The sequence below is a fragment of the Gossypium hirsutum genome, chromosome A12 (assembly GCF_007990345.1).
Source record: "Gossypium hirsutum isolate 1008001.06 chromosome A12, Gossypium_hirsutum_v2.1, whole genome shotgun sequence".
Taxonomy (NCBI): domain Eukaryota; kingdom Viridiplantae; phylum Streptophyta; class Magnoliopsida; order Malvales; family Malvaceae; genus Gossypium; species Gossypium hirsutum.
Window position 1 is genome coordinate 100,562,770 of NC_053435.1, and position 72,089 is coordinate 100,634,858.

General features: G+C 32.3%; 3 protein-coding genes, 1 long non-coding RNA gene and 1 pseudogene across 7 annotated transcripts; 2 read left to right on the plus strand and 3 right to left on the minus strand.

Moving 5' to 3' along the window:
- Positions 1–9,072: 9,072 nt before the first annotated feature.
- Positions 9,073–13,530, plus strand: LOC107946881 (CCA-adding enzyme). Its single transcript, XM_016881375.2, has 14 exons — positions 9,073–9,334; positions 9,440–9,521; positions 9,615–9,734; positions 9,825–9,922; positions 10,240–10,323; positions 10,513–10,646; positions 10,774–10,846; positions 11,123–11,168; positions 11,330–11,439; positions 11,531–11,638; positions 11,715–11,774; positions 11,881–11,942; positions 12,100–12,412; positions 12,796–13,530. Exons 1-14 carry the CDS (start codon positions 9,257–9,259, stop codon positions 12,991–12,993), a joined length of 1,566 nt encoding a protein of 521 aa, XP_016736864.2. The 5' UTR covers positions 9,073–9,256; the 3' UTR covers positions 12,994–13,530.
- Positions 13,531–17,373: 3,843 nt separating this feature from the next.
- On the plus strand, positions 17,374–24,482 carry LOC107946882 (coiled-coil domain-containing protein SCD2). Of its 2 annotated transcripts, none has more exons than XM_016881376.2 (17): positions 17,374–17,878; positions 17,978–18,150; positions 19,535–19,610; positions 19,810–19,851; positions 19,920–19,982; positions 20,610–20,659; positions 20,733–20,760; positions 21,044–21,118; positions 21,194–21,304; positions 21,379–21,439; positions 21,806–21,922; positions 22,013–22,131; positions 22,407–22,476; positions 22,817–22,858; positions 23,019–23,059; positions 23,704–23,830; positions 24,162–24,482. In XM_016881376.2, exons 1-17 carry the CDS (start codon positions 17,534–17,536, stop codon positions 24,287–24,289), a joined length of 1,668 nt encoding a protein of 555 aa, XP_016736865.2. In that variant the 5' UTR covers positions 17,374–17,533; the 3' UTR covers positions 24,290–24,482. The 2 variants fall into 2 exon arrangements, with proteins under 2 accessions (XP_016736865.2, XP_040939239.1); XM_041083305.1 differs by having other exon boundaries at positions 17,674–17,878; positions 17,982–18,150.
- A 1,036-nt stretch (positions 24,483–25,518) lies between these two features.
- On the minus strand, positions 25,519–27,946 carry LOC121203490 (ATP-dependent Clp protease ATP-binding subunit ClpA homolog CD4B, chloroplastic-like; annotated as a pseudogene). Its single transcript, XR_005906460.1, has 5 exons — positions 27,738–27,946; positions 27,431–27,648; positions 27,280–27,355; positions 27,098–27,187; positions 25,519–26,989 (listed from the first exon to the last, which is right to left on the minus strand). The product of XR_005906460.1 is annotated as an ATP-dependent Clp protease ATP-binding subunit ClpA homolog CD4B, chloroplastic-like (transcript).
- On the minus strand, positions 27,946–28,776 carry LOC121203292 (chaperone protein ClpC1, chloroplastic). Its single transcript, XM_041083306.1, has 3 exons — positions 28,499–28,776; positions 28,291–28,413; positions 27,946–28,220 (listed from the first exon to the last, which is right to left on the minus strand). The coding sequence occupies exons 2-3, from the start codon at positions 28,345–28,347 to the stop codon at positions 27,990–27,992; spliced, it is 288 nt and encodes a 95-aa protein (XP_040939240.1). The 5' UTR covers positions 28,348–28,413; positions 28,499–28,776; the 3' UTR covers positions 27,946–27,989.
- A 10,196-nt stretch (positions 28,777–38,972) lies between these two features.
- LOC107946884 (uncharacterized) lies at positions 38,973–41,076 on the minus strand. Of its 2 annotated transcripts, none has more exons than XR_001697022.2 (3): positions 39,677–41,076; positions 39,516–39,573; positions 38,973–39,414 (listed from the first exon to the last, which is right to left on the minus strand). It is a non-coding gene; the product is annotated as an uncharacterized lncRNA (long non-coding RNA). The 2 variants fall into 2 exon arrangements; XR_001697021.2 differs by having other exon boundaries at positions 38,973–39,417; positions 39,677–41,067.
- Between the last annotated feature and the right edge of the window lie 31,013 nt (positions 41,077–72,089).

The following is a 72,089-nucleotide window of genomic DNA, read 5'->3' on the forward strand; positions in this document are numbered from 1 at the left end:
TTTACAATTTAGTCCTTTCTTGAATTAATATATCATAATATACTTCTCAATATTGACATAACTCAAAATTTCCTTCTTCTTTTTTCACTTTATTTCCTTATTTTACTATATTAAGGATAATATCTTACTGTAAATATTTTCAGGGTATTACATTAACGGTCTCAATTGCATGGGTCTTTTAAACCCGATCACTTCTTCCTTGATTTGTTCTAGGAGATCCGAATACAGCATTGCCGACTCGTTTCTTCAACTGTCAGCAAACACGACTCCAACCCAGCGTGCACTTTTTGACTTGAAATCGAGTTAACTTTAAGGGATGAGTTGTCAATCCCAATACTTAGGAAAAATGTGAATACCAATTGGAAAGATTTTTACCATGGATACGTATCTCACGATTCCCGACCGGAAAGAACACCAGCCTAAAGCTAAGATGGAATTTAGTTAAACATGAAATTAATTAGGTTTTGAGAGGTAATTTGATTGAAAGGTGGTGAAAATTGGGAAAGAGAAGGACTTGAAGGCAATTAGGCAAATTTTGAAAGAACAAAGAATTGGAAATGAAAGTAACAGAATGCTACGCACCAAATTTGAGAAAAGAAATAATTCTATTCAATTCCAAATTGAAATAAGAATGTAAAATTGAATACGTCTTTCCTAAGTATATTAAAACCCTATTCATATATATAGAATTTATTAATTTTGGCTTTAACTACTTCAGCATATAATTAAAATTAAATAAAAAATAAAATAATATTTTTTTTATTTTTGGCTTTTACAAAGTTAAAAGAATCTGATGAGTCATTGGCTTTCTCCACATTTTTTATTTAGCAGTCATTTTATTGATTGTGTTTCAATTTGATTTTTTTCTGCTCGTTTTTTACTCTTAGCGTCCTAATTGCATCTCTGACAAGATTAAAATATAAAAACCCAAATTCAGTAAGGATCAATTTAAAAATTAACCGAATTAAATACAAAAAGTCATACAAATTAACATCTTAGTACAATAAGTTTTATAGTATTTTTACCTTCTTTTTCCGATATAAATTCAATCATAATAGTATCGATGTTTACATATATCAATATATCCATTTCCGATATTACTCATAAACCTGATTATCGAAAGTGTATTTTGTGCTTTTGTTTTTCAGCTTTTTAAGTAAATTTATGGCCTCTGAAAATTGAAAAGTACTGCACATTGTTCTACAGGCACATGGTTTTATTCTCACCAGACGTGTAGAATGAGAACTACTTAATTTGATGTTTATTTTCTTTAATTACAATATCCTTGTATTTTCTTTCATATGTTCACACACATCATATCATAAGCATCGACCAAACCCCCATGCTCATTTATCAATATGTAGTCTATCTTGTCGGTATATAGAGAGCATTCAAAATTTTGCCATTACCGACATCTACGACTGTAATGGAGAGACAAATGAAAACTTGCCTTATGGTGGGGAAGGGGTTTTTTGTGTCATAAAGAAGTATTAAAAAGGATATATGGAAATATTAATACATCAGCATTTCACGGATAAATCACGAAACTTAAACATTAACTTGAAATGAAAATAAAAAAATCCAAAAAAATATCGATATCTCGTGTTTGTCGAATGTAATTTTTTATAGATAGTTGATTAGTTAAGTAGAGTTTCTTCTGAAATTTTAAGGGGTCGGCCGGACAAAAACAATCAAAGAACAGTTAATATGTCTGTGTTTGGAACATTCAACTGTAATGTCAAAGGCTTTGAGAGTTTGAATATGGTGTTGGTGAACAGGAAAAGCAAAGGAAAAAAGGGTTTTTTTTTGGGGGGGGGTTCATCAACTCCATATCTAATAAGATTTGAAAGTGACTAATAATCATCCATTAGTCTTAATTTGGAGGACTTTAGAGCATTTTCTGGTTTAGTTGAATGGGGACGTGTAACAAAGAAATTTGATATGATAAGATCATCTATATATCATACACTGATGCAGGAAAAATGGGAGAGAAAGATTTTTCCAGGAAACAAACAATGTTTGCATTTACTGGCTTTTCATTAAAATGAAAGAGAAAGGATTAAAGCTTCTTCCTTTTTTCACACACGGTGAAGCTCTCTTCTCTGCATTGCCTAATACACACAAATAAGGTACTGTACTGCCAAGGTTAAAACCATTTACGTTCTCAGGACGCGTTTTAATTTTTATTTGGCTTACTTATTTCTCTATCTATTTGGAGTTTGGACGGCCCTCGAGTGGCCCCATCAAAAGATTCAGTGTATCTTTCCTTTCGCAGTCTTAAATTGACAAAAACAAAATATTGAAGGAATAGGATTGAAGTAAAATTTTTTTAATAATAATGATTTGAGAATTTAAATTTAGTAGAAATGCTTAAAAAAAAAAAAGAGTAAAATCCATTATTACTTTTTTTATTTGTCATAGAATCACTTAGAAGAATGTTGATTTTTGCGGACATGATAAAATTTAAATATACGGTGAGTAGCAACTAAACTAAGTGATAAGGGGAGATAAAAACTAAGGTGGACACATGAAAATTGCTTACATAGTTCGGTTTTCTCTTAAATTTATGAGATCAAATTCTTCTTATACTTATATAGTTTTATCCAAAGAGTTAATCCAATATATTTTCACAATTACAAGTTATGATTTAAGTCCTACGCACCCACCATATAGCAACTTTATATTTATACTCTAATCTTTTCACTAAGATTTTCCCCCTCCCTTAAAAACTTAATTGTAAATAAGATGGCTCATTTAAGTTTGGTAATAAAAATGCACTTAACTTCACATTTATACTCTAATCTAGACTTGTTTAAAAGTTAAATTACTTACCCAAGTTTAAAGTCTGTCTAAAATTTTAAAAAACTCGAATAAAAAATATAAAGTTCAAAATATGAATTAAAAAAAAAAAAGCGGAAGTGAAATTTAAAAATGATACGTAAGATTCTCCAAATCTAAACTCAATTTGGTTGAAATACAAATAAATATTTTATATTTTATATTATATGTTATATATTTAATATTTGTCCTACTTGAAATTAAGAATTAAACACAAATATCATAGTTTCAAAAGAAAGGTTTCTTAAATACTCTCAAAGCTGAAATGATTGGCACGAATTATATGTTTATTCAATAAATTAAACATGTTTGCTAATGCGCCGTTGGACGAAGTGCAATAAATTGAAATTTTGGATGTACTACTACACAAATAAACATGTTATGAGTTATTATCCCAATTTCTAACAGTGTTATGAATATCAGTGGACTTCAAAAATCAGAATTAATGTTATGAAAGGAAAAAAAATGGGTGGTCAGAACTTGAAAATCAACATTTCAGTTTGGGGGCTTAATCAAAATTATAGATCCATATTTAGTATGGGGTTCGACCTAGTCAATGATAAAATTTCTTATTATCTTTATTTAATTATGCATGAATAGCTTTATTGTAATTTAATTTTCCTCAAAAATTTAGTTATATATCGACTCGCTTAAGTTTACTAATAAAAATGAACTTGAAATATTGATTTCATATATGAAGAAAGAAAAATACAGTCTTTATTATATTCTACTTAAAACATGCTAATCAAATGTGTATATACAAATATATTATAAGTAGTCATACAAAAAAGTCTCAATTATTTTCATAAAAATGAAGATGTTTAGAACATTTCAAAATTGGCATGACCCGATCTCCTTAAACAAAAGAAGTTGTATTGCATTAACCCGATCCTTTGTAATCTAATTTTACGTAAATGAACGATTGACATTGATAATCCCTAAACATCACAAGGCTGAACCCATTTGATAGATGCATGAGAATGAACAAACATTAAAATATTGAGATTTACATCTTTTAAATTTGATTCTACATGAATCCAACAACCTTATTTTCTTTTTCTCATGTTAAGTAATAGAATTCATGAAAGTTTTTATATATATATATATAAAAAATTTTAAATATACCCTACAATTGAAACCCTAACTAATTATATAATAAAATAAGAGAAGTTTATTTACTTAGGCTACGTTTGTTTCACTGAAAATGACTTCTTGTAACACCCCCTACCCGTATTCCGAGCCTAGAATAGGGTACGAGGCATTACCAAACTTAATATGATCAATCATGTAAAAAAATCAGCCATAAATTTTTTTCTAAATTAAAAACTTTCATACATATGTTTAACGTCCCTTATATGGGCCTACGGGGCCCAAAACATACATTCAGGGTGGTTCAGGACCAAACCGTAAACATATGAAACTTTTGCAACACTTAGAAAATTTTCACACTTTGAAGAGTCACACGCTCGTGTTTTCAACCCATGTAACTCTCTGTTTATGACTTCATCACCCTTATCAGTCGTACACTTCATATAAATAACAAGAAACGTGTATGGGCTTAATTCTCATTCAATTTCTCATATATATACACAATTTCACGTTATGTAATCATACAACATATATCAGCCATATCTCTGTAATCTAAATATATTTTCATAACAACTTACCTTGATTTCAGACTATTTCATATTTAAGCTTAAATAACCAAAGTATTTGAAATATCATCTGTATGCAAATAGTACACATGAGGTATATAATTTTATAATTATGAATAAACACATTTATCAAACATTTTCCATATTCATATATCAATGTCTCATGTCTCCATATATCAATAACCGTCATTTTCATGAATTCCGAGTTCAATTTCATAATTATTTGTCTCGTGTTCAATTTATTCCATATCGGAATTTTATTCATTAAAACATTTGAATTATCAATACATATGGACAGTACATTCAAGATGAACAATTATATAATCACAAATGAATTCATTTATCAACCAAGTTCTATACTCGTATCTTATCAACTCGTCCTTCCTTGTATCACATAATTCCATGTAACACTTACCAAACTTTGTCAAATTAGTGAACGTCTTACGAAATTGAGTACTTCGTTTTCTCGATGTCATAGTTCAACTATGGTCTTACACATCTTCACATAATGATGCCATAGCCCAACTATGGTCTTACACGAATCACATATCTCACTGATGCCATATCCCAGATATGGTTTTATACAGTAGCATATATCACACCAATGCCATATCCCAGATATGGTCTTATACGAAAATCACTTGTCACTTGTCACTTGTAGCCGAAGCTACCACTATTCACTGATCAGGTAGCCGGAACTATCATTTTTCACTGATCAGGTAGCCGGAGCTACCACTTTTCACTGATCAGGTAGCCGGAACTACCACTTTTCACTGATCAGGTAGCAGAAGCTACCACTTTTCACTGATCAGGTAGCTAAAGCTATCACTTTTCACTTATCATTTGTCATTGATCAGATAAGTGTAGCCGAAGCTATCACTTATCACTTTCACTTTTCCTTGATCAAATAAGTGTAGCCGAAGCTATCACTTATCACTTGTTGCCATGGTCCAACCATGGTCTTTTCCTTCAATTCATCTTGTCACTGAACTGAAATGCTCAATTTGATCATTTATTCAATTTTCATGCTTTTACATTATTCACGATTTTATCATCAATACATATGAAATAACACATCATGAAATTCATAAAATTAACAAATAATCACTAAAATCTAGCCATATAAACTCACAAGTTCAATTTTTGTATTATAACGATAATCATAATTTCATAATAAATATACTAAATAAAACATTATATCATTTCTAATCCAACACTTATCGATTATAATCGGGCATGTAATCAATTTATACACGAGTCATTCATATATTTTTGTATATTTTCCTCCTCCTCCTCTCCATCCACATCCTTAGTATAAACAACACACTTGTAAGTAACATTATCCATAATTTTCACTATCTACTTATGTGAATATTCAAGCTGTCCATCTGTGTCATAGTCACTAAATTATTTTTATCTTGAGCTACAGAACTCCAAATTAAGATCCATAAATTTTCCCAGAAACTAGACTCATATTTATTCTTACCATAAAAATTTCATAATTTTTGGTTGGGCCAATTAATACAGATTATTCATTGAAGTCTCCCCTGTTCTGCTGTCTGACAGTTCCGACCATTCTTCACTAAAAATTAATTATCTTCTCGTACAAGATTCGAATGATGTCCTCGTTTGTTTCTCTTGAAAATAGACTCATTCAGGATTCTAAATATATAAATTTAAGCCTCTAATTATTTTTATCCAATTTTTGATGATTTTCCAAATTCAAAACAGGGGAACCCGAAATCATTGCGACCTTGTCTCGCAAAAGTTATTGTATTTCATGATTTAAAATTCCATTGCTTACATAATTTATTTTATAAGAAACTAGACTCAATAAGCTTTAATTTCATATTTTATTCATCCTCTAATTTGATTTCTAAAATTTTTGGTGATTTTTCAAAGTTAAACTACTGCTGCTGCCCAAAACAGTTTTAGTGCAAAATGTTGATTTCCATTTTACCCCAAATTTCACAATTCATACAATTCAGTCCTTGCTCAATTAACCCCTCAATTAATATAATTTTATCAATTAATACTTTTTCTAGACATTATAAGTTATTTCATAACTATTGAAATTCATAATTTCCACATAAAACTCTAACTTCAAACTCTTTTACAATTAAGTCCCAAACATTCACTTTCTATTCAATTCTCTCAATAAAATCAGAATATAAACAATTTAAAGCTCTAATTCCATGCCAAATCATCATATACTTCCAGCACTCATCCATAAAAACTTCAAAAATTAGACATGGAATCAAAAACTAATGAAATAGTAAGTTGGACCCAATTGTAAAAGTCCAAAAACATAAAAATTTCGAGGAGAAAGCAAGAATTAAACTTACATGAAGCTAGAGTATGAAAACCAGCTTGAACTCTCCTCCATGGCTGTTTTTCAGCTGATGAATATGAAGAGAAATGAAGAGAATTCTAGATATTCCAATTTAGTCCCATTTTTATTTAGCCAATTTTGTCAATTTTCCAATTTTACCCTTATTTCACCCATTTCCTGATTTTTCTCCGCTATTGCCGCCCAAAATATCTCCTTTGGGCTTATTTTCACTTTAGGTCCTTCCTCATTTGACAATTAAGCTATTTAATCCTTTTAGTAACTTTTACACTATTTTCAATTTAGTCCTTTTTATTTAATTAACCACCCAAACGTCAAAATTTTCTGACTAAATTTTATTACTACCTCACCAACGCTCCATAAATATTTCTAAAAATATTTATGGCTCGATTTATGAAGTTGAGGTCTTGATACCTCATTCTCAACCCAATTTACCTAATTAATTCTTTTAAATCACCAAATTCACTAATTCAAAAATGCTTTTATATTCACATTTGACTCATAGGTATTAATTTATTAAATTTTCAACTCACCCGTCGGATTTAGTGATCTCAAATCTCTATTCCCGATACCACTGAAAATTAGGCTGTTACACTTCTAGAAAATTATTTTTGGAAAAGCTAATATTTTCTAATGTTTGGATGAATCTGTGTAAAATGTTTTCTATTATTTGGTAGATTTCTTTAAAATATTTCATAAAATTTGTTTTCAATTAAACAAACATACATTTGAGATTTTCTTATTTTTCATTGTTTAATTGAATTTATTTTTATCTATAATTTTATATTTTACATTGTTTTTGCATATATTAAAAATATTATATTAAATTCAGATTCATTACAATGTTATTTTTTAATTACATGACTACCAAGTGAGTATTTTTTATTTAAAAATGTGACACCAAAAAAATTGAAAAAAAAATTAACGATGTGAACTTGATTTTTAAATTTGAAAAGTAAAAGGACTAAATTCTTGAAAATAAAAGTACAAAGACTAAATTAAAAATTTATAAACTGTACATAGACTTATGACATATTTTAACCTATACACTACAAAATATTTATTATTAATATATTTATAATTGTAATAAATATTTATTATTAAAATATTAATATTAAATATTTTCAATAATATGTGAATAATATTATTTAAAATTATTATTTTTAAAATTTATTATTAAAATAAACCTGAAATATTAAATAATTTATTAAAATAATAAACTATATTTATTATATTAATAATTTATTATAAGATTAAATATAAATAATTAATTATATATGTTTAATAATATTGAAAACTATAGTAATTTAAATATTTTTAAAAATAAATAGAAAATTTATTATAAATATAATAATATTAATCTTGATTTAAATTAATTTTTATAAAAAAATAAAATTATATATAAATAAACTCTTTTGTAAAAAATAAATTTTCATAAAACTTTTTACATTTAAAGAAACCTAATTTAAATTCACTCAACCGACAATTACTAGTACCAAGTTGTATAATGTATTTCCGGGGTGGCAATTGGCAGCTTCAACAAGTTACAGCTTCTATAATTTTCACATATTTGGACCAAAAAGAAAAGTGGTTTTTTGATTTGTTGTGGACTCCTCACAGTGAGTGGTCCAGTCTTATAAGTTTCTGCTGCCTTGTTGGGCTTATACAAACAGATTGTAGGCTTGAAACGACGAAGGATTTGGATCCATCAAATTAAGAAATGGCTTCGTTTTAAGCCCAACCTCCCCATTTTATCCCATTTCCTTCAATGGTAATAGCTCAACACTGTAAAATTAACAGTTAAAGAAAACCCTAAAAAAAAAAAATCGTTTGTTTCTTCTTTTTATTTTGTTCAGTGGTGTAACGCTGTCTTCTTAATTTATTTTTATTTTATGTGCTTATAATCAGTACATGTGTTAAGGTTGAGTATTCGATTGAATCGAGTTAAATCGAATGAAAAATTTTGAGTTATTCAAGTTGACGAATTTTATTTTAACAATTGAACTTAATTTGAATTTTTTTCAAATAAATTAGAATTGAGTCAAAAAGTTTGAAGTTAAGTCGAGTCGATAATTTAATGGTATACATGTAAAACTTTCGGATAATTTAAATTGTGTAATTAACTTAAATAACTCAAACTATTTATTCAAAATTTAAAATTTTTATCAAATATTTTTGAATCGAATCAAATCTTATTCATCTCTACCCTTAATTGATACATCTTGCTTGAGTAGTGATTAACTGCTATGATTTTTTTTTAGTTGCATGCTTAATTTTAGAGGCTTGAATTCACTGACAAACAATTTACTTTTGAACTGTTTCAACTTTTTAAACCCCTATCAGTTGTAGTGAACCATTGGGTAGGGTTTAAGGCCTAACCTCATCCTCATCATCATGACATGGTAACCTATCCATGGCGGTTTCAGGGCTATGCTTCGCCTGCAAGCCTCATTTCTCACTTCGTCCTCCTCTATTTTACTGCTTTCGCAAAGTAATTCCGGTCCTCTTTTTTTTAATCTTTCACTTATATGTTTTTCTTACATGGGTTTGAGTTCATTCTTTTTTATTTCTCAATTTTGAATTGTTTCTTTTTTAGATTCGATTCAGTTCCGTCGCTGCAATCGAGACGCTTGATGAATCAGTAATTCAAGGCGCTCACTTTTCTCCTGCAAAAAATGGTATGCCAAAGGGTTTCTTAATTTTATTGAATTTTAATATTTCCCCTTTTTGTTATGTCATTAAGAAAGAGTACGAAACTGTGGGTGTTGAAGTGAATGGAGAAGGAAGCAAATTGTCACAGTGGAAGAAGCTTAATTCTCAGGATCTTGGAATTAGCACTTCAAATATTTCCAAGCCAACAAGGAAAGTTCTTAATGGGCTCAAAACAAAAGGTATCTGTATCTGTAGTATATGTGTATTTCTATTGCATTATTTGAGGGTGTGAAACTGGTTTTCTAAGCCTTTTTCTCTTGTGCTTGTAGGATATGAGGTTTACCTTGTAGGAGGTTGTGTTCGGGATCTTATTTTGAAGCGAACGCCTAAGGACTTCGATATTATTACTACAGCAGAACTCAGAGAGGTTGCTGTTATTGATAGCCTTTGTTCTTAATCTTGTTTTGGTTGTTATTTTATGGTTATTTTGATCTTACTTGAATACTTGCCTATTATATAGTGCATATTCTTGGAGAATCAACATGCCATTAGCTATAATTTAGCATCAGATATGAATTAACATTTAATACATATCTTAGCTCAAGCATGGTATGATGTCTGCTTGATACCTCTAAAACAGAATTCCTTTAATCTCTATTGTTAGTGTCATGCCTTATGCTGTGCAGAGGTTTCCCATTTCCTTCGCTTTCAGACATTCTAAAATTTATTGTTCCTAATTTTCAGGTGGTGAAGGCATTTTCACGGTGTGAAATAATTGGAAGGCGGTTTCCTATATGCCATGTGCACATGGATGATACAATCGTGGAGGTCTGTTCTTTCTTTTTGATCTTTGACTTTTTGAACTCTGTAGCCTGCAACTCAAATTTTCTTTTTCTAGTTTTATGCTTGTTAATTTTCTCTTGGTGATGATTGTTAATCAAGGTTAGCTATTTCAATTCTTTTTCCCTTTCTTTTTCTAATGCTTTATTTTTATTTTGAATTCCTCGTGCAATTTAGGTTTCAAGTTTTAGCACATCTGCACGGAATTTTGGTAGGGGCCTAACCTATGAAATTGAAAAGCCTGCTGGCTCTGACAAGAAGGATTTTGTTCGTTGGAGAAATTGTTTACAGCGAGACTTCACAATTAATGGGTTAAAATTTATGACATTATGAACTTATGATTTTTGTCTACAACTTGTTCCAATTAATTTTCTAGTGTTCATAGTAGCATGCCCTATGGCTTTAATATTGATTTAAGACACCCATCTGTTTCTACAGGTTAATGTTTGACCCATTTGCTAGGATAATTTATGACTACATGGGAGGAATTGAAGATATTAAAAAAGCTAAAGTATGTATCACGGTGTTATGGTTGGCTCTGTGTTGCTCACCTCTTCCTTTTACTTAAATACCTGTGTTCAATGCATATAAGGACATAGGTACGGGGATATGACCCTCATAGGACCATGCAAATATGGAAAAACCTAGAAAGAAATGAATATACCGGTTTGGATGTATACCAATATCCCACTCCCACCCAAGTTCGAGTAAACATAGATGGTTGTTCCTTTTGCTGCTTTAGAAATTAGAAATGATGTGCATTGTCCTTTATCTTCTGATTTTGTAGGTACGAACTGTGATTCCCGCAAGTACCTCTTTTCAAGAGGATGGTGGTGAGTTTATTATTTGGAGTTCCAACTCGGTTAATTTGCACCTTATAAAATGGCAACTACCATGTTATATTCTGATGTATCTACCTAGAATTACACACATTTTAATAACCTAGCTTTTGCATGTACTGAGAAAATTGCTCCATACTCCGTATTCTTTGCAGCTCGAATACTACGTGCGATAAGAATTGCTGCCCGGTTAGGCTTCAGTTTTTCTAGGGAAACAGCTCATTTTGTCAAAAATCTATCTTGTTTGATACTGAGACTGGATAAGGTATACAGGAAGTTCCTTTCTGAGTTTTCCCAGCATTTAGGTTATGTGAAAATGGTGCTGATTGATTTTGTTCAATAATGGCAATGTTTAGTCAAGGCTTCTGATGGAAATGAACTACATGATGGCATATGGTTCTGCAGAAGCATCTTTAAGATTATTGTGGAAATTTGGGCTCCTAGAACTACTTTTGCCAATTCAGGTACAGAACTGGGAGTTAAATTTCCCTTTCATGCTTGTCAGTTTGATACTAAGGTTGATGCAAATTCATCTTACAGGCTGCCTATTTTGTTCGCACTGGTTTCCGGAGGCGTGATAAGAGATCTAATATGCTCTTGGTAATTTTTGTTCTGTATCTTATTGGCTTGGGGATTACAAGATTACTTGCATCTATATGATAGCATTAGCTTGGAGCCCGTTAATTTTCTGATGTTTTATTTGCAGTCATTGTTTTCAAAATTGGATAGACTTCTGGCACCTAACAGACCATGCTACAGTAGTTTATGGTAAGATTGTTAATGACAAGAAAATCCGAGGATCCCTTTCATCAATATAATGGAGTGTCAATATTGTCAAATATTGGTGATGTTCAATTAGACAAATTGTGCAAACTAGGTGTTCTTCTTTCGGTGTACTTTATTGAAGCCACTCTATTGGTAACAGGGTTGGAATTCTAGCATTCCATAAAGCACTTTCAAACAAACCTAGAGATCCTTTGGTTGTTGCTGCATTTAGCCTTGCTGTCCACAATGGTGGAGATATACCGGAAGCGATAAATATTGCCAAGAACATCAACAAATCACATGATGGTAGCTTTCATGAGCTATCTGAACCACAGAATCTAGAGAATCTGACATTAGTAAATGAGGTTATGGATCTTGCTGCATCTGTTAAAAGCACTTTGAGTGAGATGACGGATGAACATTTTGTCTCTCAGGCAATGTCAGCATATCCTCAAGCCCCATTTTCAGACCTGGTGAGTATTTTTCTTCGTTTTTTCCCTCTCTTTTTTGGGTTTTATGTATAACACACTAGGATAAAGCCAATTAGACATCAAACGGAACCCAAGCGAACACCTTATTTTGTCCCGTTAGATGTAGTAAGCAATGTATATTTTCCCCTTCACCAATTTAAAGTTATTCTTGAGGTTGAAATCTGGAACTAGTGGGTGTTCCATTTTTACATAGTTGGCCCCGTGCAACTGACAGTTGTTCAGAGGTGTAAGGAGTGAAACTTGGAAGTGAGCAACATATCTATGAATAATGAATAATTGTCACACTAGTAGTCATAATCCGCCTCTCTTTTCTGTTTTACACTAAAAGGCATAGCTGAAAATTTCCTCCAATCATTCTTGTGCAGGTATTTATACCATTGGCATTGTATTTGAATGTTTGCAAGGTCTTTGAGTGTGTGACAATGGGTGCGGAGAAGGGATTTGTAGCAAAGCAAGGTAGCCGGATTGACTATGAGTTGTTAGCATTAGGAAGCCTTAGGGAAACTCGACATACATTTGCTAGGGTTGTTTTTGATACGGTATACCCTCTTGATCGAACCTAAGCTAAGATGCTGCATCTGAAGTAGTTGTATGCAATAGAAATGGAAATGTCAAATTGTTGTACGGTAACATATGCTAAAGCTCATTTGTTTCTTGTGTATGCCCTGCACAAGCACATGGAATAAATTTAATTGAAAAGCTAATTGTTTTATCGCCATGGGGGGAAGCCTTGCATGTCCGTATTGGCCATTCCTGATATGCAGGGGGGAAGTTCAAGGGTGCAGTAATGCTGGGTTAGTTTGGTTCACGAATGATCAAAAAGGCTTTCTGGAGGACATAAGTTTCAGCATTCACCTGTCAGTTACGCCGGACTACATTGTAATAAGCGGGAAATGTGAGATCCTAGACTTTATTCTATCCGTCTTTTTAATCATTGGTTCGGCCTCCACTCCTTGTTGCTAATTTTGTGGGCATTAACCCTATATTAGTTATGTCAATGAGGTGAATCCCCTGAGAAAATGGAAAGTTAATCCGGGAAGATTATGAAAATGTCTACTGCGTTTAAAGAACGAAATTCCATTGCCTTCACGCTTTTTTTATTTACCTGTGTCTCTCTCTCTCTCTCTTTCGTTTTTTACCAATTTCACTGTTATACCTGAAATGATTTTAGTGCCACTCTTTTTTTCCCTAGTTCTTTTATTTCACTCTTTGGGTTTATTATTTATTTGAGTTAAATTATAGAATATAAATTTAAATTTTAAAATATATTCTAGTTTTAGTTTCAAAATTTTTGACCCTTTACTTTTTAAAGTTTTTTTTATTAAATTCACTGATGATATTTTAAAATTAAAAAAATCACTTAGCAATAATGTATTAATAAAAATAACATTGAATATGTTTATATCGATTTGTCTCTTAAAAATATTTATTCGGACTTGTCATGATAAATATTTTTTGGTATAATGTAAATTTGGTCCTTAATGTTTACGTTTTTTTGTTAATTTGACCTTTATTCTTTTTTTGAGTTAAATTTGACCTTTAAACTTTTAAAAAGAGTTAAGTGGATAATCAACCTTTTAAAATGAGTTGAATTGTTATTTTTTAACAAAAATATTGACTAAAAATGTTAAAATTTTAAACATGATAGCTTGCATAGCAATTCATGTGTAATTTTATTATTTTTAATAATTTTATTATTTTAAAGATTTTATTTTTATTTTTGAATATTTTTATAATTATTATTATCGGTGTAACATACAAAAAAGTAGTATCATATCAGCATGAAACACATATGGACTGTCACTCCAACATCATTAAAAGATTAATGTTGTAATTTTGCGTTAAAAAAGTGATTTAACTATTTTTTGAAATATTAATGAGTAAATTTAGCTAAAAAAAAGAATAATGGTCAAATTAACAAAAAATATAAATGTTGAAGGTTAAATTTATCAGTATGTCTTTTTTTGTTGGAATATTTTTCATAAGAAAATTTGACGTCAACAATTTTATTGCAATGGTTAACAATATCAAATATTTAGAGTAATTGATGATATTATAAAAATAGAAAGATTAAATTATGTCAAAAAATAAAATATATAGATTAAATCTCAAGTTTTAACATAGTATAAGGTTAAAACTAAAGTTTGATAATGTCAACAAAAAAAAATGCAACAAAGCAAACCTCAAAAAATAGAAAATCCATCTATAAGATACTTAGGGCATTCAATATATAATCTTGTAACATTTTAATTGTAAATTAATGATATAAACTATTTGGACTAATTAATAATATAAAAATGCATGAATCATTTTACATTAAAAATTAAGGTGTAGCGGTTAAAAATCAAATTAAAGCATAATAGAGATGCCAAAATTAAAATTTATTCAATTTTTCCAAAATTACCAAAAAAGGGGTAAGACATAGCAAACCTAGAAGAAAAAAAAAACATGTGTCTTTTGGGGTATTTAAATTATGTATAACAACATAATATTTTAATCAAAAAATTAACAATATTAATTATTTAGATTAATTAATAATATTATACAAATATAAGCACCAATTTATGTTAAAAATAAAGTATAGAAACTAAAATTTAATCATTTTGGTAAAATGAAAAGAAAAAAAAAGGAAGAAGAAGAAGAGAAAGACAGCATGGTTGGTGTGTGACGTGTAAGTAGAAGGAAACAATGTAAAAAAAGTAGGGACGAAATTGTATAAATTCAAATATAAAGATTAAAGTTTAATTGTAGGCATAAAGGGACCATTTTCATATAAAAATAAAATAAAAGGACTTAACACTGTCAATAAATAAGATTATTTCAACCTCCCTTTTATATATAGTTATATAATTTTTTTCTTGAAATGAGTATAACCTAAATAAATTTAAGATAAATGAATCAATATTGGCAATCATCTAGAGAAGTTTTTCCGAATCAAGTTTTTTATTCGATTTTAATTACACAAAATATTATAAAATATTATCCAATTACACAAAGCATTACTCAATTATATAAATTATTACAAATTTCGTAATATTTTGTATAATTATCTAAAATATTAGATAATTACCTAAACTATTTCAATATCGTAATATTTGGAACATTAAAATTAATAAAAAGGTCATATTGATTATTTTTTTTTTCAGATTTTCTTATCATTTATCTACCTATCTACACTACGGTATATAAAAAGAAGGCTGGACCTTCCTTTTACATTTATATATATAATTGTTCTCTTTATTTTATTTAGATTATATAAAAATATTTATTTTTATAATATGTTTGAATTTAAATTTAAATTTGTATACTTTATTTTTCTACATAATTTAATACTCCAATATTTATAATTTAATTATTTTTATATAAAAAAGGTCCTAAAAATTTTAGTAATGTTCCTTTACTTTACTAAAGTTTAAGATTTAATTTATATTAATTATAGTAATAAATATATTACAATTTTAATATAATGATAATTTAAAAATTAAAACCCAGCTAAAGCAGGAAAAACATTCTAGTAATCAAAATATTAAAATATGGAGAAAGAAGCAACATGGCATGTAACGAAGGTTCCTTAGAGTGGGACAAAATGATGGGGTTTAATTTTCAACCTTACCGTGCAGCCGAAAAGGTCATTAACCTTTCTTCGAAAAAGAAAAGAAAATGCAGTAACCTGTCCAGGATCCTTCAATATCGTAGGATCCCACGTGCCAACTCAGTTTAGCATGTTGTCACTGGGACTGGGTCCCTCCCGCTTTTTTCTCCCTTCAATTCTCTCCCGCGAAACCTTATTATGACGAAACCCGGGTTTTTCTACTGATATAAGTTAAAAAAAAAATTATATATTAAAGAGTTGGATTATTTATTAAAATAGATTATTTTTTTTCATTCACGTCTATTTGACATGCGCGACTTTTTTATATTAAAAAATATATATATATATTTTAAATAAGATATTATTTTTTATTTTCAGATTAGTATAACTTGTGTATAGATACGAATACAGATTGCTCCTATCTTTGAGGCGCGACTAGTTGAGCCTTTCTCAGAGAAGCGACTAATCGTGCCTATCTCAGAGGCGCAAATGGTGGATCCCACAGGAACATCTGTTGCTTAAAATACAGAACACTAAAAACATTGATATTTGTGGGTGTTAAATAATTTATATAACTTAATGTTGATATCCTAGTTGATATAAAAAAAATTAAATGAGTTAACAGCAACTATTAACATGCCAATACTTAACAGTAACTTAAAAAATTTAAATAAGCTTAAACATCATTTGTCCAAATTCATTTTCAAAATGAAATGATTTTTAATTTTTTTATAAAGTTATATGTTAAACTCACCAAATACTAAACTAAACACAACAATTTATAACTTAATCCTAAATTACTAATAACTTAATTTTAAAATAATTACAAACACGAAAAATTTTAACATAATCCTAAATTACTAACAAATTAATTTTAAAATAATTATAAAAAAATTACATTCATACAAAATATTAATCCAAAACTATAAACTATAAACATAAATGTTTTATAATTAATAATTAATAACAAAAAAATTACATTCATGCAATAACAAAGGCTGCAAGAGAGTTATTGTGCGGGCAGAAGGAGCAACAGGGTGGGCAGTCTATTGCTGTAGGAGGGGGACTGTGCGGGCAGCCCATTCATGCCTATCCGACAGGCGTGACCCGTTTTTACCCGTATTTTAACCTATTAGACCGTATTTTTACCTTTATATATTTAAATATTTTTAATAAAAATAAAAAAATAATATTTTATTTAAAAAACAAAAAAATTTAATATAAAAAATTAATTTACGTCTGTCAGATAAGCACAAATTAAAAAAATAACCCATTTTAATAAATAATCGGACTTACAACTTATTTTGATAAATATTTTTTTTTTAAATTATTTCAGTAAAAAACCCCTCCCAAAACGAGTCGTCTTACTCAATCATTATAATTTCAACACATTTCAACCCCCTTCCCCTCTCTCTCTGTATCGACTAAATCCCACCCGATTCTCCCCCCAAAATCTAGCTCCCGCTTTAAAGAAGAAAATAAATAAATAAACACTAAATATAAGTAAAGTGATGGATCGTCGGAGGACAGAAAGTCCGGTATACGGCCGGCAGTGGAGTGGATCCAGCAGCTCCGGCTCGTCGTCTCCGGCGCATCCTCTTTCTCGGTTACAGCCCGGTGCTGCCGGTGGTCTTTCTACCATCAAACGCACACAAAATGTTGCCGCCAAAGCTGCTGCTCAACGACTCGCTCAAGTCATGGCTTCGCAGACCCCCGACGACGATGAGGAAGACGATGATCTAGGGTTCAGGTTCGGTGGTCCTCCTATACCTCCTACCTTCTCCAATAATGGATTAAACCGCAGTACTTCTCCAGCGATCTCTCTCACCCGGCCTAATAGATCTCCGTCCCCTGCGGTAGTAGCTTTGAATTGAAGTGAATTAGGGAGGCTTTTTCTCTCTTTTTATGTATCTGAATTTTTTATCTGATAAGGCGTTTTTGGTAATTTTGATTAGTTAGGTCGGAATTTTGTAGAGCATGCGTCTTCCGTGCGTTCCACGTTCGCAGGGAGGCCAGCAATGGCGATGCGGTCAACCACGCCAAATTTGATACCGCCGAATAGAACTTCAGTTCGCACGCCAGTTTCTATACCTCCGATTGATCCTCCTAATCGAAGTAGAGACAAAAGGTTAGCGTTCATGAATTTTATTGGTTAGGAATATATTTTGAATTTACAGTTGCTTAATATAAAAGGTTAATATTGTAGTTCATGTAAATATTAATGTATTTAAGTAAGCCTATTTATAGTTATTATTATTATTATTTTAATTAAAATGTTATTTTCCATCTGCTTTTAGCTGATTTCATAAACGGTATGCTACATTATCTGTTTCATTTGTAAGAGAAGATAGGAGAATGGTGAGTTTAACGTGGTGGCATCTGAAGAAGTGAGGAGAGAAAAAAACAATTCAAATTAGTCTTCTAATAGAAGGAAATTTTAAATTTATATTTAAGACTAAAGATAATAACTAGTTAGTAAGATGGCAACCAATTTTTAGATTGTGAGGTAACAAAAAGACCAACTGAACCAACTGTTTAATGTATTAGTATAGTTGGCAAAAACATATCAGGTCAAAGCAGCCTCTTGCAATTGCAGTTTATTTATTCACATTTGCACCAATTATTTTGTTGTTGGAATCATGTTCCTCTCTATACGCACTTAAGTTATTGTATCTTTGGACAATGCAACTGCTACACTAATATATCTTCTACCATACATTACACATTTATTTTTATCCCATTAAAAGTATTTGGGATGATAATGCTCACTGAATACCTAGACTAAACCATGTTGTATAGATTTTCAAAGAATTCTTCATGTTAATACTTGATTAAGAATTCTTCATGTTAATACTTGATTAATAATGTAATGCTCTTCTTTTATGCCTTACTATATCGTATAAATTTGTTCTTAGTTTGATCACTTGGTGTCTATACTTAATATCTGATTTGCAAACATGATCTTTATTTATTAAAAGTAATCCGTATCAAATCATAGCTTTTTTTATGGTATAGTTGGTTTAAAAAATACTGTGATCCAAACCCTCGAAAGTCGTACTAGAGCCAGCCCTAGATCTTAGGGTGTCATGCCATAATTTTTTGTTTATGGTTTATTTGGAAAGTATGCTTAAGCCTCAACTCAAATGCAGTTTTTGCTATATAATTTTTCATTTCTCCCTTAGTAGATTACCCAATCAAGTAGTTTATCCTTATTTGTTGTGCCTAATTTCTTCATTACCCCTATTTTATGAAACCAATTCAAAGTACTGTTTTCTTCATACTCAAGTTTTCATGAATTGCCAAATGACAATTTCTTCCTTGTGCCTTCATTCTCTGTATACATAATCATCCATGTGCTTCTGTCCTTTCTCATTGTGCGTGGAGTATTGTTAGGTTTACTTGCCCGTTTTTTAAAATAATTTTTGTTGTGTAATGAGAAAGTGAAAATGTTCAACCATTTGTAAGACAATAGATTTTGAGCAGTAGAATTGTATTACCTGAAAGTACTGCAGGTTTACAGCTGATGTAGGACAGCTCAAAGTAAACGACATTGGAGATCAGCGTGAAACTTCTGCACTTCGTGATGAAGTATGTCACTGGAATTTATCTAGTTCTATATTGACATCTGACTCATACAGCTCTTGAATATATTGATCTTATACAGTAAGCTGCATAATTTGAAACATAATCATGCCTCTGAGGGTGCATCATTTTGAATATATGCAGTTGAATTTAAAATCTTATTCTTGAAGCAGTTAGTTTGAAGCTAATGCATGCTATGTTGCAGCTTGATATGCTACAAGAAGAGAATGAGAATCTACTTGACAAGGTGAGCCTTTATCATTACTGTTGTGTTATCTGTGACATGTAGCATTTATGCCTGCGTATGTTATACAGCTTCGTTCTGCTGAAGAAAGACGTGAAGAAGCCGAATCAAGAGCTAGGGAGCTAGAGAAGCAGGTCCGTTTTTCTTCTTCTTTGGCTGCAAGATCTTCTTCCCCTGTTTGGTACAGCATGGATGGCTTATCCTATCAAATTATGTAGCATCATCTGAGTTGTTTCATCAAATACTTCTACTATATGAAGCACAGTTGTTGGTTTGGGACAATTTCGTGATTTAGACATGATGCAACGTTCATAAATACATTTGGGTTATGCTTTAGCTGTCTTTCCTTAAATTATCACGTATCCTGTAGCTTCTATAGCTGCATATTTGTTGAAGGGTTTAGCTTAGCAGTATGTATCAGGTGAAATTAGTCACATAGATCATATTACACTTAATACAACTTGATATCTCCAAATTTTCAAGTTATCTGTTTACATTCTTGGTTCATGATATTTGAACCGTACTGGGTTGTGTATGAGGTGACACTGAGATAAATCCCTTCAATAGGCACTTTCGTGAAGAAGCATACTCAGGTCCTCTTGTTAAACGTATGTAACTTTTGAACATGTTGTGATGTTGAGATACAAGTAAATTAAGCATGTGATTTGTGACACTGTCTTAAATGGCTATTGGCTAAATATTTGCCGGTCGTTTGTTACTGCATTATAAAGCTGCTTACTTGTTAAGTTCTATGTTAATAGGTTGCTTCCTTAGGAGAAGGTGTATCTCTGGAAGCTAAATTATTAAGTAGGTAAGTGTGAGTATTTTTCATTTGCTAGTTGCATTATTATAATCTCTATATAATTTGTGTGGACTTTTTGCAGGAAGGAAGCAGCTTTGCGTCAAAGAGAGGTATACTTGTAGGGTCTAAACTTAGTTGGACCAGGTTTATCTTTCTTGTTTTCATTTCTCTTCCCACTTATGAATTAAATATTATGTATATCCCATTTTAGATGTTTTCCTGGAACAACAATATCAGATATATCCTTCTGTCTCCCTTTATATCTCTCCCTCTCTTCTTCCTTCTCCTTCATCCCAGCTCTTTATCCAGAAGAGCCAATTTTTGTTTTTTGTTACTTTATTTAAGCTGTAAAACATTGTTTTTTGTTAAAAGGAATGTTAAAATGCTCTGCAGGCTGCTCTTAAGGCTGCAAAACAGACAAAAGATGGTAGAGAGGAGGAGATTGCAGCCTTTCGGTCAGAACTTGAGGTAAAGTGTGCAATGATGCCGGTGCAAAGGAGTGTGTTGATGCTGAAACTAATTCTGTAACTTTATTTTGTTCAGAATTTGAAGGATGGGGCTGCTAAAGCTGTCGAACAGCTCCATGAAGCAGAATCTGAAACAAAAGCCCTTCGCTCAATGACACAAAGAATGATTTTGACTCAGGAAGAGATGGTTTGTCCATCAAGTTCAAGTAACTTCTTTTCTGCATGCTTAAATTCTAATTTTATACTAAATCTATTTTGTAGGAGGAAGTTGTCCTAAAGAGATGTTGGCTTGCTCGTTACTGGGGATTGGCTGTACAGCATGGTAATCAACTCTCACATTCTTCTCTAGCTAGGAACTGATTTACATCTTAATTGCACTAAATAATATGCATAAAAGTAAGATTTTAGTCCCTACACCTTTGATGTAATGCATCCCTAGTGTAAAAGTTTTGAACATTCTTAAGATTCATGAAGTTCAAGGATCTTGTTGTATGTGCAACTTGGTCAGTTAGTCTTTTTCTGGACCAAAGATAATGTGTTAGTAGTGAACCTACATTCTACTTTTGTGGTAGATTGTTGATATGGACTTTGCTATTGTTCTTTTGCTGGTCAGTGTTATCATAGTCTTTTTATTGTTTATTAAACTGATAGGATTTGCTTTTTCTGCAATTGCTACTGGATTTTCCAGGCATATGTGCAGATATAGCAGTGTCAAAGCATGAATACTGGTCGGCATTGGCTCCTCTTCCATTTGAAGTTGTTGTCTCAGCTGGACAAAAGGCTAAAGAGGAGGCCTGGGATAAAGGCTAGTTTATTTTCTGACTACATCCTGTTTAATCCCTCTTTCTTTTTAATATATATTATTTTGACCTATTAAATTTTAGAACTGTTACAGGTGGTGGGCATTCAGACCGGAGTAAAATTGTCCGGGATCTGAATGATCTGACTGGAGAAGGAAATATTGAGAGTATGCTTTCAGTTGAAATGGGCCTTAGGGAATTAGCATCTTTGAAGGTTGATTTTTTTAAGCAAAATTAAATATTAATTTGGTATACATTTCCTGGATGTTTTACATCCCTTTTTATAAATTTGCGTGCCACCTCTATGATGGTTTATGCCTTGCGCATTAACTTCTAAAAATTTTAGTAGCTGTAATACTTCTTTCCCTCCATTCTGTACTTATATGAATTTCTATTTTATTATTACTTATGTATTTCATCTGCACTTTTTGGAGTACCACTTCATTTTTCCTTTTTTTTTTTTAATTTCACGCTCAATACTGCTTTCAGGTTGAGGATGCTGTTGTACAGGCATTAGGCAGGCATAAGAGACTTGGTTTGCTTCATCAATCCGTCTCAGGTTTGCTTTATCTCTCTGCAAGTTTTTTATGAGTAATCAATTTAGTTCGATGTACTTAATCTATTTGTGTTTTGCCCAAATTAACTCCTTAAAGGATGCCAAAATTTTCATTTACTTTTGTGCAAAGACTAGCATCTTTTAGGTTGTATTCAGTAAAATGGAGTAGAACTAGTGACAGCTCTCACCACGTTTTCCCCCTGAAGAAACAGTTCTCAATCTTTTCTTTTAGTTAAACTACTTTGCCACCAATTCTTCAACTTCTACAATTCCATCTGTTAGAAATAAGTTAGATGGTGATATCTGCAAAATCTTTATCCTTTTATTTTTATTTGGTTTTCAGATTCAAAGTCACCAGGTGATCCCAAGTTGATTGATGCATTTGGTAAGAGACACTGTTTATCTGTCTTTATTCACTATTCTATCTTACAGCAAGTTTTCATGTTGATTTTGGAAGCCACTGGCCTCAATTATTTTAAAAAGATTCAGTGTTATTTTTCTTCTTGATTTATTTAAATATATCTATTTTTTCTTTTCAACTGCAGAACTAAGTGAAGAGGAGAGAGAAGATGTTCTTTTCAAAGAGGTTTGTCACTTTCTTCATTTTAATATTTTGCATGCCAGTCATATGTGAGACTTCAATGCAAAATTTATTTCTTAGCCTTTTTGCTTTCTATTATCTGTTAGATCACAGTTAATTCGTATAAATCAATTTCTGAGTTTTTCTTTTTTCTTCTTCCTTTAATTAAACCTCCTCTATCTGTCTGTCTTGCTTAATCCTTCCTCTCTGGTTCTTCTGGATCTAATTCATAGCCTCGTCTCCTTTTCACACTTCCCTATCTATTTCCAAGAGAACATGAAAAACCACTTTTTTTTCTTCTTTTGATAAGAGCTGAATGTCGAAGGTCATTATATGCCGCTATATGTTATTAAACACTATGCTATGGTACCCAATTATGTTTGGTTCTTGCAGATTAGTTTAGGAATGTAATATTCTCAACAAATATGAATTGCCCATCAATTAACTGCACATGGCCTTGTCACCTTTTGCCAAAACAATTTATTTACTTGAGGTAGCAAGCTTGGTTTTAAGGTCAATTTTTGAATTTATTAGTAAATTTAGTAGTGTTTTGGCATCATGGTAAATTAGCTCTGCACTGGAGCTTCTCTTGCTGAAGAAGGTTGCCTTTATGTCGGAATTCTTGTACTTATAAATTGTACCTGTTATAGGCTTGGTTAACGTATTTCTGGAGAAGAGCCAAAGTGTATGGCGTGGAAGATGATATTGCAGAAGAGCGACTTGAGTTTTGGATTAGCCATATTGGACAGACCCCTACTTCCCATGATGCTGTGGATGGTAAGATGACTATCCTCTTTGCTTGATCTTGTTGATGAATGCAATTGTATCTGGGGACAACTTCAGAAACAGTGAAAACCGAGCACATATTTTGAGCCATATCTGAACCTTTTTCAAGCCTGAAATGAATATCCGAGCATCTTTCTATCTTGGGCAGTAAAGATACATATGATGAAACCATTACATAAAAAGAGGGGGGGGGGGGAGAGAGAGTGACTGATGAATGTTAAAAGTGCCAGTAAATAATTCGTAAAGCATGAATGTGGAATATTCCGATTTCCGAGTTATATCTGATTTTAAACGAAGGTTTGCATGATGTGCTGTGTGGCAGTTGATCGAGGTTTATATGAGCTGCAGAAGTTAGGAATAGAACAACAGCTTTGGGAAGCATCTCGTAAAGGAATTGACCATCCAGCTCTTGCTTCTTTGTCTAATCACAAAGATCTCGACAACACTTAGTGATATTTATTTATTGCTTTTTGTTTTGAGAAGTTATATTTATTGTTCAAAATTTTTCTTATTAATTTTTTACTTTAGCCTGCTTAAATTTCATAGCCTTATATATACATATGCATGGTGTAATTTGATGAGACAGTTCCTGATGTAATGGATCTTTGCTTGAAGCGGATCATTAAAGAACAACCTTACGGTATTGTTTCATGTCTCCACAAAAAAAAAAAAAGGTGGTGAAAAGAGAAATAAAACTACGTTCGCATCTAATACAAACAAATTTATCCATGAGTTTCATAATGTGAAGTAAAATTTATTCAGTGTAAGGAAATGGCTATATGGATTTACATTACTGGAATTAGAAGAGGCAATAATTCCAGAGCACCACTGCCACCTGTTGAGAAACATAACATTTACGTGGGAGACCATTGAATCATCACCCACCTTGATCTCAGAATTAGTGCAGGAATCCAAAAACATAGGCATCATTGTTGGTGCAGCTCCCTGAGGAAGCTAGATAGCATGAAAAAGAGCTGAGGCAGATCACGAAGTCAAAGAATGAAGGTACAGGAGTTTCACGAGCCATTTTATGTTGATTTCTTTAATTAGAAGATGCATCAAAATATTTAAAATGGTCCTTCTCTAGATCCTAACTTATAGGTGTTGGATTGTTTGATGACCTTAAATACTTGTTTTCTTACAAGGTGGTTAGATTTCTTGTGGGTTTGAGAAGTTAGCCATACTCACAAATACATTGTTTTAACAGGCTGCGGAATTACGTGATGGACAAACCATCCCTTCCCGAGCCCATAGCATTCTGTGTGTCATGGAGCTATTCCATAGCTTTAACAGCCCCATCCTTCAAATCCCGAACAAAAGAAAGTCACTGAATTAGTTTCTGCATCAACACACTCCTTGAAACATTTTACCTCAAGTTCCGAACCAATGCCTGCAATCTCCCCTTCCTCCTTACCATCTTTTGTCTGATTTGCACCCTGCCCAACATTTTACGCTTTCTTTTTAATATGCACAATGTTTTACAGAAAATTAGCACTTCTGGATAATGAGCTGGTATGGAAGAGAGGGAGACAGAAGGATGCATCTGATAGTGTTGTATTGGAAGTTTTATGTATTTCAAATAATAATATAATTCCGCGTTCTTTAAAGAAACTTATCAAGATGATGTTTATTTAGTATTGTTTATTTTGAGCTTATATATAGAGAATACCATACGTGAATAATACAAGTTTTTCTTCTCATAATTTTCCTCCACTTTCGTTACAAGTATAAAGAAAATAGTAATTTGAATTGGTTCATAAAATAAGGCCAATAAAGAAATTAGGCACAAGAATGAGGATAAAACAAGGAACAAATTTATATCATAGAATGTGCAAGGAATAAAAGAATCAATGGCCTTCCAATTCTACCCCCACGCAGTCAGTCCTCTTTTCAATATAATGGCCAATTCAATGAAAAAATGAAAAAGAAGAGAAAATAAAAGGTACAAACAACAAACACATCGGAAATGGCTGTTTGGGTTTACACAGCTGGAATTGGAGCACCACTCCACTACTACTGCCCATTGAGAACCATAATATTTCCATCGGAGTCGATATCCACAGTCACAGAATCACCCTCGATTTCCCCAGCCAGCATCTTCTCCGCCATGCTGTCCTCCAGAAGTCTCATTATGGCTCTTCTCCATGGCCTTGCTCCGTAGCTCGGGTCGTATCCTTCTTCTACCACCCTCTCTCGAAACCTTTCCGTCACTTGCAGTTTTATTTCTTTGCCTTTAAGCCTGTCAAACACCTCCTGCAGCATTATATTCGCTATCTCCTTCACCTCCAACTTGGTCAGCTGCCTGAATACGATTATCTCGTCCAATCTATTCAAGAACTCTGGCTTGAAATATCGCTTCAGTTCTTCCATCACCATCCCCTTTATTATACTGTAACTGCTGTCTTTCTCATCATAACCGGGATCAAACCCCATCCGTCGCCCACCCTTCTCAATTACACTGCTTCCCACATTAGATGTCATTACCAAAAGGGTATTCTTGAAATCCACTGTTCTCCCTTTGCTGTCAGTCAACCTTCCATCCTCCAGTATCTGAAGCATCACGTTAAAGATGTCAGGATGGGCCTTCTCAATCTCATCGAAAAGCACTACTGTGTATTGTCGTCTACGAACAGCCTCAGTTAGCTGACCACCCTCATTGTAACCAACATACCCGGGTGGTGGCCCAATGAGCTTGGATACTGTCTGCCTCTCCATGTACTCACTCATATCAAATCGGATCATGGCTTCTTCGGAGCCGAAATAGGAAACAGCTAGTGTCTTGGCTAGTTCTGAATTTCCTACACCGGTTGGACCAGAAAAGATGAAGCTAGCAATTGGCCGATTTGGGTTCTTGAGACCAACACGGGCACGGCGAATGGCACGGTTAATGGCTTTAACAGCTTCATCCTGACCAACGACTCGCTTATGCAGAGTTTTTTCCATCTTAAGGAGTCAATCAGATTCGTCAATTGAAACTTTCTCAACAGGAATACCAGTCCATGAAGAGACAATATATTGAATGTCCGCTTCAGTTACAACCAGACTTCCTTCCCCACCCTTTTCCACTCCCTTGTTCATCTCCTTTTCTTTCTCTTGGGTTGCAGTGATCTGAGCCCTGAGCGTAATTTCTCGATCACGTAGTTCCCCGGCCTGTTTAAAGAACGTAGAACGCTGTGAGTCAGCTTAAACCAAATTAGGGTCCTAGAGCAGGACCATTACAAACATAAAATAAGCAATGAAACTGATAAACTTTTTTACCTTCTCAAAGTCTTGGTCGCGAACCGCTTCATTCTTTGACTTTGTGAGCTGCCAGAGCTCTTTTTCAAGGTCTTTAGCTTCCTCGGGGAGCTGCAACAAGCAATGATAAAGCCATGAAGTCACAACTTGAGAAAGAAAGGCAAATAAGAGTCACCCCAGACTAGATTGGAATACCAGCACACCTGTGCATGATGACGGCGAACACGAGAACCGGCTTCATCAATCAAGTCAATTGCTTTATCAGGTAGAAAACGGTCACTGAAGCATACAGAAATCAAGGTGAGGAACAAAATGGCTACACAGATACTTGATGAAAATAAGATTACCACATACTTGAGGTACTGGAATGACAGATGTGCCGCAGAAATTAAGGCCTCATCTGTGTAACGAAGCTTGTGGTGAATCTCGTAACACTCTCTCAGACCTTCCAAAATTTGTAGAGTTTCTTCAACAGATGGTTCAGGAACTTTGACTGGTTGGAATCGTCTTTCCAAAGCCGGGTCTTCCTCCATATGCTTTCTGTACTCATCAAGAGTCGTGGCTCCAGTACACTGTGCATCAATTCAAATAAGTATATGAAATAGTCAGATTGGATATCCATTTGCTACCTGAACATGAATATAGTAAGAACAAAATTTACCTGAAATTCACTCCTTGCGAGAGCTGGCTTCAAGATATTGGCAGCATCAATAGCACCTCTGCACCTCCTGCTCCAATTAGGGTGTGCACTTCTTCAATGAACAATATTACTTCTTCGCTTTTCTTGATTTCCTCCATTAGCTTCTTCAATCTCTCCTCAAACTCTCCGCGATATTTTGTTCTAGCAACAAGAAGACCCACATCCAGTGTTATAACCTAATGACAAAACAGTCATAAATGAGTACTTCTAACATCACAAATAATAAATAAACCAGTAATTATTGTAGAGAAGACACAACATTTTCCCCTCTATTGTTTCAGGAATATCACCACTAGCAATACGTTGAGCAAGACCTTCAGCAATTGCTGTTTTACCAACACCAGGTTCTCCAATAAGACACGGGTTGTTTTTGGTTCGTCTACCCAGTATTTGCATAACACGTTCTATTTGATCCTGCCTCCCAACAACAGGAACCAATTTACCCTGAAACCATAACAAACTTATTTAGATGAAGGCCACTTAGATTATAAAACAGATAAAACAAGTTTGTTACCTCCTCAGCCAGCTTAGTCAAGTTGGTTCCATATTCCTCAAGTGCTACCATTGACATCTTTTTGCCGCTAGCTGCTCTTCTGGAAGCAAATCTAGCTTCGCTTTCAGCTATCTTACCAATAACCTAGTCAAACAAGTAGATAATCAACCCATTACTATTTTATAAACAAGACATTTGAAACAAAATCAAGTCGTAAATGCATTTTTACCTTTTTGCGGATTTTACTTAGGTCAGCACCTAAATTCTCAAGAACACGGGCTGCTACACCTTCAATTTCACGAAGCAACCCAAGAAGAAGATGCTCTGGTCCGATGTACTTATGGCCTGAATTTTTTTAGAAAAATAAGATAAACCAGAGTTAATTGTATGAGCATACACCTAAACTACATGGTCACTGAATGATGGTAACTCTTATTATTAGATTAGGTAATTTCCAGTTTCAATGCCATTGTTAAATGATTAAGAAGTATAGAGACACCAAGTCGAAGGGATTCTTCCATAGAGAGTTCAAAAGCACGTTTTGCACGAGGGGTATATAGAATCTCCGAAGTGACTACTCCTCTACCCCTTCCAACTATTTTCTCCACTTCAACACGTGTATCTTTAAGATTGATTCCCATGGAGCTAAGAACTTTGGCAGCAATGCTGGAACCTTCAGCAATAAGACCCAATAAAAATTCCTCCGTGCCAAAAAAATTATGGCCAAGACGTCTAGCTTCCGCTTGTGCAAGTATAACTACTTTAATTGATTTTTCAGTGAAGTTACTAAATAGGGCTTTAGTTACACATCTGTTACCGTTTCCTCGCTGGGAAGAGATTGATATGGCAACTTTAGAAGTAAAACTTTGACCAAATCTGACCATATTATCTAAAGAATTTGAAACACGCAACCCAGAGAAACTACTTATCCTTGAACTTCTACGGTCGAGTTAGAAGAGCTAAAAAGTAAGGTTGAAGATTTGGAAACGGCATTGCATGGTAGTAAACTTCGGATTGAGCAATTCGAGGTGCAAGAAGATTGTCTCAAAGAAGAGCTCCATCAAGTTAAAGTCAAGTCAGAGATAGGGATTATATTATTGGAGAGGCAATAGCCCAGATCCGAGATGTTGCTGAATCTGTTCAAGACTTAGCAGTACGAGCGGATGCTTTGAGCATGATGTATGAGTCAACGTCTGATAAAGGTCGAGAGTTAGCCCTTTTATTAGATAAAGTTAGAACTTTGGGCATTAGGGCAAAGACGTATATGTAATCCATTTATATGTAAAGATATTCTTTTTCTAAATAAAGTTTTCTAAATGAGATTGAATCGAGATCGATACCTTTTTTCATTCATGCATTTGCATTACATTACATCAAAGAAAAGATGTTGATTCGAAATTCGATTCCTAAATAGAATAGTTTGTCATAAGGAAACGAATTTCTTGATAAAGTGGATTCTAGTGCCGTCGTCTGAATATAGTTCAAGTAAACACGACGAGAGAAATCTGATAATCCACGGAGGAATACATGATGTAATTGCCAGAGATTCAAGCCAACAAAGGTTATCCAAGAGCATGATGAGAGAAAGCCGGAAGTCCACGAAGGAATACATGACTTGATTTAATTGCCAACGAAGATTATCCAAAAGCCGACACTTTTTGATGAGTATCATGAAGATAATCGAGCAAGAGATCGAGGCTCAGATTAAGCAACAAGGAGCTAGCAGAGGCATCTTTTAGAGAATTTACAAGATTCGACCATGAAGAAAAGATCAGCGTTTACTTGGACTATGAAGGGCAAGACCGTATATGTAATCTATTTTCATATAAAGAAATTTATTTTCTAGAAAAGTTATTCTAATGGAATTAAATTCAAGATCAACATCTCCTTTTCTTTTTGCATTCATGCATTTGCATTACATCACATCATATGCATTCAAAATTATAGAAAGACCCTAATTAGTTAAAGTTTACTACCAGAGAGGTAGAAAAGGAAAATCTGGAAATCACACATCCCTACGGCACTCGCACTAAAACTAAGAGTATGGATCAAAGGTTCGAACAATTGCAAAAGGATATGCAAGACCAATTGCAAGTGCAGTTGGCCAAGATGCAGAATGACATGAGGGAACAAATGCTAACGGTTCAGAGGAGTATGATGGCCGAAATGGCTCAACTTCTAAGGGCCACTGATAAAGGGAAGACCCTCATGGCTATCACTGGTGAGGAGGATGTGGATCATCCTCCGGGTTTCACTCTGCCACGTGTGCCACTGCAAACTGAGGTACCTCCTAGAAGGCCATCTGTTACTGTAAGACCTCAACATGGGCCGGTTGATGCTGGAATCCCCGTGAATTTCCCATCTGGGTCGGGAAATAACGTGGACGATAGCCTGATCAACACTGTCACTCCTAATCTAGATATGATGGAAAGGGAAAGAATGGCAACTGAATTCTCAAAACAGTTGAAGGATCGTTACAGGTGGTTGGAAGAGAAATTTAGGGTTTTGGAAGACACTAGCAATCATCAAGGGATTGATGCCAAAGACTTAAGTTTGGTCCCAGACTTGGTGCTTCCTCATAAATTTAAGATGCCGGAGTTTGAAAAGTATAACGGGACTACTTGCCCAAAGGCACACATAACAATGTTTTCTAGGAGAATGACTGGGTATGTGAACAATGATAAACTATTGATCCATTGTTTTCAAGAAAGCTTAGTAGGAGCAGCGGCTAGGGGGTACAATCAGTTGAGTCGTGTAAGAATCGGTTCATGGAGAGATCTTGCATAAGACTTCATGCAACAGTACAACCATGTGACTGATATGACGCCAGACAGGATCACGCTTCAAAACATGGAGAAGAAGCCTAATGAAAATTTTAGGCAATACGCACAACGATGGAGGGAAGTAGCAATGCAAGTACAGCCACCACTATTGGAAAAGGAGACCACCATGTTATTTATCAATGCTTTGAAGGCGCCATTCATCACTCACATGATTGGAAGCACCACGAAAATTTTCGCGGATATAATTATGGCAGGAGAGATGATTGAGAACGCTGTAAGGGGCGGTAAAATTGAGGGGAAACGACTAAAAGATCAGCCCCAAGGAGAAAGGACAATGAGGTGAATAGTCTCAACTCGAGGGCAATCACAGTTGGTCAATCCAAAGCAGCTATGGTCGAACAACAAAATACCCAAAGACAGGAATCGGGCATAAGACAGAATTCGGAAAGAATGCAATTTACGCCTATCCCTGTGACATATCGTGAGCTTTATCAAAGCTTGTATGATGCACATGCCATTGCTCCATTTCACTTGAAACCATTACAGCCACCGTACCCCAGATGGTATGATGCAAATGCTAAATGCGAATATCATGCGGGAATACCGGGGCATTCGATCGAAAACTGCACAGGATTCAAAAAGGCCGTGGAGAGGCTTATCAAGATGGGGGTTGTGAAATTCGACAGTACCCCTAATGCCGAAAATCTGTTACCTGATCATGGTAATCAAGGAGTGAATGCCATTGATGAAACAATGGAAGGAAAAATCAAAGAAGATATTGCTGAAGTGAAGACACTCATGAAAGTAGTATGGGAGGAAATGGTGAAGAGAGGTATGTTGACCTCTAGAAAATGTAGAAGAGGAATAGAGAATTATTGTGAATTCCATGGAGAGGTGGGTCATGTGATCCAAAATTGTGAGGAGTTCAAGGCCATGGTGCAAGGCCTTATGTTTGACAAAGAGCTACAGATTTTTGAGGGTAGTTCTTGCAAAAGACAAATATGTGTGCTGGAAAATGAACAACAAGGAACCAGCCGACCAAGAATTATTATTTCCTTACCGGAGAATAAGGAAGTGGGGACACGAACTGGGCCCAATATTGTCATCCATAAACTCACTCCTTTCCCTTACAAGGATGACAGGAGGGTGCCATGGAGCTATGATTGTAGTGTAACAGTACCTGAGGGGGAGAGCATAGCCAGTGCATCTAGGAGCGAGCAAAATGAAGGTTCCCATACGCGAAGTGCGAAGCGCTATAATGGGGGGGCATTAGAGTGGAGCCCACAAAAGCAAAGAATGTTGACGTTGAGAAGAAGAAAGAGGTTGAAATCCTTGTCAAAGAGCTAGTAAAGGAAGAGGAGGCTAAGGAGTTTCTAAAATTCCTTAAGCATGGCGAGTACAGTGTGGTCAATCAGTTGCATAAGCAGCCGGCGCGTATATCAGTATTAGCCTTACTTCTGATACCACTAAATGTAACACCCCTAACCCGTATCCGCTGCCAGAACAGGGTTTCAGAGCATTACTATCATTTGCAGATCACTTAAAAAAAATTAAAATACTTACCGATTCAATGCATCATATAAAATAAATATATTACCATTCAATCAACAGTTTGGCACTTGTATAAGCATCAAACAACAACATTGTTAGTATACTTGCACATATCTCATATAAATTCAACATTGATATATCTATTTTCTCGACATGTCGCACTTGAGATTAATAATAGTCTCAATTACATAATTTCCTTGTATTAACATATCAAAGATAATCATATATGTACATGTCATGAAACATATCATGCTCTTATCGTTTCTTCACAAGCATATATCATTCATTTCATTATATCAATATTTTATCCTTCATCATTTCCATATATTTTATGTATATTTATTCTGGTAATAGCTTATATCAAACTTAACATAAATTATATTCCATGTACTTATACTTATTTCGTTTATCCATTTTCATAATTATTTCATACAACGCTTTTGTACATATATTTCCATATGACCAGTTCTTGTAAACATTTCACACAACAATTTCATATAACCATTCGTTATCTGATACATTTTACTTGAATATCAATTGTTCAACAGATGTTATAGCGTCTCCCATCCACGGTCTTATTTATCTTTGACGTGATGCCATAGTGTCTTTCAACTATGGTCTTACTCATTTTCTGTCATGTTGCCATGGTATCTTTCAACCATGGTCTTATTCTTTTCATGTCACGTTGCCATGGTATCTTTCAACCATGGTCTTACACATCTCATATCAGGTTGCCATGGTATCTTTCAACCATAGTCTTACACATTTCATATCAGGTTGCCATGGTATCTTTCAACCATGGTCTTACACACAAGTTGCCATGGTATCTTTCAACCATGGTCTTACACATTTCATATCAGGTTGCCATGGTATCTTTCAACCATGGTCTTACACACAGGTTTCCATGGTATCTTTCAACCATGGTCTTACACATTCCATATCAGGTTGCCATGGTATCTTTCAACCATGGTCTTACACACAGGTTGCCATGGTATCTTTCAACCATGGTCTTACTCATTTCATATCAGAGAGCACACTCCCACGAACCTCATCCTTACAGTGGGATTACCAGTCCAGGTTAAATCCCTTGTAATATAAACTCATAGAGTATTGTCGGGATTACCAGTCCAGGCTAAATCCCCTGCGACGACAATTATTCTAATGAGCTTGGATCTGAATTACCAGTCCAGGCTAAATTCAGACCCTAATTCGGATTACCCGTCCGGGCTAAATCTGTTTTACACATATTCTTCGGGAGGGCTATATCAGGATAGGATCACTCGTCCGGGCTAGATCCTTTTTACCGTCAATTCCTTTTCAAAGATCCATCGAATTTTCCTTTCATTCAACCGGGATTTCTTCTCCTTTTATCAAATTTATCAATATTTCATAAATTTTCATACAATGAACATTTAAATCATATTCACATAAATAACATACAATCTCAAGCATTTAAGAATATAATTCAAGTTACACGAACTTAACTCATTACTTGTTTGTGTTTATAATTTCATTAATCTGATATCTTTTCTTTTCCACGATCAAGTCTCATATTTGAGTCGTCCGGATCTTTATAAATAAATTTGATCATCACTTTCATTCATTTCATATTCTAATGCATTTAATTAATGCTCTAGGCAAAATTACCATTTTGCCCCTAAACTTTTAATTAATGACGATTTCATCCTTAGGGTCAGGAAAATAAAATTCTTCCAATTTAATCCTTATTTCCAGCTATTATTCTCATATATATTGATAACAATCCATGAATTCTATAAAATATCAGAATTTTTCATAATTTCAACACTTTTCAATTTAATCCCTAAAACATGTTTTCCCCCGATCTTGAACTAAATTAATAATTTCATTCAATTTTGTAATTTAAATAATAAAATAATCCATTTCATGCAATTTGGTCATTTCTGACATGTTTACAAAATTGCCCATAAAGTTTTACTTTTATTCAATTTAGTCCCTGAGCCTAAAATATGCAAATTAGCCATGCTAGATGAATATTCATACATATTTTTCCTCCTCCTCCTCTCCATTCCACATCCTTAATGTAGATAACACACTTGTAAGTAACATTATCCATAATTTTTATTATTTACTTTTATGAATATTAAAGCTGTCTATCTGCATCATAGCCACTAAATTATTTATATCTGGATCTATAGAACTCAAAATTAATATCCGATAATTTTACATGAATATAGACTCATATATATTCTTACCATAAAAATTTTAGAATTTTTGGTTTAGCCAATAAGTACAGTTTATTCTTTAAAGTTATCCCTGTTCTGCTGTCTGACAGTTCTGACCCCTCTTCACCAAAAATTAATTATCTCCTCATACAGGACTCAAATGATGTTCTTGTTTGTTTCTCCTAAAAATAGACTCATTCAGGATTTTATAAATATAAATTTAAGCCCCTAATTATTTTTATTAAATTTTTTATGATTTTTCAAAGTCAGAACAGGGGAACCCGAATTCATTCTGACCTTGTCTCACAAAATTCATTATATCTAAAAATTTACAAATCCATTACTTACACTATTTCTTCTATGAAAAACTATACTCAATAAGATTTAATTCCATATTTTTTTCATATTCTAATTCGATTTATACAATTTATGGTGATTTTTCAAAGTTAGTCTACTGCTGCTGTCCAAACTGTTTTTGTGCAAGCTATTAATTACCATGTTATAACACCCTTATTTCTTTTTCTACACCATTTCTCATCACTTTCTCTTATTTTCTCTTCACTAACATATCAAAAACATAGGACCTTATGTACGAAAACTCTACTATAACATTATTTCCATGCTTTGTCAATAATAACAAACTTAAAAACATATTGAAATCTTGGTATACTTACCTTGTTCTATTGATACTAATCTTTAACTTGATTTTCTCTCTCCTCCAGCTTCTATTTCTTGAATCCAACTTGATATTCTAACTCCCCATGCTCTCCTTAACATTTTTGTCTCTTGGTAGCTATGGGAATTCATTTGATTTTTGGGTGAAAATGGTGAATTTTTGGTAGAAGGACCAAATTGTAAAGAAAACAAAACTTTCTTTCTTCCTCTCTTTCTCTCACGTTAGTGCATGGGAAAATATGGATGAGAATTTCTCATCTTTCTTTCTTTATATACTAATAAAATAATAATAAAATATATTATTAAAGTATTAATAAATAATATTTATCTAATTAAATAATTATAAAATATCAAAATATCTCTAGCATCATTATTACTTTCTAGATTTCTCTCTCTTCCAATTGACCATTTTGCCCTTCATTATCTTTTAAAATTCCATCCTTGAGTCATCATTTAATTTGGTAAAATTGCAATTTAGTCCCTCATAGTTCTTCATCTATTCAATTTGGTCCTAATTCAACCATTTTCCTTAGTTTCTAGATCATTCCACTCTTAAATTATTTACACTATTGGTCCTTCAACTTTTTCATATTTACACTTTAACCCCTCAAATTATGAATATTTACTCTTGTGCAACAAAACTTTTCTCACTTTTACAATTTAGTCCTTTCTTGAATTAATATATCATAATATACTTCTCAATATTGACATAATTCAAAATTTCCCTTTTTGTCACTTTATTTCCTTATTTTACTATATCAAGGGTAATATCTTACTGTAAAAATTTTTAGGGTATTACAATTACTCTGGAATTTCTAGATAATACAAGAAACTAAAACAGGACAATTGTTCGAGAAATTCACACATCCTCAGTGGGCCGTAGCATTAGTGGAAGGGTACAGGCCTACAGGTTGAGCAAGAATAATGCTTTGAAAAGACAAATGAAGGAATGAGTGGTGACGTCTAGGATAGGGGTCATATTCACAAAATTCTGCATCATAACATGTTTAATTAGGAACATCCGACTCATTTCGATCATGGCATCCTAATTATCAAGCATAATCATTCTACAGGTTATCAAAGATGACGCACCTTAACCCCTAAGCAGTAGGGTAATAGGCCGCAGCATAGCAGATCGGGCTAAAGCAGATCCAAGATGGTTTGGCATCCTTGTGCTTACAAGGAGCAAATCGAAGACATAGCTGATTTGGCTTTCGCGTGCTTACGCTAAAGAAAGTATAAGATGATTTGACATCTTTATATTGTCAGAGAACAAGTCGAAATCTGGCATCTCCATTTCGACGGAGAGCAGATACATAGCAGATCTGGCCTTCAGATGTTTATACTGAAGCAAGATCCAAGATAATTTGGCATCCTTGTGCTTACAAGGAGCAAATCGAAGACATAGCTGATTTGGCTTTCGCGTGCTTACGCTAAAGCAAGTCTAAGATGATTTGGCATCTCTGTATTGTCAGAGAACAAGTCGAAGTCTGGCATCTCCATTTCGACGGAGAGCAGATACATAGCAGATCTGGCCTTCAGATGTTTATACCGAAGTAAGATCCAAGATGATTTGGCATCATTGTGCTTACAAGGAACAAATCGAAGAAGCAGATTTGGCGTCTCTGTGTTCGACGGGGAGCAGATTGAAGATATCAACATGACAGTCATGAGTTTGCAAGGAGTAAATTGACAAAGCAAATTTGGCGTCTCTGTATTAGAAGGGGAGCAGATCGGAGATTACAGATTTGGCGTCTCTGTATTAGACGGGTAGCAGATCAAAGATAGCAGATATCGCTTTCCTGAGTTGCAGTGAAACAGATTGAAACCGTCAAGAGGCCATTTAAAAAAGATCAAAGATCAAGAACTCAAGACTCGGCGAGCCCAAGCAAAATTGGTCTTTTTATAGTCTTTGCTCTGTTCACGTTACACGACAACAAGCAAAGAGGGGCAGCTGTACAGTCCAAATTTTGCCCTGCTAAAAAGCCCAACATCTAAAAACCCAACAGCCCAAAACCCAACAACCTTCAAAGACCAATCACCTAAACCCTAATGGCCTATTTATGAAATAAAAAAATAAAAAAAATCCAAATATCTTCACTCCAACCACCCCACTAAACCACTCCACTAAACCACTCTAACCACCCCACTAAACCATCCCAACCACTCCACTTGCCGACAAAAAAATTAGTTGTAAAATTTGGCTATAAAAGCCATTCAAGACTATGTTAGAAGGGGTTTTTTTTTGAAAGACTAGTTTTTAGAGATTAATCAAAAGATCAAAGCAAAAGAGGTTTCTTTTGTCTATTCTCATCTTAAGTTCTTTGTTTGTTTATTGTTTTCCTTTCAATTTTATTTTGTTTTTTTATACGAAAGTAAAAATAAAAGTAAGAAGCTTACCCATATTTTCATTACCGAAAAAGTTTTTTTGAGGTCTGGTCGCCGTGTACGGTGGCGCCGACGGTGGCCCGTGGGGGCCCGTGACCGGAGCAAAGCCGGACCAATAGCCGGATTTAGAAGGGAGGGAGAGAGTGTTATTTTTAATATTGTTATTATTTTCTATTATTATTATTATTACTAATACCACTATTATCATCATTATTACTATTATATTATAATACCCTTTCATTATTATTACTATTGTGTTTTTACTATTATTATTATTATATTTTCTTTTTTTGTATTTACTTATATGTTATTATTTTTTATATTAACTAATTTAATAAATATATATTTTTTAGCATATTTATTTTATTTACATATCATTACTTTTTATTATTATTATTTCATCATCTATTCTACTTATAGTTTTTTAAATAATTTCAAACATTTAGCTTATTCATTATTTCCCTTTCTTATTATTTGTTCGACTCATTTATCTTACCTTCGTATTTATCGTTATTATTTGTTTATCTTGTTATAGTTATTGATTTTTATTTGTTATGCGTTCTTTATTATCTCGTTCCATCACGAATTTAGGTTTTATCTAACCCAATAATAATTCTTTCATAAAAATAAATATTTCGTATTTGATAATTCGAGACAATCATGCCCTAACTTACTGGGTCTCGACTTTTCTCATTTAATCTAAATACGGAATACTCTTTTAAATCGCAATACAAGTTTTGAATAATACTTATTTTTGGAAATACGAGGTGTTGTGCCCTAATTTACTGGGTATAACACTTCGTTACCTCGAAGTAAGAATTTGTTTTAAAATAAAGGCAGTATTCGGTATTAGGAAATTCGAGAAAACGTGCCATAACTTACTGGGTTTCAACTTTTCTTATTTATCCTAAATAACCGAACAACCTTTTAAAAACAAATTTAGAATATATGAATTTTAAATAAAGGCAAGCTCATTCTCAAAGTTTGAGATGTCGTGTCTTAATTTACTGGGCGTGACATTTTATTACTTCGAGATGAGAGAGTCTTTAACGTTTGTTTTAATCTAATCGGTCATTTTCAAATTAGCATTTTTACGAAGAGGGATCGTATGTCAATGTCTTTCAAGCTTTCAATTTTCGACACTAAGATATTAATTAATCAACTAGGTACCAATTTTTGGGCGTTACGAGGGTGCTAATCCTTCCTCGTGCGTAACCGACTCTCGAACATGTTTTCTTGATTTACGTGGACCAAAATCGTTGTTTAAATAAATCAAACCATTTATTAAAAACAACCACTTTTACAAGGTGATCCAATAACATCTAAAAAGATTGGTGGCGACTCCCGTTTTCGTTTTTCTCCAAGTCGATACCCGTTTTTTTTAAAAAATGGTTACGACAACATTCATTCACATGTCGCCTGAGAACGGAAAACCCACCATGGGTGCTTGTATCGGAGGTAGTCAAGATCTTGCAAAAGGAGTGAACATGAAACCTTGGTGGGTGAGGAACGGGAGACTCCTTGTCCATGGTATTCTCATCTTGCTGCTAAAAAACAGGTAAGGCAAAGATCAAACTCATGAGAAATTCAACTTCTCATTAAATTCTGATTATTACAAAGAAAAAAAGTAGAGACCAAAGCTTACAGTAGGTTCAGGAAGTAAGAGTCACTTGTGCAAAAACCTCATTGGTATCTGGTTCAGCCTAAATGGTTAACAGCAAAAGGATATTAGTTTCGTTAGCAAAACTAAACCCTATAGACAAAAGAAACCCATTCAAATTGCAATAAGAAAAATGTGCAAGTTACCTTTAGTTGAACGTTAATCACCCGACAAAGGATCTTGGATGGAAGATTATACACTGGCATATGCTAGTCTAGAACCTGATTAGTAGACGCCTCAACTTGATTCACCACAAACTTTGATGTTAATAATAAGCAAACCCAGAAAAAGAAAAAGAGAGGAAGTGGAAAGAACCACTTCAGAAATCACATTCATTCACCAACAAAGAAATTTTAACTTTAACAAGAAAGAAAATAAGAGAAAATAGGGGATAAAAAAGAAACATGTTCTATGTGACCTTGAGGAAAGTAGAACATGCGCTGTCCTTCGCGAAGGACGGTCACCAGCGGTCCCGCACATGCATGCCATAGCTCCGTATACAGCGCCATTTCAGGGTCTATATTTTCCCGACATGAGACGGAACCCAAATAAACATAAAACGGTAAAAAAAAAAACCCATCAAAACTCTTAGAACCCGCAGAAAGGCAGAAATGGAAGAAGAGATTATGCCTCTGATCCCAGCTTGATGAGTGAAATGACCATTTTTCCCTTCCATGGTCTTCCTAGCATCCATTGACTCACTGCAACCAGAAGAAAAGCTTTCTCCTCCTCTTACGTTAACACAGTTTCCTTTCATTGATACCTCTGAAGCTGTCATTTCTCCGCCAAATGTTTTCAGCTCAGATCTTCTATCTAATAGTATCAAATTCCTTAAACTATAAACCCTAACTCGAATTCAACTCAATCCACCATCATCGCTCTCGTAAAACCCCCAACTTCCCTGAGACTCTAATCACAACCACCAAAACAAGCATATATCAGTCTCAATTCAACACCAATCTTCTTGATTTATGCATCAGTCAATCAATTCTTATCTCTCTCTCTCTCTCTCCACTTTCTATCTCTAGTCGCTGTCACTCTTCCTCTTTCCTCCTGCCAAAACACAAACAACTCACTGTTTGGCCTCTAATCTCCTTCCCATCAACCTGTATAAATTGCAGCAGATATCAGAGCTCGTACATTCTTCAAAAGAAAAAAAAAAGAAATTTACAAATAAAAATAAAGCTTTTATCTCTCTTTCTTTCCTTCTCTCTGGTTTTTTTTCTGGTCTCGGTATGTGAAGAAGCAATGGCAATCATTTAAACCGAAGTCTATTCCTAACCCACTGAAACAACCGGCACTACCGGCTACACCCGGTGGACTTATCAGTGGGGACGAAGGAGTCGAGGACCAAGCCCCAAGGGGACCAGATCCTTCAAGCAAGTTAGAAAATTAAGGGAAATATAATATTTATAAAATGAAAATACGAAATATCAGATTAGTTTATACCACAACAAAATCTTATATTTTACATTTATTCTATGACAGGAAGAAAAGAAATATAAATGAAAAAAAAACATATGGTTTATATTTATTGAGATTGAAGGAATAAATTGTGAACTCATGTGATGCCGTATAGTTAGAGAGTTCATCATTTCAGTTTGAGTTGTATTTATTGTTTCGAATCTTACTTTAATTATAGTTATTTTGTGTTTTGGTTATGAAATTATAAAAATTTTCAATTTTATAATTAATATTATCAAATTTTTTTAATTTTAATTGCTCTCTTTTAATTAATTAATTAAAAATATATTTTTAATTGATATAATAAAATATTTAAATATAATAAAATATTTACTTTTCAATACTTAAATATTTTATTATTTTTATTATTATATAATTTAATAAATTTAATTGTCTTTATTTATGAATTTTATCAAATTAATCTTCTAACACATTTTCATAATTTAAAATTTTATATTTATATTTTTTATTTAGTTTTTAAATTATGGATGCATTTAAGGACTAATTTGATAGAATTTGTAAATATAAAGAATTAAATTTGTTGAATTATTAGAATGATGATCAATTTAATAAAAAGTATAAATATTAAAGACAAAATATGTTATTATACCAATTTTAAAAAGTCACATCATTATTCTCTTTAACTATTTAACAAAAAGTGATTAAAAAAAAGGATAAAAAAATTAGAGATAAAATTGAATATGATCAAAACAAAAATACACTAGTCGTTCGATTGTTAATGGTGTAGTTTATCTGTTTTATTGACGTGTAATTTTTGTAAGTCTTATATAACAATTCGGTTGATGGATTGCAATTTTTTTCACTTTTAGAATCTAAATTTTTTAGTCTCCTTTTAATAATTAAATTATCATTTTCACTCCATTTTACTTAAATATTTATTGGTTTTTATATAAAAATATATATTTATTGATTTAAATCAATATAAAAATGATAATTCAAATATCAAGTGGATAACAAAAATTAAAACACCAATGCGTAAAAATAAATATTGTTCAGGGACTAAATTGTGGCTCAACTTATATGAGTATGGATCTCACTGATGACAGAATCATTCCCCAATCAACAGGCTTTGATTTCTATCACACTAGCTACACTGGGAGAGTTACTTTCTTGCCATCATTCCATGCATTTCATCTCCTATGCAGAGATGCTAGAAGATGTAGTGTTACTGATAGGGCTTCGAGTGGACGAGTATCCCGTGATTGAAAGGTCTAAGGAAGAACACATACCCGGACGGGAAAAACTCACAAGCAGTCAAAAAGGTATGAAAATTTGACTCCCTCTAAAAAGGAAAAGGCAATAATCGTGTTCAAAAATGGATGTCAACATACAAGAAACTAGACCTGAAGCGATAAGACCAAACCAAACATGAAGTAGGCATCAATCAAACCTTCAAACCCAACTACATTGAGACACATGAAAAAAACATGGCAAAAAGGGGAAAAAAATAAAACATGAAAACAATATAAAAGAGCATATAAAAAATTGATCATGCAAGCACTATGCGACCACCTTCACCACATAGTCAATCCATTATGATTTATGATTGATGAATAGAGATTCGAAGACTCACTAGCACAGAAGAGTAGAGAGAGCAAACCTAACAACATAGAGGGCAAAACTCAACCCAAAAGAAAACCTCCGCCAACATCTTTTTATTATTCTTCAGAACAACCAAACAAAAAAGAGAATGAAAATACAAGGGGGAAGGTAGAGGTAGTGGAAGATGAAGAGAAGGAAAATTAGATGGGAACACAAGTGGAAGAGAATAAAGACAGGGGGCTTTAGAGATCAAAAGGCAATGACCAATCAAGAGGTCATGACACTACCTCAAAGAGGCTAACGTGAAGGGAGAAACCCTAAGAGAAAATAATATTACAAATTATGTATGATAGTCATTCAACTATTCAAAATTTCTCATTTAAGTCACCGTATGTTAACTTGTTAACAAAGGTTCATGTGGTAGTTATAATTCCTCACATATTTGTGTAAGCTAACTTGTTAGTTTCTTTATTATTATTTTTTTATTAGTAAGTTGTCAATTCAGTTTTTAAACTAAGAAAAGTTATAAAATATTTACTAATGAACCGGTAACATTACATATTAACTTGTAAGCTTAATAGCTAGTTTTGTCATTTAATTAGTTAAAGGATGAATGATGAAAACATTACAAATCAATAATTTTAGTGATCATTTTTTAACTTTTCATAGTTGAGCGGCCAAAAACAAAAATTTACTAATAATTTGATAACTAATTAATAATATATTTAATTTCAAATAATTGAGTCCAAATTACAATTTTTCATAATTTGGTGGCCAAAGAGTAAACTTACTGATAATTGGGTGTACTTTATTAGTTTCTATTTGTGTTGCATTTAAAATTGCAAGATGCAACCAGCAGCCAATTGTTCCAGTGACAAAAGTATTATATTGTAGACTTTAGAACATTGGTTCAATTATAAGCAACTCCATTCTAAACCTTTAAATATATAAAAAAAATTGTGAGATGCATTAAAAATAACTAACAACATTTGTTAGGGGTGTGCATAATTCGATTAAAAATGAATTAAATGATTGAACCGAATTAATTCAATTAATCAATTGTATTCACTCAAAAATTAATTAAAGATTTTGAATTCAATTACTAATTAAATCCCTTCTGAAGGGATTAATCGAATTTAATAAAAAATATTATATAAAAAGCCGAATATATATTAACCAAATGTAATGAGTAGAATGTGAAATAACGAGCTAAAGCAATATATATATATAATATGAATTTAAATAAAACAAAACATGACAATTAACAAATACCAACATCCAATTGAATGTTTGTTATTATATTTTTAATTTAGTGTTACTATTAATATTGTTTTTAATGTAATATTTGTTATTATATTTTTAATTTATTAATTGAAAATTAACATTTTTAATAATTTAATTTTTTTAAATACATTTGATAACTTATAATGAGAACTATTAGATGAAATTTTTCAATAAAAAAGTGTGAAAATGTTAAAGTGGATGGTGACCTGAATAAATTTATTAAATAATCTATGTCACTTAATTAAAAATAAGTAATACACCGAACTTATTTTATAACTTAAAGTCACTTAATCTTATATTAGCATTTATTAAAAGATCCAATTATACTCAATATTTAATTTTAAGTAATATACTAAACTTATTTTATAACTTAAAGTCAACACTTAATTTTTTTAATACTTATTTTTTTAATATTTATATTTTCAACACTGATTTTTTCATTTTTTTTAAACATAGCCTTTGTGATCCTATTGTAACTTTTTTTATTGCTGGAAAACATCATTGACCGTCGTCGGTTGGTGGTACGCCGATGATAATCACAAAGAAATAGAGCAGAGTAATAGCATTGATAGTTAGGGCATGAAAAAGAAGGGAAACGAAAGTAATCTGAAAGATGCTTTCATTAAGGAAAAAATGAATGTTTTTAAATTACACCCACAGCCAATTTATATATCAACATTTTAGTCCCTAACTAATTAACTAAGTAACAACCTTTAGTTAGATTTACAAACTAACCACTAACCAACACCAGCCTTTCAACACTCCCCCTCAAGTTGGAGGGTGATAAAGATCCTTAACCCCCAACGTAGACATCAAATACTCATGTTGTTGGACTTCAAGTCCCTTTGTCATCACATCTGCAAGCTGCTTATTAGTAAGCACATGTTGTGTCTAAATTAACCCTTCTTGTATTTTTTTTTCTCTAACAAAATGGCAATCGATTTCAATGTGTTTAGTTTGGTTATGAAATATTGGATTTCCTGCAATCTGAAATGTTGTTTGGCTATCAGAAAACAACAAGGCCGAATCAAATTGATCAAAACATATATCTTTTAACAGGCCACTTAACCATACTATTTCAGCAATTGTTGATGCCATACTCCCATACGCAACTTCAGCTGATGAACATGAAACCGTGCTTTACTTCTTTTACTTCCAAGAAAAAAACAAATTGCTAGTTTAATACTAAAACCAGTGATTGATCTTCTAGTCATAAGACATGCAGCCCATTCAGAACCACAATAGGCAATAAGTTGCACTTTGTTTTCAGCAACCAAAAAAATCTCTTGCCCTGAACTATTCTTTATGTACCGAACAATTCGAAGTGATGCTTCATAGTGAGATTTCTTTGGTTTTTGCATAAATTGGCTCTAAGTGTTGAACCACATATGATATATCTAGCCATGTATTTGTTAAGTACAACAATCGACCCATAAGTCTTTGATATATTGACACATCTAGCAGCAACTCATCATTACAGCCTCTTAAATGTACAAGATCATCATATTCAGTTGTGGTAAACCTCTTATTTTGCTCAAATGGTGTACTGGCCGGCTTGGCTTTGCCAAACCCAGCATCCAATATCAACTCCAATGCATATTTCCTCTGACATAAAATGATGCCTTTGTTTGATCGTGCTATCTCAATAGAAAGGAAATACTTCAGTTCTCCCAAATCTTTCATTTTAAAACTCCTATGAATAACCTTTTTTAACCTATTAATCATCCCAATGTCATTTCTGGTAATCAGCAAGTCATCTACATAAACAAGTAACACAACAATCTTATCACCTTGTTTTTTTGTGAACAAAGAATAATCATGTTTGCTCTGAGCATATCCACCATGTAAGAGAGCTTCAGTCAGCTTCAAATTCCATTGTTGAGAAGCTTGTTTCAAACCATAAAGGGACTTGAGTAAACGACAAACCTTATGCTCCCCCTGTTTACGAAAACACTCCGGAAGGTCCATGTAAACCTCTTCATACAAATCACCCTGAAGAAATGCATTACACACATCCATTTAAAAAAGCGACCAATTATTCATAGCAACAACACTAATAACAGTACGAACAATAACCTATTTCGCGACTAGAGAAAAAGTCTCTTGAAAATCCATTCATGCTTGCTGCCGATAACCTTTTACCAACAACCCATGTCTTGAACCGCTCAATGGAGCCATCAGATTTATATTTCACATTATAAACCCATTTGCAACCAATGGGAATCTTACCATGAGACAATGACACCACCTCCCACGTGCCATTCTCTTCCAAAGCCCGAATTTCCTGTTTTATAGCATCAATCCATCTTGAATCCAGAATAGCCCCTTGATAAGTTTGGGGTTCAATAATAGCAAAAATATTAGCTGCAAAAGAACGAGAATGATATGGTAAATGAGAAGAAAAATAAAATCGAGAAATGGCTTACTAACTTGTCTCAACTGAATGAGCAAAGGATTGGTTAGAATAAACATAGTCTTGCATCCATTGTGGTTGTTTAGAATGAAGCGAAGTACGACATAAGGGTGGTGTAGGTGATGGAGGAACAACAGGTGAATCAAGGGAAGAAATAGGAAGAACGGATGATGAATCGAGTGTTGAAGCCATAGGGAGATGGGAAAAAGAATTATCAAGGTCAAGAAAAGTGGTCCTATTAAATGTAGGGAAGAAAAAAAGAGATTAAACTGAAAATTTAAAAGAAAAAATATTTTCACGAACAATGACATCCCAATTAAAAAAAATGTTTTCGTGTGGAGGTTGAATGAAATATAGCCTTTTTGGACAGTAGAATACCCCATGAAAATAGATGGTATTACTTTTGGAGAAAATTTATCATGATAATGAGGCGTGGTGGCATAACAAAGACAACCAAAAAGCTTTAAACAAGAAAGATCAAGTAATTTCTTGTAGAAAACCTCAAAAGGACTTTTCCAATCTAAAAGAGGAGTCAGTAAACGATTAATAATAAAAACAGGCTACTAAGACACACTCTCCCCAAAATTTACTAGGCATATGAGATTGAAATTTTAAAGAGCGGGTTACTTCAAATAAATATCGATGTTTACGCTCAGCTACTCCATTTTGTTGTGGAGTGTGAGTACAAGAACTTCGGTGTATAATTCCCATGGTACGAAAAAATTCAGTATATGCAGTGTTAAAAAATTCACTTCCATTATCACTCCGTATAGTTTTAATAGTAGCAGCAAATTGATTTTTTATCATGAGAAAAATTTGTTTGAGCTATACTAGAACATCACTCTTTAAACGTAAAAGATACACCTAAGTCAAACTAGTAAAATCATCTACAATTGTCAAGAAATATCTATGCCCACTATGGGTTGAAACTCTATACAGACCCCACAAATCTAAATGAATAAGAGAAAACGCTGCCTCAGCCCGAGTTTTACTTATTGGAAATGACAGTCTAGTTTGTTTTGCTAGAGGACATACAGTACATTATTGTATAGAAGTACTATTGGAAATAATATATGGTTGCAAAGGCATCTTATTCAACCTCGAAATAGAAGCATGACCAAGTCAGGAATGCTAGAGTAAAGACGAATCAGTAGTGGCAGTTGTATGAAATTAGATGTTACCCATGGTTGATGCAAATTTTAGTGACGGAATTGAAGCTGAATTTTTGGAAAAAATAGTTCGAGAAAGATAAGGATATACAGATCATCTTGTTCTCTACCAATCCCCTTCATCTTTCCACTTGATAGATCCTGAAATATGCAAAAATGGGGATAAAATGAAACGAAACAATGCAAGTCTTTAGTAAGCTTAGAAATGGAAATCAAATTATAACGAAAATCTGGTATATACAACACATTGTCTAATTTAATATCAGGAGAAACAGTGCAATAACCAGTATGTGTTATTGGCGAGGATGATCCAAAAAGTAACCGAACACAAGATGAATATGATGCACATGAAAAAACAGCTTCTAAACAGTGAAAGTTAGATAGCATGTGGTTAGTAGCACCAGTGTCCAATATCCATTCACAAGGTAAGACCATACCTGCCAAACTAGTCTTAGCCAAACTTGCAGCGGGCGTTAGAGAAGACTCTTTATTCAACAAGCTTAATATTTGTTGATATGGATCAACATTAGCCATTATATCTACCGTGTCAGTTGCAATCACGTTATTCACCACTGAGTTAGTGGAGTTGGTAATCTTCCCTTATGTGAACTTAAAATCGGGAGGATATCTAATTAACCTATAACAGTTTTCCCTTTTGTGTCCCTTGATTTTGCAATGGTCACAGACACTATTAAATCGTTTCTTTTGAGCTACATTAGTTGAAAAAACTGATGTTGGTTCAGAAGCAACTGACCCTGAAGTATGAAACCATTGAGATTCTTCTTGCATCAACATGGAATAGGCCTGACTAACAGTGGACAGCAGGGTTATTATTAGAATCTGACTATGAATAGCACCATAAGTTTCATTCAAACCCATTAAAAACTAGAACAAACGTTGCTGAATAATATGGTCAGCATTTTGCTTTAAATGTTCAGTTGTAATAGCCCATTTTTAGTAAAATCTGAACAGTGGTTTTGGGACAACAAATTTGAAGTTGGAAAATATTATTTTTATTATTATTTTATATTCCACTATATGATAGAAATACAATATAAAAATTCGTTTAGAAATTTTACTGTTTACATACCTAATTTGATGAAAGGACTAAATTGCATTAAGTGCAAAAGTTGAGTTCTAATAGCTAAAAGATTAAATAGCTATAGAATTTTAAATTAGGAGTCCTTATATAGTAAATAGACCATTAAAATGCTTAGTACTTAAGCATGAATAGTCATCATTGGAAATTTCATGAAACATTAAGGTTAATTTTGGAAATTATCAATTAAATTGATATTAAATAAAATAAAATAATCTATTATCACCATCAACCATAAAAAAGAGAGGGAAAACCTAACCCTGAAAGCTTGAGATATTAGCAAGCTTGTTTTGCTTAATTAGGTATGTATTCATGTCCCGTTTTTAAGGATTTTTATGTTTCCGAGATCGTATAACTTAATCTAGCTAGCTCGGGGATTAATTTGCAAAAATGTTAAAGTATTAGGGTTTTTCCATTGATGAGTATGCTTGAATTTTAAAGTTTTATGATAGAAAATGAAAGGTTATTGTTAGATAAACAACTTTTGTAAATAGAATTTTGATGAAATTATCAATTAGGGATTAAATTGAAAAAGATGATAAATTTATGGTAAAATTGTGAAATTGTGAATTAAGTGGGCTACTATTAATGTGTATAAAAATTGACTAGGCTTGAGTAAGGATTAAATTGCATGGAAGTCATTTTCCAAGCCTAGGGACTAAATTGTAATAAATTAAAAGTATAGAGGCAAAATGGTAATTTTGCCAAAATACGTGTTGGACAAAATTGAATATGAATTATATTGAATTGAGCTAAATTCATTCGTATAGATCCGGTTAGACCTAGTACGGAGTTAGATCGAGGTAAAGGAAAAATATCGGATTAGTCGCCTTCGTATCTACATAAACTCGTCAAGGTAAGTTCTTGTAATTAAACTGTACATTAATATGTGTTAAATTGAATTATTGTTTGTGAATTGTACAATTTCCCTGAATAAATACCGGTTGTATATTCGACGATTACTGAGTCCCGTTCGAATCTTAGAAATTCATAAGAAACAAATGAAATGTTATTAGGGTTACTGATTTGGTTTGGGTCCTGCATGTGTTGCGGACACACCACAGCTCGCATGAACTTCCCATTATTTAGCTCGAAGGAGCTTTCCGTTTACAACTCGTATGAACATACATGAATATGAATTGACGGATTATAGTTCAATACACCACGTGTGCACTACCCATGTATCCAATGATATTCTAAATGGTTCAACAGGTACATTTCTGTTATGAAATCATATGAGTTAACCAGTGGTGGCTCTAATACCATGCTAGAAAACGTCATTGACTATCGTCTGTTGGTGGTTCACCGGTGATAATCACAAAGAAACAGAGCAGAGTAAAAGCGTCGATAGTTAGGGCATGAAAAAGAGGGGAAACGAAAGTAATCCGAAAGATGCTTTCATTAAGAGAAAAAAAGAATGTTTTTAAATTACACCTACAACTTATTTATATATCAACATTTTAGTCCCTAAGTAATTAACTAATTAACAACCTTTAGTTAGATTTACAAACTAACCACTAACCAACACCAGCCTTTTAACACTCCCCCTCAAGTTGGAGGGCGATAAAGATCCTTAACCCCCAACTTGGACATTAAATACTCGTGTTGTTGGACTTTAAGTGCCTTTGTCATCACATCTGCAAGCTGCTCATCAGTACGCACATGTTGTGTCTAAATTAACCCTTCTCGTATTTTTTTCTCTAACAAAATGGTAGTCGATTTCAATGTGTCATGGACGTGATTTGCTAAAATTTCACCCAAAAACGCTCCTACGTGGAGAGTTTTGCATATTTCGGTCATTTTCGGTAAATAATGAAATAATTGGCCCATTTTCATAAATAATTGCCACGTCAGCAAAGCGCGTCCACGTCAGCGCATTTTGTGCTGACATGGCAAAATTGCTCCCTTGAGGACGCGATTTGCTGAAATTTCACCCCAAAAATGCTCCTATGTGGACTCGTTTTGCATATTTTGGCCATTTCCGGTAAATAATGAAATAATTGGTCCATTACCATAAATAAAGTTGGAAATGGGCCTTTATTGGTAAAATGGTCTTATTTCTAAATTAAAAGTGTTTTAATGTCTTAAATTTACATTTTAATGTATTAAATTATTATTGAACTTATGAGTTTAAATTTTTTTGGTTAAAAATTAGATTTTTTTTAAAATAATCCTATAATATTAAAATGTGTTTTAAATTATGGAGCCTAAATTAGTTTAATAAATAAAATATTAACGTGTCAAGTAAATACATTATTCATTTGTCATCATTTTAAATATGTCACCTAATATTATTTCTAAATACCTCGTAATATATGTGATATATATGATTACATATGTATAAATATATTTACATAAAAATACAAGTTTTTAAATTATTAATTAAGTTAAATAATTTAATTTAATAGCTTTTAATTTTAAATATAATTATAGAAAAATAAAAATAGTTAAGGTAAAAAATAAAAAATTAGTTTAAAATATTAAATCTTAAACCAATGTATTGATATAAACCTGTTTTAAATCAAAATATAATAAAATTTTAACCGAAACGAAATATAAATTAATTAAGACTGGTTTAAAACCCGAAACAGTAGGTACCCACCGGTATAACCAACTACCATGGCTAAGATTATAACGCTATTTGACTTGACTGTTCTGGTTTTTACAGGGAAGTGGGGCTTGCAAAGGATGTGAAGGGTATAAATAGTAAATACCAGCAATTTACAGAAAAGCTGCACATTAGTCGAGCCTAATCAAATTTAATTGGTCTAATTTTAGATTTAGGTTTAATTTACAATTTCACCCTTAAAATATATCTATCTTTTTATTTAATTTTTTATTTCAATTTTACTTAAAATATAAATTTCTTTTATTTATGATTTATTTTGTAATGGTTGTTAAAAAAATTTATTGGGCAATTTTAGTTAGTGAAAAAGTGTATCTCCATATGTTTTGGCTAATGAAAAATGTCATGTGACAATTAAATTTATTAAAAATAAAGTATTAAATTTAAACTAAAAAAGAAGAAGAATATTTTTTAATATTTATCCAGTGTTTATTGGTGTTGACCGACTATTAACTAATTACGTGATATATTCTAATAATGCTATGTGACGATAAATGATCAGTTAAAGTTAAAAAGTATTTTTTAATATTATAATATTATAACTCAAGCTGAATTTGAGAAGAAATATTTTTGAATGGTGCTGTAATCAGCTTGAAATTGTGGGGGTTGCTTATTCTTTCATTGTCCACCTTTCATTAATAATAAAAATAAAAAAGAAAAGTGATATTAACGTACAGTTATTACAGGAAGTTTGTAAAATTATTTTACTGGTGGAAGGAAGCTGAAGACGAGAAACTGAAAGGACAAGTCACGTGAGCAGCAGGAGAAGTAAGTCAGTAGGACCTCCGTGTATGGTCGAAAGCAACATATGGAGGAATCTGTCCTAATACAACTTGGTCAATCAATACTTTAGTGCTATATCACAATTGAATTATTATTTAATACATTATTAAGTATGTTAGATTTGAAATATAAAAATTTTATTAGTTAATTGATAGACCCAATATATTACATAATAGTATATATTACTAATTTAATTTTAGTTATAAATGAAAAAAGAAAGTCATTAAAATACATTAGGAGTGAAATTTAACAAAGAAAATAATTATTATAATAATGTATAAAATGTTAAATTTTCTTCACTAATAAATAATTAACAATGGCAAACACTCACTTATAATATTTAATTTATAATTAATAAATGTTTAATTTCCTCAATTAATAATAACTAAGGTTGTCGTTAAAATATGTGATTAGGTTATAAAAAATGATTTTATATATTAAATAGGTATAATGATTTTCTTGTCTTTCAATTTTGTAAAAAAAGTCATTTTAATTATCTGTTCAATTTTTCGTCTTTTTAGTCCTTAAATTTGTATTTTTTTTCAAATTATTCCAAAATAAATGAAAAATTTAACGTTGTTTTAACTTTGTTGACGTTTCATACACATGGATTATCACATGAATGACACATTAACGTTCAATTAAATTTTTAAAATTTTAAAAAATATATAAAAAACTTATAAAAATTAATTAAATGCTTATGGGTCAATCCACGTGTATGCTACATCAGCAAAGTTAACAAACATTAACTTTTTTTATCTATTTTTTGGTGATTTGATAATAAAAAAAATTTAATGACTAAAAGAGAGAAAAATAAAAAGCTAAAATTACTTTTTATATATATATATAAAATTAGAGGATAAAAAAATGATTATACTTATTAAATACAAATAAATTCTAACTTTGCCTTGATTTTTTACTAGAAACTATTTTGATCAAAGATATGTCTAAATCAAAATGTGTTTTATGTTAAAGCATTTTTGTAAAGAAATTGCAAAATGAATTAGTTATTAAAATTTTAGTTTGGTGGGTAAATTACACATTGCTATTGTTTCACCAAATTCCACTAAAAGAAACCTTGAAATTCTGTTTTTTCAAATCAAATTAGAAAGAAGAGGAATAGGAAGTGAATGAAAGAGAGGGAAGAGGAATAGGAAGTGTCTTCAAATGAAAAAAAAAAAAAAAGGTTTTCAAGGCGAGATATTAACACTGTTGAGAATATACTATTATTGATTTAGAGTAATCTTTAAAATTCAAATAGGAAAATATCATTATGAAACCTTGCATTACCACTAATGAAAGATTCCTTAAACCAAACTTCCTCCTATAATATATTAGTAAACCAATAAAAATAAATTTAATTTTTAAATATTTATTTATTTTATATTTTAATTGTAATTATAATTTTATATGGAAGATTATATTATTAAAAAAATTTATTCATTTAAAAATATGTTTTTCTTAATTGAACAAGGCTATTGAAATGGTTAGAGCAGCAACCAAAATCTTCATAAATACAACATTTCGTCCGATTTTAATAGTGGATAGTAATTATAATTTTTGCCAACGGCAGCCACATTTTTAAACAAGAAAGATTTCATTCGACAACAACAAAACATAACCCCGGAAGTAGCCCATAGACCTGTATCAGCAACCCCAGGAGAGAATATATCGTGAATGGCGGATTCAAAAATACGGATTAACTTATATTAGCATTATTAATTACATTTTTTTTTATTAATTTTCATATATAATTGTTCAATAATAAAAAATTTATATTTATGATTTCAAATATGAAAACTTTAAAAATTTAAAATTTTTAAAAGAAATTATTTTATAAAAGATAAATTTATATTTATATATGTTTTCAAAATTTTAAAAGGGGTTGGTATTTTTTTTAGAGGAGTAAAATTTAAATTTTTAGGAAGTTTAATGTAATAAAATTCATCTTAAAAAGAGTGTAATGTAAATTTCTAAAATGCTAGGGGCAGTGGCCCCCTTGTATCCGCCAATGCACCCAACTCAACCTAGGCTAGTTTAGCAATATTTTTGAAATGTGTTGTAGAAAAGTACTTTTGAATATTTTGGTTTAAAATTTGAGTGTTTAGTATTACTGTCAAAAAGTACTTTTGAGAAATAAAATATTTATTTTAAATATGTTATTATCAAGTAACAAATATGCATTTAAATAATGTTCAAATTAATTAATATTATTATATTTTAGTAAGAATATAAAAATTTTATTATAACTTGTTGTTTATATTTTAATATATGAAATATAAATTTTAAATATTTTTAAACAATAAATATTAATTACTTATAAATTTTAATTAGAATATATAAATTATATTTTAAATATTTAAATATAACTACTAAATATTTGTAACTAGATATTAACACATTTTTATTATTTTAAAAATATTTTTTATTTTTAATTAATGATTTTAACACATTTGTAATTAAGCACCAAGAAAAAAAAATACTACGTTATTGAAGGGGTAGAAAAGTAATTAAGTACCAAAAGTGATTTGGGGAGGAAAAGTTCAAAATTTTAGCTTCTCTTCTTCAGAAGTGTATTTCAAAAGTACTTCTGAAAAGTTAAAAATTTCAACAAAAAACAACTTGTTTAGCAAAATTTACTTTCAAAAATATTTTTAGAGCTAAAAGTATTTTTTTTAAACTATACTAAACAAGCCTTTACTCCCTTTTAGATACCATTTCACCTATGGTGAGATGGAATCAATAGGGTATATACCTTTTAAATGGTGATGCAACTCCATTTTACACCTGTGGTGAAGTACAGTGGGATAGTTAAATTGCATCACACCTCTCAATTTTGGTTGGTGCTTTATACTCTAGTGTGAATAAATTTACTCCGGTGGAGAATTGTTAATAAAAATAATTATTTATTGAGTTATTTTTTAATTAAAATAAATATATAATAAATTTTATTATTATCTTTAATAGTTATTTTCTATTCTCACTTCACTTCACTTTTACAGTTACTTTTGAATCCAAAAATACATCCCACCATTATTTCTAATCTCATTGCTAAAAAATTCATTTTTATTGCTACAGTAATTAATCTCACCATCACCGTCATTTTTAATGTGACCAAAAGTAAACACAAGATGCATTCAAACTAAGTCTTAATCTCACTAAAAAATCAATCAATTTAAATTCAAGTATTTAACCACAAACATAGTAGGAGGAGAAGTCAACCCCAATAAAATGGTGCTAGCCATTTCATCCAAACACTACTGGAAATTAGGGCTTTAGCGGCGTTTTTTGCGGCGTTTTATCAATAAACGCCACAAAAATTTTAAAATACAGAGCAATAGCGGCGTTTTAAGGAAAACGCCACTAAAAACAGAGCAACAGCAGCGTTTTTTACTAAAATGCCGCTAAAAATAGAGAATTAGCGGCGCTTTAGGTAAAACGCCGCTAAAAACCATATCATTAGCGGCGCTTTAGTTAAAACGCCGCTAAAAACCAGATCATTAGCGGCGCTTTGGTTAAAACGCCGCTAAAAACCAGATCATTAGCGGCGCTTTGGGTAAAACGCCGCTAAAAACCAGACCATTAGTGGCGCTTTGGGTAAAACGCCGCTAAAAGTCATAAACCCCTAAACCCGAAAAAAATCATAAACACTAATCTTATAACCCCTAAAACAATAATTATTAAAATTTATGGTTATACAATATATTAAATATTTTCTTATATAATCGTAAAAGAGATATATAGTATTGAATTTAAAATATTGATTAAATTAATTATCATTATAGTTTAAGATATATGGTTTAGGGTTTAAGCAGGTTTATGAGTTAACTATATATGGTTTAGGAGTTAACTAGTATTTGAAGGTTTATGATGAATTATGGGTTTAGGGATTATGATTTAGGGTTTAAAGGTTAGGGTTGAAGTTTACAATGGGACAATTATTAACTTTTTAGGAGATAATTTTCTTTCCAGATTCTTACATGGGATGCTATTAAGAAAGGGTGATTTTGAATGTGGAATTAGCATTTGTTGAACTATGTGGAATTAGCATTTGTTTAACTATTAGCTAGAAATTAACTGAAGAGCATTTAAGATTCATGCTATTTTGTATATACGTACTCATATTATTTAATATAAGAATATAAACATATATATGTGTGTTTTATATAATTTGTACTACACTAACATTGCCCACACAAATTCCCAATAATATGTATACGATTATGGTTTAAGGTTAGCAGTTTTTAAAGTACTTTATAGTTTGGGCTTTATGGTCTAGGAGTTATGGTTGGTTTAAGGTTACCGAATGGTTTTGGGGTTTAAAATAATTTGGGGTTAGGGGTTTTGTGTTTGTGGTCTAAGGTTTAGGGGTTTAGAGTCTCAGGTTTAGGGTTTTAAATTTAGAGTATAATTTTGGATTTTAATTTAGAAGATAAATGTATATAAGATAAATATATATTATTATTATTTAAAAATATATATAAATATATATATGAAAAGTGGTTTAGTGTGCAATTGTGTACATGAATTCTGTAATTTGATGTAGATCTTGTAAAATATTTATGCGTTATTGATATAATAAATAGCATCATGTATTTTTTAAATTAATTTATATGCATACATAATTGTACAGAATACTAACAATTCGGAACAAGTAAGTACTGAACAGCAGACAGTTGTTGGATCTTCAAGCGTGCCGGAGACACTTGACGAGTCTGTGGAAATTCAAAGTAATGTTAAGTTTATTTTACAAATTGTATTAAATTTTATTACTGATTTATTTTTAAATTTCAATATAGTAATAATTTATTATTTTTCAGCTGAAAATGGTGGAACGCGCAGAGGTCGAGGACGTACGCTCCTAACAGATTTATATAACTTAAATTCTGTCGACCGTGTCAAAGTAACTAGAAACAGCCATGGTCAGCCTGTTGGACAAGAAGCTCGACTTTTAGCAGGCTATTTGGGCATTATAGCACGAAATGCCAATATGTTGCCCATCAACTACGAATCATGGTATAACATGCTTGATAGCAATAAAAATCAAGCTCTCTCTAATATTAAGGTAACAAAACGTTAATGTAATTATAATACTTTTGTTTAAGTTTCATTTATATTTACTTCCTAAACTTGTGTTTTTTAGGATAGGTTTGCTTTAGAGGTCTCTGATGCCTATATCAAGAAGGCATTGGGTAAAAAATGGAGAGACAATAAAAGCATTTTGAAAAAAGAATATTTTAAAAAACCCATCAGCCTCGAAGAAAAATTGCAAAATGTCCCACGAGAATGCTGAGGTACCAATGGGAAGATGCGGTTCGATTTTGGAATTCGAAGAAAGGAGAGGTATTATGTACTTGCATACTCTTAGAAATTTTTCGGTTTATAGTATTTACTATATACGTAATAATAATTTCATTATGTAGGACCGTGAGCGAGTTGGAACAAGCAGCAGCCAAAAATAAAAATTTCGCACACGGCAGGGTCGAAAAGTTTTGCTTGTGTAGCTCAGGCCGAGGTACTATGGATTTATTAAATCTATCAAGTATTAATAACTTTTTACTATTAAATAATATTTTTACTACTATATTGTAGGAAGCCTCGTCTGGTCAAAAAGTTGGACGCCTTCAACTTTTTGACATTACACACAGGAAAAAAGATGGAACTCCGATGTCATCTGAGGCTGCAGAAATTATGGTATATTTAGCAAATAAAAATTGATTCATTATAAATATTTATAATATTTACTTGTAATTTTTTAATTCGTCGTTTTTATTAGTGTAATTTAAATAATGTTATGTTGTATTCTTTTTTATTGTATATTTCGTTTCTAACTCTTTAACTGATTTATTAAGAGAAACTTAAAGATAAGAAGGCAGAGTATGAAGCGACTGCTTCGACTGATAGTTCTGTTAATTTTGAGGATATTGATAACAGAATTATTAATGAAGTTTTGGGTCCTGAAAGGTATGGTCGGGTTAGATTTCAAGGATCTGGTGTTAACCCGACCCAATATTTTGGATCCACCTCGCACCAATACATGCCTTCCGGAAGTCAAAGTCAAGTTGAAGTTCAGAGGTTAAAAGATCAGATAGTTCAGATACAAGCTAGCACAGATGAGCAAATTTCTCAACTTAGAGCGGAGGCAGCAGCGAGGGAGGCGGAGCAGAACAAGAAATACAATGAACTCCAGCAGCAGCTTCAGTCTATGATAACTATGTTCCACCAATTTCAAAATCCGCCATCATAGACATGTTTTCTTGTAACTTTTAACATTATTTTAAGAATATTTTGAATATTCATTTCCAATTTATATAATATATTTTTCGTATAATTTTGTATTATTTAAATTTGCGTGTTTTGGTTGGGTTGGATTTTATGGTAGATTTGTTGTTTTTTATTGAATTTCTTGCAGGAGGGTTGGATATAGGTGTAAAAATATATATTGCAAAATTGGGCAAATTAGCGGCGTTTTTTTGCAAAAGCGCCGCTAAAAGTACAGGTCTATAGCGGCGTTTTTTACAGAAGCGCCGCTAAAGTTCTTGGTCTATAGCGGCGCTTTTTTACAAAAGCGTCGCTAAAAGTACAGGTCTATAGCGGCGTTTTTTACAGAAGCACCGCTAAAGTTCTTGGTCTATAGCGGCGCTTTTTTAAAAAAGCGCCGCTAAAAGTACAGGTCCTGGTCTTTGGCGGCTTTTTTCTAAGAGCGCCGCTAAAGGTCTTGGTCTTCAGCGGCGCTTTTATAAAAAAACACCGTGAACTTTTGTGGCACTGCATATAGTGACGTTTTTTGCGGCGCTTTCTAAAGGCAAAAAAAATGCCGCTAAAAGTCTGTTTTCCTGTAGTGAAACTAACAACAATCTAATGCATTGAAAGCTCATCAGTAGGAGGATGACATACCCTTGTAAAAGCAAGGATGGGAAAACCAGAAAGACCATGGGAAGGAACTTTATTTTGAAGTATAAGGAACAAGAGAATAGGAAACTAAAAGAAAGAGGAAGGAGAAGGGCGGAAAGAAAAAGAAGAGTGCTCCATCGCGTCAATGGGAGAGATAGGGTTTTTCAAGAAGAGAAATAGAGAGAGTTAAAGTGAGTTTTTTTAACTCTCAAAAACTAATTCCCCAATCATAAAACTACTCAAATCCCTCAATACTTAAACGTATTTAAATTTATATCTTTTACATTGTTATAATAAGAGAAGAATAATTTTGACAATTTATGTATTAATATTGTATCTTATGTATTTTTTTTCACATATACATTAGTTATACATCATATTTTGTTTGTATGAAAATCTTAAATGTGCGATAGATGATGTTTAAATTTATTAAAGTATTTATTGTCTTAATTAAACTTTGTAATGTTTTCCAATTGTTCAGATTTATTAGATTTTGAAAATTATTGTAAAAATTCGATTTTTGGTGATGTCGAAAATAGTGGTTCAAGGCCACCAAAATTAGAGGTGTGCATGGGCCTAGAATTTTGTCCAAGCCCGGCTCGAGAAAAAAATGATAGGCCCGAGCCCGGCCCGGCCATATTAAATTTTTTTTTGCTTTTCTTTATTAAATAAAAAATTTTAAAATATAATAAATCAAATACATTTAAAACATAAAAATAAATATTAAACCAAAAAAATAAAAAATGGGACTAAAATAATTCTTAAAATAATACATAAATTAAAAATATAATAAAAAGTAATTATATTAAAATTAAAAAACTAAAACAAATTAGAACTAAATTAAGAACTAAATTATATATTAATAACAAAAATTTTACAATATCAAAATAACATTAAAAACAACAAAAAAACTAAAGTAAAAAAAAAACTAAAGTTACTTAAAATTTAAAAAAATTTAAAAAAATTTTAATATTAAAATCGGGCCGGGCCGGGCCGCCCCATTTTACTTGCCTCGTTTCTTGCCCAAGCCCATTTTTCGGGCCTATATTTTTACCCAAGCCCTCCCATTTTTCGGGCGGGCCTTCATGCCGGGCCGGGCCGCCCGGCCCATGCACACCTCTACACCAAATCCAGCAAGTAAGTTCGTAAATATAATATTAAGAATCAAATATGGTTTTAAAAAGGTTTTTGAATTAATAATTTGTGTATTATAATGATTTATTAGGTCAAGTGGTTTTAGAAAATGAGGTATCGGGACATTGTTTTTATAAACCGAGCCATAGATATTTTTATAAATATTTATAGAGTGTCCTTAAGATGGTATTAAAGTTCTGTTGAAAATTTTTAACGTTTTGATAGTGAATTAATTAAAAAGACTAAATTAAAAAATGTGTAAAATTTACTAATTAAAATATTTAAGTGATTAAATGACTTGATTAATAAATGAGAGAGGTCTTAAGAAATAAATAAACCAAAATCTAAAGGATGATGCGACATAAGAGAAGAAAATAATAAAATAAAGACATTTAATGGCAAAATGGTAAATAAAGTGAAATTAAAACACCCAAATTGAATTTTAAAAGGATTTCTAGACATTTCTTCTTCAATTTCGGTTCAAACAGACATGGGGAGAGCTCCTTGAGCTGTTTTTGTATGTTTTCTTTATATGAGTTCAATTCTTACCCTTTTTTTATAATTTTTATGTTTTTGAGATTATTATAATTAGGTCCAATGAAATCTTACCTTAATTTTTTATTTTGTTAAAGATTTTGGATGTTGCCATTGATGAATCTATATATGATTTTTTATGCTAAATGATTAATTTGAGATATTAGTTGTTATTTAAAAGTATTTTGTTAAGTGATTTTGATGAATTTTTCGATTAAGGATTAATTTGTTAAATAAAAAATAAAGGGTTTGTTGTGAAACTATTGCAAAAATGGGTTGTATTGAATGCCATGAATATTCAGCTAGCATTGATTTGCATTAAAAATGGTTAATTTGCATGTTTTGGGCTTAGGGACTAAATTAAATAAAAATAAAACTTTAGGGGTAATTTTATAAAAAATCAAAAATGACCAAATTGCATGAAATTAATCGTTTTATTGTCTAAACTAATATATTGAATGAAATTACTAATTTAGATTAAGGTCAAGTGGAAAATCGAGGAAAATGGAAAATTTCTAAAATACCCCTAAATATTGGTATTTCTGCAATTTAACCAGGTAAGTTATTATGAACTGAATTCTGTAGAATTTTGATTAAATTGAATGTTAATTGGTGATTGGTAATATATATATGTTCTATTGTTGGAAAAATATAATCGAATTTAATACTTAATTTGGATTGAACGCAGGATTTGAGTACATTCGTGATTTGGCGAATTGATGGTATTGGAGGAAGATATTGGCAAATTGCCCAAGTAAACCGGGGTTCAGCATTTGTTGCAAACTCTCGTGTTTTACTTTCTGTTTAGCTCTTACTTTCTTCCGTTAAACTTATACGAGTTTCTGTTCAGCTCTTACGAGCTTCTGTTCAACTCTTATGAGTTTCTGTTCAGCTCTTGCGAGCTTCTGTTAGCTTTCGAGCTTCTGTTAACGTGTACTCAAATCCGTAAGTCATTCTTCGAATGGTAAAATATCGGGAGTTGTCTTGGATGATATGTGTATATGAAGAAATAGTAAGAGAACAATATGTATCATGATATGTATATATATATCAATATCTTGATATGTTGATACATGGAAATTATGTAAGTTGAGACGAGTAATAAACTCAAGTGTGACATGTTGAGATGATAAGATTATCGATGTTGAAATTATATGAAATATGTTCAAGTACGCTAACAAGTGTTGTTGTTTGATGCTTAGGCAAGTGCAAGGCTATTGGTTGAATGGTAATATGTTTAATTATAAGATGCATTGAAATGGTAAGTGTTCAAATGAAAATATACGTGTGCTCGTGAAAGAGTGGTAAGTTTTAAGTTTTACAATTTCTTATGAAATAGCTTATTATGTGATTAATTTGAAAATGGCTATGTTTGCATGCACTAGTTTGTGGCTATGGTGGTATGATATGCTTATGACTGGTGTGTTATGCATATGGAATGGGTGTGATAAGTAAAGAAATACAAAAGTGAATAAAGAAATTTGGAAGAGTATAAAGTTGTTTAAAACTCTACTATACTTGGGATAATATGTATAAGAGATGCTATGGATTTACTCATTTTGTGAGTTGTTGAATATGGTTTCTTGAATTGTGTGGCATCAATAAATGTTCATTATTGATAAGTGTAAATTTCATAATGAAATGGATTGATATGATTAAAGTTTGTACAAGCTTACTAAGCATTCATTGCTTACACATTTGTTTTTTTTTTTTACTTTTCAAATTATCGAAAGCTCAATTGGGTTGGAAGCTTGTTGGAGTTATATCACACCATCCATCGGTTCTATCAGTACTTTTGAATGTTTTGATTTTGGTTATAATGGCATGTATAGGTATTTTGTTTAATGTTGGCCTATATGTAATTTGTACGGGTCCAAATTTGACCGGACCCAAAACCCAACAACCCTAGCCCAAAACCTATTTTCTAACCCCAAAGCCCAAACCTAAAAAAATTAAACCCAAATAACCTCCAAACCCTAAATCTATCCAACTAGCCTAAATTTAGGGTTTCAAACTCTAAAACCCTAAACCACTTGCCCTCTGATGCCTCTGACGACGCCTCAGCACCGCCCCACCATCCCCCAAGTTGCACCGTCACTCACCTGCAAGCATTAAACGAGAAAAGACAGAAAGCAAGAAAATGAGCGTTGTAAACGGCTATATAAGCCTAAACATACATTGTGAAAAGGGGATTTTTATTTTTGATTCAAAAAAACGAAGAATATCAATCAAATACAAAAGAAAAGCATCATCAAAAAAGGCTTCAACATACTAAATCACAGCAAGAAATATCAAGGACCAAATCGAAGGTTTTTTTACTTTTTTTTCTTTTCGAATTTATTTGTATATACAATCTATATTTTATTAAAAACAATATATATTAGACAAATATATTAATAATAAAAAAAATTACCTAAGCGATTTTCGGCCACCATGTACGGTGGCCGGCACGGCGGAGCCACGGCGGGGCGATAGTCGGACCCTCTGGCCTGTTCTAGGTTTTCTCCAGAGAGAAAACCCCCTCTCTCTCTTTTTTTTTTCTCTCAAACTCAGTAGAAATGAAATTTCAAAAAAAAAGTTTGACTTTTAAAAGCCCCTGGTACGACGTCGTTTTGGGGCAAATGCTCAGCACCAAAAACGGCGTCGTTTTGGTGTAAAACGCATCGGCCCAACCCGATAAGAAGGATCCGCATGTTTCTTTAAAGCTCAGATCGGGTATTTCCCTTTTTAGTCCTCCTGTTTCTCTGGTGCGTTTCAATTTGACCTTATAACTATTTTATATTTTTGAAATTTACCCACACGATTTTGATCGGATCGCATTGAGTTCCTTTGTTGATGAGCTGTGCATCGGATTTAGGGATAATTACCCGTTCAACCCTGGCTTCTTCATGCGAGTTCTATTTTAACTCCTGGCAGTTGCTGATTTTCTGTAACGACCCGAACTTTAAGGTTATTAGAAATGTGTATTTTCGGATCACTGTTTCTGAAAAATAGATTAGAAAATATTTATTAAAAATATTTATAAAGTTAATCGAGTGGTTAATTAGAGTTTTAATTAAGTGAATTTAGCTTTATTAAGAGTAATTAGGAAAAATGACTAAATTGAATAAAGGATGAAAGTTGAATTGTAGATTAAAAGAAAATAAAAAGGGACCAAATAGGCAATTGTGCCTAATGTATGAATTTAGGCGGCAAAAGATGGAAGAGTCTAGGATTTTCTTATATTAATGAATTAATTTATTATTATGGTTATTATTATTTAATTGATATTAAGTTATTATATTATGAAATAAATTGAAATAAAGACAAATGTGTGATGATAAAATTGTACAAGTGTAATATATGTATTTGAACACTTGGAATGTAATTGTATATTTACTTAATTTTAGAATAAAAGATATTTATTAATTAAATAATTAAATAATGGAATTGTGTGTAATTATTCTGTAAACTCCGGTAATGCTCCATAACCCTCTTCTGGTGACGGTTTGGGGTTAAGGGGTGTTACAATTTTCGTGATTTTTACCCTATAGTTTTATTATGATTTTATTTCAGTCCCTGACCTCTTATTTTAGATAGTTTTATTATATATTATGTTTAATTATTTTGCATATGATTTATTCTAGGTTTTACACATAATATTTGTTTTAAAATTTTATTATTATTATGTATATTTCGAATTTATACACGTATATATATTTTTAACATATTATGCATATATATTATGTATATACTTTTAACATCATCCTTTATAATATATATATACATCGTATATGTATATATCCTTTTAATATTGTATTTTTATCTATTTTATGTATATACTATTATATCTATTTATGTAGCATTATTAATGGTTGTTTTTTACTATTGTTCCTAGCATATATACTATACATTCTTAATATTATAGCATATTTCTTTATACCGTATGCACATATTATTACTATTAATTTTTACCACTATTATATCATTAATATTTGCATATACTTCATTATACATGTATATATATACCTTTTTATATATAGTATCATTTTTTATATATCATTATATTTATTATCGTACTTATTGTTTTCACTATTGTTGCTCATTATTTTATTTTATTTTAATTATATCATTATTATTACTATATTTTTTATCTATTACTTTTTAAACACACCTATTTTATTCTTTTATTCTTTTTCTTTTTCCTCACTCACGTTATATATTATTTATTTATAGATACACCTACATATATATATATCTTCATATATCATTCTAAATTTTTAAAAGTACTTATTACTTGCATTATTATTATTAATATTATCATTGCTATACTATCGTTTTTTGTTTTACATAATGATTATTTATTTATTACTAGTTCTTTTTTTAATTTCAAATATTTTAGCTTATTTATTATTTCCTTTTCTGTTTTTATTCTTTTCTTCATTTATTTTATTTCAGCTCTTATTATTATCATTCACATTTGCTTCTATATTTATTCTGTTATGCCTGTCAAATTTGAATTTATTTACGCATTCTTTATTATCTCATTTTATTGCAACTTATGCTATATTAACTTTGCACCAAAGAAAACATTTTTTCATAAAAAGCGATACTCTGTGTTTGGAATTTCGAGAAAATCGTGTCCTAACTTACTGGTTTTCGATTCTTTTCATTTTTACCTAAACAACGGAATATTCTTCACAATACAAGTTTTAAAAATGCTTATTTTTGAAAGTACGAGGTGTTGTGTCCTAACTTACCGGGTATGACATTTTGTTACCTCGAGATAAGATTTTTCGCAAGTAAAGGCAATATTCGGTGTTTGGAAATTAGAGGAAACGTGCCTAACTTACTAGGTTTCGATTTTCCTCGTTCACCCTAACTAACCGAATATCCTTGTGAAAAGTAGTTAAAATACACGGATTTTTAAGTAAGAGGCAAGCTCATTCTCAAAAGTTCGAGATGTGGTGTCCTAACTCACTGGATATGACATTTTGTTGCTACGAGACGAGAAGGTCTTTAACGTTCGAATGTTTTTTTACAAAAAAGAAGGATCGTATTTCAAAGTCTTTCAAGTTTTTAATTTTCGACACTAAGACACTAATTAATCAACTAGGTACCAATTTTTGGGCGTTACGAGGGTGCTAACCCTTCCTCGTGCATAACCGACTCCTGAGCCCGTCTTTCTGAATTTCGTGGACCAAAATTATTGTTTAAATAAATCAAACTATTTATTAAAAACAACCACTTGTATGAGGTGACCCGATCACACCTTAACAAAAAAAATTGGTGGTGACTCCCGTTCTTTCATTTTCATTTCCAAGGTCAATCCCCGTTTTATCAAAAAAAATGGTTTCGACATAATTTATTGAGATTAGCCACATATTTTGGCTTGTTTTGGATGTCTAATTATGGCTCGTTGATATGCATAACGTTGATTATAGGTTGACACAAAATTAGGTGAGAAATATGGCTTGTAAAATGACCCATTTTTGTCCACATGGGCAGAGACATAGGCGTGTGTCTCAACCGTGTGTGACACACGGCCAGGTGACACGACCGTGTGTCCCCTTTATCTTTTAAGAATGTAAGTCAGTATGCTCACACGGCCTAGCACACGGGCGTATGACTTGGCCAGGTGACCCAAGTTAGTATACTCACACGGGCACGGACACGGGTTGAGACACGGTTGTATGGCCACATTGCCTAAGACACGGGCGTGTCTCTTTACTGTTGTGAGTCACACTGTCTGGCCACACAGCTGTATGGCCCCTGCAGTGTTGAAAATTTTAAATATTTCTGAAAAATTTTCAGAGTTTCCGATTTAGTCTCAATTTGTTTCTGATGCGTAATTTGGGCCTCGAGGGCTTGCATAAGGGACAATATGTATGATTTTGATTGGTTTTTAACATGAATGCTATATGATATGAACTATTTGCATTTTTTATCTGTTTGATTTGTAAACTCCAGTAATACTTTGTAACCCTGTTCCGACGATGGATTCGGGTTAGGGGTGTTACAATTATACATATTATATATAATAGTAATGAAAACTTTATCTCCACTACCCATAGAAGTTTGGTTTTTTATTTATTGAAATATTAATTTTTTTCTTCTTTTCCTCTTTTAGTAAAATTCATATGTTTGTTCTTAAGTAATCAAAATACACATCAGTCCTATTTGACTATTTTGTTGCAATTTAGGGAACGAGATGCAAATTTCAATTTTGGTTTCTCATAGAGAAATTGAATTTCTATCATTGGAAAGTTCTAGTTTTCATACTACATTCACTTTTGGATAAGATGACATTTTTTTAGCAATTAAGGGATTGAGAATAGCGGAGAAGATCATCTGACAAAAACTAAAATTTGACAAAGCTTCTTAACTCAAAAATACATATACTAAATTGGGTAAAATTTATTTTCATAGATAACACAATAAGGTTTGATTTTATGAAAAAAATTAAAGATTCATTGTGCAACAAAAGTGTTAGTAGTTTGTGGTGTTAGTAATCTCATGTTACTAACAAATAGAAAATAGAAAATATTTAAATAGAAAATGTAAGTAATTTATTTGAATTTATTGGTCCAAAAAACTTATATATATAATTATCATTTTTTAATTTTTTGATATTATTATAATTATTTTTTATTTTTATCTAAATAAATTTATTCGAATAAATATAACTTTAAAAAAATCATAATGAATAAATATAATCTTTCTAAAAAGTTGTGTTATGGAAAGTCATGTCAAATGACATTTTCTTGAATGAAATGCTTACTATTTAAATTTGTTGTTTTAAAATTTATTGTATTTTATAGACAAAATTAAGACTTTTAAATACACTAAATAACGCTACTACGTCTCTAGTTTTTTTCTTACACCACAAATTTCTACCAAAAAAAAAGCTTTTTCTAACAGGGAGCTATAGTCGTAATGCTCAGAAGTTGATGAATAACTTTGAAGCGAAGAGCAAAAGCAGGGAAGTCAGCATAAATATGAGGCATATGTGTAGAAGCCCAAATTGCCCGGGCCCGATTATATCAAAACCCAACCAAACCTCTAAACCCACTAAAACCCTTAACCTTTGACTCATTTACATCTACCCAAACCCATTACAAAACCCAAATATTAAACCCAATTCAAAAGCCCATTAAGCCCTCCCAAAAAAAAACCTAACCAAAAAAAAAAGAAAAAACCTAACCCAAAAAAAAAAGAAAAACCTAACCCAAAAAAAAAACCAAGAAACCCTAGCCACCTAACCACTTTCCCACTTGCCCTATTTTTCCTCCCATTTTTGATATCCATTGTCTACCACCACCACCTACAAAATAGAAAAAGAAATAATAGAAAATCATGTAAAAGATGGCTATAAAAAGCCATTCAAAATCATGTAAGGGGGGATTTTTACAAAGATTGAAAAAAAAAACACAAAAAAATCTCTTCAAATTTTGAACACAAAAGAAACATAAATAAAAAGGTTGCATCTTTTTTCTTTTTCCTCTTCTTTCGAATCTTTTTTTTTCTTTTTTTTTGTGTTGCTTTTTTCTTTCTTTATATATACATATATTGTTAAAAAAAATTTACCTTTTCCGGCCACCGCCCACGGTGGCCGGCGGTGGTCGACGACGGGCGGCGACCGACGATCGACCGGTGACCGGCCCCCCCTTGGCCGGATTTCCTTTCCCCCCTCCCTTCTCTCTTCTTTCCCCCTTCTTTTTTTAGGTATTTTATATATATTATGTATATATTTTTTAATGCCATTAGTTATATATTTCTTATGTATATATTCTTAAATACTATTATATACATATATTTTTTTTAAATACCATATTGTATATATTATTATTACAAATTATTACTATTGCTAGTATTATTATAACTATTATTATATTAGTGTATATTTTATGTACATATGTATATATATATATTTTTGCACATATCATTATTTTATATTATTGTTGTAAATTTTTTATGTATATATTTTTTATGTACGTTTCGTAATATTTTCTTTTATTGTAGATATTATTATTATTATTACATACTTTTATTATATGCATATATATATATGTATTTTTATGTACATATTATTATTTTATATTATTATTACCAAATATATCATTTTTCCTATTTTATTATTAGTACGTGATTTGTTTTTATTTTGTAAATATCATTATTATTGTTATTCTAATATTCTAGTATTCCATATTAATATTTTTCATTAATGATATCATTTTTTTTGCGTCCTTTATCTATTTTTAATTTCTCACTTTAGGAATATTTTTTCTCATGATTTAATTAATTTCAAAAATAAGGCAATGTACCGATTTAATATTAAGCCATCGATTTCATCGCTATGTTGGGTAAAATTCGTCGGCTTGTGTTAAAAACGGGACACCCTTTCTAAAAAAAAATCGAAAACTAAAAATTTTCATTTTTCAATCGGATCACGATTAAATACTATATTGAACTCGTATTTTTGAAAATCAAGTCAACACATGTTTATGAGATACCAATTTTGGGCGTCGCGAGGGTGCTAATACCTTCCTCGTGCGTAACTGACTCCCGAACCCCAATTTTTCTCTGGACTTTCACGTAGACCTAAATTTGGCCTTCTTTTTGTTTTAAAATAATTTTATTAGGTGTCCGATCACACCTATAAAAAAGGATCGGTGGCGACTCCCTTTGCTAATAAAATCAAAAGTCAGTTTAAATTTTCAAATAATCGCCTTAATTAGAGACCGAAAGCAGAAATTTTTACGTCGCTACAGCTGGCGACTCCGCTGGGGACGCTTTTTGAGAGTCGAGTCGAATTAAACTCGCGTTGTCAAAATTTTCAAAGTTCATTGTTCAAATTAACATTTAGTCGTGATCCTCAAATTTTTTGTTTTCAAAAAAATCATGCATTTGCATTGTGTTGTATATATTCTAACTTGTTTTATCTGGTTGTTTTTCAGCTTTAAATTTTTGTGATTTTAGTTTTGGTTTAGTTTTTTAAATAAAACGTAAAGGATTGCAAGTTTCTCCCACACACCGTGCACTTGCATTTTGCATAACATAAGCTCTCTACCCGGGCTCTGTCCGTTTAAGTGAAAGTAAACGCTATGCCTTCGTGAGTTAACTCGTCCCTCCGCACAGGCTAGTGAATACTTTCGGGTTACATATGACTTATGCTTTCGTGAGTTAACTTGTCTCTCCGCATAGGCATAAGTAAATGTAATCCCTCGAATTGAACTCGTGAGCCTGTGATGGGTTATGACCGAGGCTTCGTGCTAATCTTAGCAGATGATAGTACGAGCAATTCGAGTACCTGTCTAGAACCAAAACCGCATATAGTGAACCATACGAGCCACCCAACTAGAGCCATGCCGAACCTCCGCTCGTTTAGTAGTCACCGAAATAAGTACACGGGAAAAGCACATCTTACCGTCTATTTCTTTTACATTTGTGCTTTCTAAGCAAGGGAATCGAGTCCACTGGACCAAGTAGCTTAATTTGTTAGATTTTCCACAGTTTTTCTCTATTTATATGTGTTGCGCTAACCAAAGTCGTTTGTCTGTATTTTTATTTTTCATCATGCATCGAAGGCATCTTGTTAGGAAGGTGTTGATTAGAGATTGGTTGCCAAAAACGGGTTTCTAATGGAGGAGTCAATTATACGAGTGACCGAAACGTTGTGTAATACTCCTTTGATTAAGGAAATGCCTAAATAGGGGCTATCTTGAAATTAACACCAAATTTTTGCATATTCATTCATGACTGACATTCATTTAACATTCATGCATTCATTCATACATTGCATATCCCATACTCGGTCGCTGAAGATAAAATATATAATTCGTAGTTGTAATACCATAAGACTGGAACCACGTCATCCGTATAAAACGCGCCGACAAGCTAGAGTAATGGAGGCTGAATTCAATGAGAGAATTGAAAGGATGGAAAGGGCTTAAAAGGAATTACAAGAGCAACTGGCCAAATCGCAACAAGAAACGAGAGACCTAATGGTGAGATCTCGAGAGGAATCACTCGAGCAAAGAGATCAGATGGCCAAAATGATGGAGATGATGACAACTTTGGTCAAAGGAAAAGGACCCGTGCAGAACCCCGATGTTATGGAACCTCAGTCAAGAATTTACCACGATCAGGATCCACTCTATCCACCGGGATTCACTCCACCACCCGCATATACAACACAAAGAGGGTATACTCAAGGGGAACCCACAGGCTTGGAACATCGACCTATGCTACCTGCTCCACCCACTAATTTGGGGCAAGGAATATTCGCGTCGAACCCTGGGGCTAGTCCTGCTGATCCACTAGTTCCAGATCTGGATGACCCAGCAGAGGTAGCCAAGTTAAAATTGGATAACCATGACGCAAAATATAGGAGTCTAGAGGAAAGACTCAAAGCAATAGAAGGCACTGAAGTCTTCTTCACACTAGGTGCCAAGGAAGTCAGTTTGGTACCTGATCTAATTTTGCCTCCGAAGTTCAAAGTGCCTGATTTTGAGAAGTATGATGGGACAAGGTGCCCAAAAGCACATCTCATTATGTTCTGTCAAAAAATGACCGGTTATGTGAACGAGGATAAACTACTCATACATTGCTTTCAAGATAGTCTAACAGGGTTAGCTCTTCGGTGGTACAACCAACTCAGTAGAGAAAAGATTCGATCTTGGAAGGACTTGGCGTCAGCATTCTACGAGCAGTACAAGCATGTGTCAGATATGGTGCCAGACCGGATGACCTTGCAAATGATGGAGAAAAAACCATCAGAAACCTTCAGACAGTATGCGCAGAGATGGAGAGACGTCTCGGCCCAAGTGGAACCCCCACTAACAAAAACGGAGATAACCGTTCTCTTTATCAACACCTTAAAGGCGCCATTTTATGACAAATTAATGGGAAGTACCACGAAAGAGTTTGCGGATATTGTAATATCTGGTGAGCTCATAGAGAATGTCGTCAAGAGCGGTAGAATGGAAGGCTCAGAAGGTTCAAAAAGGGCAGCACCTATGAAGAAGAAAGAACCAGAGGCCCACATGGTGGGAATAGAAAGCCGTTATGCCTCTAATCCATATCCAAATCAACCCTGACCTCGAAATTATCCACCTCCAAATTTCTATTATCCTCCTCAAACCCCTTATTACCAAGCACCACCTCATTCCTATCCCGTTTACGCCACGAACAATCAAACACCCGTCACCTCATTCCCACAAAACATGGTACCCACTCAAAGCCAAACCAGAAATGAACCAAGACCAGTAAGGCCTAATCCCGAGAGACCGCAGTTTACTCCCATCCCTATGTCGTATGGAGAATTGTACCCAAAACTTTTGGAGAAACAACTGATTTCTCCCCATTACATGGCACCCCTTAAACCTCCATACCCGAAATGGTACGATCCAAACGTTAGTTGTGCATACCATGCCGGGAACCAGGGGCATTCTACTGAGAACTGTCTTGCTTTCAAGAGGAGAGTTCAAGGGCTCATTGATGCAGGCATTTTGCGATTTGATGGTACTGGCGGTACGGCTGGGAATCCATTCCCAAACCACACCGAAGAGAATGTGAGCGCAGTAGGAGAGGAAGACAAACGACAAAGTAGAAGATG

Coding starts and splice junctions, on each gene's coding strand:
- LOC107946881 (XM_016881375.2), top strand. CDS start 9,257: ATGGCGGTTTCAGGGCTATGCTTCGCCTGCAAGCCTCATTTCTCACTT. Junction 9,335..9,439: donor TATTTTACTGCTTTCGCAAA/GTAATTCCGGTC, acceptor TTTCTTTTTTAG/ATTCGATTCAGTTCCGTCGC. Junction 11,639..11,714: donor AACTACTTTTGCCAATTCAG/GTACAGAACTGG, acceptor TTCATCTTACAG/GCTGCCTATTTTGTTCGCAC.
- LOC107946882 (XM_016881376.2), top strand. CDS start 17,534: ATGGATCGTCGGAGGACAGAAAGTCCGGTATACGGCCGGCAGTGGAGT. Junction 19,852..19,919: donor ATGAGAATCTACTTGACAAG/GTGAGCCTTTAT, acceptor TATGTTATACAG/CTTCGTTCTGCTGAAGAAAG. Junction 23,060..23,703: donor AAGATGTTCTTTTCAAAGAG/GTTTGTCACTTT, acceptor TACCTGTTATAG/GCTTGGTTAACGTATTTCTG.
- LOC121203292 (XM_041083306.1), bottom strand. CDS start 28,347: ATGTCAATGGTAGCACTTGAGGAATATGGAACCAACTTGACTAAGCTG. Junction 28,221..28,290: donor TGACTAAGCTGGCTGAGGAG/GTAACAAACTTG, acceptor TTATGGTTTCAG/GGTAAATTGGTTCCTGTTGT.